This window comes from Micropterus salmoides, unplaced genomic scaffold (assembly GCF_014851395.1).
Source record: "Micropterus salmoides isolate LMB-PRFRI ecotype aquatic unplaced genomic scaffold, ASM1485139v1 Ms_hic_scaffold_3, whole genome shotgun sequence".
Taxonomy (NCBI): Eukaryota; Metazoa; Chordata; class Actinopteri; order Centrarchiformes; family Centrarchidae; genus Micropterus; species Micropterus salmoides.
In genome coordinates, this window is record NW_024042261.1 from 14,611,630 (window position 1) to 14,675,907 (window position 64,278).

Sequence of the window (64,278 nt, forward strand, 5' to 3'; positions counted from 1 at the left end):
GTCCACAAAAGGATGCAATGGGACAAACCTTTAACCACTGTAACCCTTTACAGTGACAGAAGGCCATGGGAATGGTTCTTTTCTTCAAGTGAGCTCAAACTTGGGCTTCGGGCCCACACACGACGGAAGTATAATTGAATGAGATTTATTCAAAAAAAAATCCAAAGGGGACAAAGTACATTTCATGAGAAACTAGAGAACACTGGTAGACAGCCACAAAACACGACATATGAACCACCTCTAGAGGCGTGTGCCCAGACGCTAATGAGAATGTAGCATGCATTCAATGCTTTGCAAAAGTGTTTACGAATTGGTGGAGAGTATAAGTATGCCTACTAGAGAGGAGCTGGTGCAGAGTAGAGTGGAGCGGGTCAGGATTTTGAGCATTAAACTCGCAATTTCCTGCATTCTGGAGACATTTTCTGCTCCAATTTACGGAAATGTATATTTTTATTGTGCAAATAAACATTTTTTCAAAGCATTTTCATTTGTTTGTTAACATTTCTTGGTGCAAGCTATTCTTCTGAACATTTTTAACAAATGCTTTTAAAAAAGTGATGGTAACAAAATCAGCCATTTCAAAATGTGGTGGGGGCATGTCCCCAGCGTAAATGACACCTTTGGGGTCAGTGGACCAATTAGCATCAGACAGCAGTGTAGATCTGTGTGCTGGGGAATTGTGGAGCTGTAGGCTCCATCGGAGGAGGGAGGGTGGTAACAGTGTTTCCCTAATTTATGCGTTCAGTGTTTTCAGTTAAATCTTGTTACATACTTGCTTTCTCTTTTAAGGAAGTTGTTTTCTGTTGCTGATTGAGTTTAATTTGTCAGTATTATTTAATTGTTAATAAAAATCTTTATTTTCATTGCACAGAATCTGTGGAGTATAAATTATCTCTTAGTATAATATTCTAACATTAAATTAAAACTAATTTCATAGCTAGACCTACTGTTAGCAGAGTTGGGCAGTAACTGTAATAATATTACTTTTCTCATTTTCCATTTAATAATTTTCCCAGTAACTAGTAAAGTAACGGATCGCTATTTCCAAAACAGTAATATTATCACATTTACTAATCCAAGTAATGCTGCGGTACTGAATTACTGAATGCACCATCCTTGCTGGGTGGCAGGTCAGCAACACTGGCCCTTGTTCAAGTCAGCTGTTAGCCAAAAAGTAAAGTAAAAGGAAAAATGGAGAACGAGTGAGATAGACGTTCTTTCGACACCTATATTTATTGCCATTAATGTGTCACAGTCTAAGATGCAAAGAACATTGTTGTCCGTTGTGAACTTTGTGCGACCAGCAAAAAGATTTGGACCGCAAACAATTCTACATTTATTTATTGAAGCATCTGCTAAAGTAGCACAGCATCGTGAAACTGGGAGTGGTGGTAGTGAAAGTAATATAGTAACTTAACTAGTTACTTTTATCACCCAGTAGTAAGTAAAGTAATATTATTACTTTTTCAGAATCAGAATCAGCTTTATTCCCAGGTATGTGTACACATAGGAGTAATTTGACTCAGGATTGTACATTGCTCACGATGTGCTTACAATAATACAATAATAAAATCATTCACAGGCTACAGTATAGAGAACACATACTGAGACAATAGCGCAATGAGCGGAGTGCATTGGATTCAGGAGTAAATTATTATTATCATTATTATTATTATTATGTACATGTCGGAGGTGGATGAGATATACAGGTGCACATATACATGCATACATGTATACATGTACACAGTGAGATGGAGCATACTACAAAGGATGCTGGAATAAATAAGTATAATGTGCAGGTGTTATGTACTTGAGGTAGGTGGATTTGGTATACAGCAGTGGTCGGCAATAGGCAGCCTGTGGGCCAGAACCGGCCCGCCAGCAATAATATCTACCAGATTGCTTTGATAACAGAAAATAATTCGGCTTGTACTGAAATATATCTCAGTCATGACAGCAACAGTTACTCACATAATCACTTGCTCTTAAGTGTTTGTGCCTCTATAATAAAAGCACTAGAACGTCTTTTGCAGCAATGCTTCATGTCGAGTTTATTAAGAGCTTTCACTTTGAAGAGTTCTGAAGGAGATTCAAAATAGTCGTGCTTGACACACCTCTGAAAAGCCGTCAGTAAACGTGTGAATGGATTCCCCTGAGGAAGGAAAGGAAAGGAAAATATCAGGTCCATATGAATGCAGATCAAACACCGGGACGCGCACACACTGCAGCACATGCTTCTCCTATACAGTCCTTTTATTCAATTTGTTTAACAAGGGACAAAATTTCTGCAATAACACAGAATCGATCTGACAACCTACCTTATGGGAGTCCTGCACAGTACCGACTGAGCTAAACATGAACATGAACTGAAATGGTTTGACGTTGTTCTGGCCTGCCATATAATGGCTTGAAAAAAATTCGGCCCGATGCCAGACTTATTTGCCGACCCCTGGTATTCAGTATACAATATGAACAGAATGAACAGCTTGGAAATAGAGAATGAGACAATGATGAATAAATAATGTGGTAAGTGGGTGTCAGTAAGCAGGTGGCTGAGTTACTGTGTTATTGCACAGGAATTGTTCCGTGAGTCAGAAGTCAGCTGTTCATCAGAGTGATGGCTTGTGGGAAGAAACTGTTCCTGAATCTGTTGGTTTTGGCATACAGTGCTCTGCCTACCAGAGGGGAGAAGCTGGAACAGGTTGTGTCCGGGATGAGATGGATCTGCAGAGATGTTTCCTGCCTGTTTCCTGACTCAGGAAATGTATAAGTCCTGAATGGAGAGCAGGTTGGCACCGATGATTTTTTCTGCAGTCCTGACTGTCAGTTGTAGCCTCCTCCTGTCCTTATTGGTGGCAGATCCAAACCAGACAGAGGACAGACTGGATGATGGCTGTGGGATGGCAGGTTGAACTTCCTGAGCTGACGCAGGACGTACATCCTCTGCTGGGCCTTCTTGATGATGATGTCCTGCGATGTAGTGGATCCCAGCAACCTGAAGGATTCCACAGTAGACACAGGGCTGTTTAGAATGGTGATGGGGGGCTCCTCCTGAAGTCCACAATCATCTCCACAGTTTTGAGCGTGTTAAGCTCTAGGTTGTTCTGACCGCACCAGAGAGCCAGCAGATCAACCTCCCGTCTGTAGGCAGACTCATCACTGTCCTGTTGAGGCCGATGACCGTTGTGTCATCAGCGAACTTCAGGAGTTTGACAGATTGGTCTCCTGAGGTGCAGTCTTCGGTGTACAGGAAGAAGAGCGGGGGGAGAGCACACACCCCTGTTGGGTGCCAGTGCTAATAGTCTGGGTTCTGGATGTGATGTTCCCCAGCCTCACCTGCTGACTCCTGTCAGTCAGGAAGTTTGTGATCCACTGACAGGTGGAGGCTGGCACAGTGAGCTGAGTTTGTGCAAGTTTGGTGCGGAGGATGTCTAGGATGATGGTGTTGAATGCCGAGCTGCAGTCCACGAACAGGATCCTTGCATATGTACCTGAAGCGTCAAGGTGTTGCAGGATGTAATATAGTCCCAAGTTGACTGCATCATCCACTGCCCTGTTAGCCCTGTAGGCAAACTGCAGGGGGCCCAGCAAGGGGCGTCTAATGTCATTCAGGTGGGCCAACACCAGTCTTTCAAAGAATTCATGACTACAGATGTCAGGGCGACAGGCCTGTAGTCATTTAATCCAGAGATGGAGGGTTTTTCGGGGACCGGGATGATTGTGGATCATTTGAAGCAGGAGGGAACTTTACACAGCTCCAGTGATCTGTTTGAAGAAGATCTGTGTGAAGATGGGGGCCAGTTGGTCTGCACAGATTTTCAGGCAGGTTGGTGACACACCGTCTGGGCCAGGAGCCTTCCTGAGCTTCTGCCTCTTGAAGAGCTGGCGCAACATCCTCTTCACAGATCATGACTGCAGGTGAGAGGTTGGAGAGGGGAGGTGAGCGTGGCAGTGGGGGAAGATGATTGTTTGCATTGTTGGAGCAGTGAACAGGTGTAATGAAGGTTACGGTATGGTAACCCTAGTTCTATTAGCACAGGCGGAGCCCTCTACTGGACTCTATGGGTACTACCTCTCCTCCTATCACACGCACGTACTTGCCCACTGGCCAGATGGTTTTCCCACATTCTATAGGATGGTTATGCAAATTAGGGGTACTTGCATGTTGCCTTCAACAATGAACTCTGCTAATCTCAGCCTGCTCCTTAAACCAGACAAAGACCCCACACTCCCGTCCAGTTATCACCCAATATCACTTATTAACGCAGATCTTAAAATCATCTGCAAAACCCTAGCAAGAAGGCTAGAGAAGGTCACTCCTGGTATAATACACTCTGACCAAACAGGATTTATTAAGGGCAGGCACTCCACCAACAATACACGCAGGCTACTTAAGGTAACAGACTATACCACTATTCATAACCTGGAAACTACAGTTGTTTCTTTAGATGCAGAGAAAGCATTTGACAGAGTAAATTGGAAATTTCTATTCGCTACTTTATATAAATTTGGATTTGGAAACTCTTTCATAGATTGGATTAAAATCTTATACAGTTCCCCAAGAGCTTCTGTCAAAACAAATGATCATACTTCTCCATGCTTTAGTCTCCAGAGGGGTACCAGGCAGGGTTGCCCACTCTCTCCCTCGCTATTTGCTATTTTTATAGAACCGCTAGCAGCTGCTATCAGACAAAATAATAATATTAAAGGAATTCAAACAGAAAATATACACCACAAGATAAGCCTTTATGCAGATGATGTATTACTTTTCCTCCTAAACTCACAAACTTCTCTTTCTGAGACAATCACACTTAACTGGAGTAAATCCACAGTTTTACCTGTAAAGTGTGATTTCCAGAGGATATCTACCACACCGCTAAAGTCTGGTAATATTAAATATCTGGGTGTCAATATTTCCTCCAGGCTGTCAGAACTGGCATGGCTAAACTACACGCCTTTACTTAAATCAATAGAGGATGACCTTGTACGGTGGACATCATTACCTATATCACCATAAAAATGATGGTCCTACCTAAAATCAATTACCTGTTTTCAATGTTACCCACCAAACCCTCTGCTGTCTGGTTTAACTGGACTCAAACATCTCAAAATATTTGTGGAAAAATAAACCCCCCCACGAATCAGTTTAAAAACTATGCAAAAAGCAAAAGACTGTGATGGTTATTACTTCCTGTCCAATAGACTACAATATATCTCAAAATGGATCAATCAGAGCCCCCTGGACCACTCATGGATGGACATAGAACAAACATTCTGTAAGGGAATTAAAATTTCCAATATGCCATTCATCAGTTCCAGCATCAAACGTCATACCTGCTTTAAAAGCATTAACATAAGCACTTCCTTGGCAGCTTGGTGGGAACTAATCCTGACATCCTGCAAAATAAGAAAACACTAAATTCCCCACTGTGGTATGACAAAGGGATAAGACATCTAGAGCATGTAATGCAAAGCAGTAACTTTATTCCATTCCAGGATCTAGTGGCACAATATGGAATTAGCCATAATAGATTTCTGGAATTTCAACAGTTTAAATCCATAATTCATGCTAGATTTAAGGATAAAATAATGGACTTAGATTTACCTCTTTATAGATGGTTCAATCTCTCTCCCATTCTTAAAGTGGGAGACAGATCTATCCATTAGTCCAGACCAAAACTTTTGGATGCAGATATGTTTAAATACCTTTAGAATGACTACAAATCCCAATCTACAACTTATACAGTATAAAACTCTCCATAGAACACACACTATACTGGACAAAGGATGTTCAGAATGGGTCTTATGCAGTCAAACATCTGCCGGAACTGCTCAGGTAACATATCTGATAGTTACATGCATGCTATGTGGCAATGTACACCTGTTCAAAAGTTCTGGCAGAAGATATTTGAAGACCTATCAATATGGCTAAGTTACCCCGTCCTAGTTTCCCCATCACTCTGCGAGCTGGGGGACCTAAATGACATTAGTATAGAGGTTGACACATCATACATGCTTCTCACTGCCTTATGCATCGCCAAGAGAAACTATCCCCATGAACTGGAAGGCCAAAAAGAATATAAGTATCACCCAATATCGGAATCACCTTATAGATCACATTAGCATGGAGAAAATGTCTGCTATAAAAAAAACAAATTGACACAATTCCAATCTCTCTGGTTCCCCTTGATCACTTAATGGGGGTGGGTGTGTACTGCCTTGCTGCTCAGAGTCCCGTGTGGCCGGTAGGTGTGTCTGGGGGTGGGTTGATTGTTGGATGCATCGCGGTGCAGGTGTGGGGGACTCGTTTTTTTTTTTTTTTTTAATGTTGGTTGATGGCGTGGTGTTGGCGGGGGGCGGTGGTGCGGTGCTTGGGCTTCCTGGGGCGCGGGCTTGACGGGGGACCGGTGTTTGCCCTGTATTCGGCATGCCGCTGCTGTGGGGTGGGTAGCCACTCTGCTTGGGTGTCTCCCTGTGGGTCCTGTGTGTGGGTCCTGTGTGTGGGTCCGGGTTGGGGGGAGGGGGCGGGCGGCGGGCATGGCGGTGGGGGTTGGCGGGGGGGGGATGCTTGTGGTGGGTTTCGGTCCGGTGGTGAACGTGCGGTGTGGGTCACAGTGTAGCAGTGGGTGGCGGTCTGTAGTCTCCCTGGCTGTGGGGGGGATGGGGGCGGTTTGCGCCGGCTGGCATCTCTCCTGTGCAGCGCATTACTTGGCTGTTGTGTGGCGCTAGTTAGATTGGTAGAGGGGTAGTGTTGGTTAGCTCACCTGTAGGTCGTGATTGGCTTGCGTGCTTGTCGGGGGTTGGGGGCATCAGGTGCGGGCCTGGACTGGGCTGGTGTGCGGCTCTGTCCTGTGTGCATGCTGTGCGACTGGTTGTTGGAGGGGTGGGGGACCGGGATGAAGGGGTTGACGGGGTGGGTTGGGGGTGCGGGCTGGTCCTTTTTGAGCTGGTTGGGGGGTGTCTCCTCTGAATTTTAGTGCCCGGACTGGATGCTTAGTGGTTGTACGGGGGATCCTGTGTGGGGAGGGGTTGTGCTTTGGGATGTGTCGATGGTTGTTTTGCGGTCGCGTTGCGGCCCTCTGGATTGTGGTCATGTTGAGTCCTAGGGGCTGGGTGCATCTGCTGACTTCCTAGGGCTAAGGGGCTGTTGCTGCTGTTGTGGGGTGAGTGCTGTCTCTTTTCTTTGGGGACGGTGGGGGTGTGTGTGTTAGATGCTTCGCTGCTAGGGAGGGAAGGGCGGGGGTATGGGCCTGACCTGGCCTGAGTGACATTGCCTCCTGGGTGTGGGCGGACTTTCGGGTCTGGGCTGTTGGACTCTGGGCTTTCTGCTGTTCTTCCTTGGGGCGGGGTACAGCTTGTCCCTGACGAGGCATTCAAAGCAGAAGCGATGAGGGACGGTCACCTGTAGTTAGTGAGTGTCTGCAGGCCTTTCCACACTGACGCAGGGTCACTGGCTGTGAGGCTGTTTTCTAGCTTTTCAGCGTAGCTCCTCTTTGCTGCTTGGATCTCTTCGGACAATGTGTTCCTGGCCTGGTTGTACAGAACTTTGTCCCCACTTCTGAAGGCCTCCTGTTTGGTCTGACAAAGCTGCCTGAGTCTGTGCACCAACCTTCGTTTATGTAGAGAAAGAGTCAGCCTCCCCTTGTTTTTCCCGTGAGCTCCGCACAATTGAGATTAAATCCCTGCAAGTAAAGTGCGCTGTCCGGGATGTGCTTGGTGAGCCATGATTTGGTAAAACAGAGGGCGGCAGATCTGCAGAAGTCCAAGTTAGTTCTGTTTAGGAGCAGCACACAGAGCGGACATTTGCCAGGTGGATAGAAGGGAGAGCAGTGCGAAAACCCCGCTGTCTCAGTTTAACTAGTGTGCTGGCACGCCTCCCCCTTTGGCGTCTCCGGTAGATCTCATACAGAGCTGCTGCTTCTCCAACTAATAACTCTGAGAAAGTTCCAGGTTCGATAAAGAGCGGTGGTAGTGTGAGCAGTTGAAAGTCCAATATTTAAGAGCTCTTCTCTGGTAAATGTTACCAGAGGGACTGCTGTTCTTGATTTATTGGCGGTTGCCATTGACTTCCCATCTCACAGCTGACAGCTGATGTTCTAATGTCACATACTGCAACTGGCTTTGCCAGTTAGGAACATAGCAAACATTTCAAATTTTTTTTTTGTTTAGAAAGGTTAAAAATACTGGAGAATCCCAGGCGAGGGTTGACAGGTATGGTCATGCTGTTAACAGGGATCTAGTGGTTCTGAAATTCAGCTCGGGCATTTGAGATGGAGAGGACTTTTACGTGACTTTGCAGTTATTTTAATACTAATAGTGTTTTTGCTGTATGTGTGAAGTGAATCAGATTATGCTGAAGACCTTCAAGTAACTTTAGGATGACACCTGCCTCTTACTTTTGTATAAGCAAGGCACCACTGCACTGAACAAGCCTAAGCTGCACACTTAAGTTACAGTATACTGCTACCAACATGTCATGTGAACAGCTAGTTAGAGTGCTCCAATAGTTAAATATAATCAAAAACTACAACACAGTCCCATAAAATAGAGCAGTGTGTGTGTTTGCATAAAAATCAAATACCTCAATTTTTTATTAACCATACTATTTTATAAAAATGGTTTCAAAACATAGATGCCAGTAAAACTACAACACTCTCTCTTGCTAGTGTGTTTTTAACATGTGAGCAAACAGCATGGCGCCACTGCAATCAAAACGGAAAGCGCAACGAGCTGGCATATTGGCCTAATAATCTCGGATAATAAAGCAGCATGAAAGCGGCTATATGACAACAATATCATGACAACAACCGCAATCCATAGCCTAGTATCAATCGATCCAGCACAACAATTTGGCCTATCCACGGAGCAGCAGAGAGTCAGGATGATAAAAGATGCTTTCACTCACCACAGCTGAGGGCTTAGTCAGTGGACAGTGTCCATTTGACGTTAGCTTGCTGTTAGTGACGGTGCTAACAGTATATAGCATTTTATGCATATGCCCCTCATCATATTGACTCTGGTTTATATTATAATAGTCCATTTGGACAACTACCAATTATAATATACACCATAGTCAAAATGGGTGGCGGTGACAGCCAAAGTGGCGCACTTGGTGAGCTGCGTGCTGGCCCCTTTGCTGAGTTCCTCTTTCTATTCCTCTGTCATTGTGGTGGAGTTATCTGCCAGCTTAGAGAAGGAGGATGTGATCAGTGCTGTGTTACTGGCGGAGGCAGAATTCTGGAAGGCACATTGGTGGGATTTATCAGCACTCCAGGAGAGGTCAGGATGGGGCTCCGTCCGGTTGCCGTCTGTCCTTCACGCCAGAGAAGGTGGTGAGGTTGGGCTCCAGAAGAGGGACTAGGGGAAAATCCAGATCCGTAAATCCCTCCACCTTTGTGATCATAACATAGGTGGAGACAGGAGCCCGGAGAGCTTTTGGATCCGTAGTGGCATCTTCTTAATGGGAGGAAAGCACAACCAGCTTAGCTGGCTGGCTGTGAGCGAGAACGCTGGCCATTTTATCCGGTGGAGCGAACTCCTGGGCCGGGGGAACAATCAGATGACAGTGAGTAGAATCCCTCTGAATGATGGCCGCCGATTTATGGCAGGGAAGTGGCAGGGGACAGCAGGATGGAAACATCACCGGAGAGCCCCCTCAAGGCTGCAGTCACCCCTGTGGAGGACAGCGTCCACCAAAGGTTGGAACGGGGGAAGCTGGAGATCCGTGAAGGGAGAAAGCAGAGTCGTCTGACTCCTGTTCACCCAGTAAAAGCATGCCCAGGGCTTCCCAGGGCACCGATGTATACATACAAGGTGCGGACGTAGGAGAGGCCCATGCTGCGGGTGGGAGTAGACAAGCTTTTCTCAGTGCTGTCCATGCGCACTTAGGGGTAAACCCAATAGTGATAGCCTTAGAGGGCAAAGCCTATACGAAGCAGAAAATAGCAAACCGGTGCTAAAGGTTTTGGATTAAACTTGCCCCAGATGGAAGGTAAAATTCTTTGATCTGCATCGTTGAGCCAATCAGAATTCAGCAAAAATGGGGATCAGTCCATGTTGGGAGGGGCCGCTTGTATCCCCCCTCTATAGCCCCTTTTCCACTACACGGTAACAGCTCGACATGGCTCGACTCGAATCGCCTTTGTTTGGTTTTCCTTTGCGGAAAAGTTGTACCTGTACTTGCTTCCAGGTACCTTTCTTCGTATCACCTCCGTCAAGGTTCCAAGCGAGCTCAGGCGATACTAAAATGTGACGTGAAGACGACAGACTACTGATTGGTCAGAGACAATTGTCACTATTCACTGCATCATCATTGCGCGCCTCAGACAGAGGACAGCAGCAGAAAGTTTTATATTTTACAGTTTTTGTATATAATATCATCACTAAATCCACTTCTGAGAAGTTCTGAGGTGAGAAATCAACTGTGCAGATTTCGAATATTGACAGTTTTAAGAAAAGTGATGGCGGAACAAAAATGTGCTTGAAAGTTTTCGGAGTTGAGGAGCTCCGAAACTGGCGGAAACCCACGTGAGGAACTTGCTAGGCCGGCCAGCCGCCCGCTCACAGAGCCCTCTGCTCCCACATCACACAGACCGCTGCAGCAACAACGGCAGAGGAAAACACAGCTGGAAGGTTTTCATACCGCTTATCTGTCCTTACATTCTCAGTAATGTTGAAACTTTTTAACTTACAGTTTTTCCCAGTCGCTTTGGTGCATTTCTCAGATCAGAATTGAAATTCTCAAAACTAATTGTTCAACCTCCACATCATCTCGTCACTTGTGCACATCATAAAAGCACTTTCTCATTGTTTTGAACAAATTGCAAATGACTTGACACACTGATGTAAATGATTATGTACAATTGTCTGTTGTTTTCTACATTATCAATTGCTTATGTCCTGCTGATCACAGTGAATTATACCAGTCTCTGTTGAACAGTCTTACCCCCAAAACATCTAGGCATAAGTTCATTGCATTTGTCACTACATGCAAAATGGTTGAACACGTTTTCAAAAATCAAAGTTAAAATACTTTATTCATATCCTTTGCCTACAAGTATCTACTGTAGCTAAACGAAATTTTGTTTCTTAAGGACCATAAACAAAGTAAGAATAGACCACAACAAGATCACAATAGCAACGCTCATTCCAATACTCAATACCAGGAAACAGTAACAATACACATTGAGCAGTAAACAACATTCGTTTTATATATATATATATAAAACGAATGTTGTTTTCCCCTGACAATGGGATAATTAATTTTCTCGTGATCACGAGATAACAAACCATAGCTGAATACAGGGGCTGGCAGGTGCGTTTCTTTAGGATAATTTCAAAGCAATTACCAGTGTCACTGGTTAGTTCAGTTGGTAGAGCACAGGGCTCAGTTTGATTCCTGTTCTTGTTGACTTTCTTTTTCTTCTTTTGTGTGTATTATCCTCTTCAGCAAATTTGTTATGAAGAGATTGAGGGGAATCCAATCACACATTTCCCGATTTTACAAAGATTCCGAAAGTCGTCAGGAAATGTGTAATGTTACATGGATTCCCCTGAAATAAAACCATTATGGTTATCTCGAAATCACGAGAAAATGATGAGTAAAAAAAGTGCAGGCTTGTGCATTTTTAATCATTGTCATCAAAATCTTAGCCAAAATGTACATCAGATAATACTTAAAGAGTACACTGTTATATTGACAAGATGGCTAAACATTTTGACTTGCTTGTTCATAAACAAGACACAAGGACGTTCTGATGGCACTGACAAGTTCAATGACATAAAGATTTGCTTTTGAGAGATAGACTGAGGATTTTGAGCAATTTATGGGCTTTTGCAGGTAATCCACTGTGTTGTGCCGTTTGTACTACCTGTTTCGAGAAATGTACTTACTGTTTTGCAAATGTTAAGGATGAATCGAGAAATGCACCAAAGCGACTGAGAAAAACTGTAAATCAGGAGAAAGCTGTGTGGACCGCTGGTGTGTGTGTCGCATTGAACATTAGGTCGCGGCAGTTGTGTGTGGTGTCACTATGACGACCAGCTACATTGATGGGGTACTACCTCTGGGTACTATCTGCAATGGAAAACGGAGCACGGGCAAACTGAGTCGAGTAGAGTTGAGTCAAGGCGAGTTGAGCTGGTACTGGTAATGGAAAAGCACCATTTATTGAAAGTATTAGTTTGGCCCAGACTGACAAACACCCAAATTTGCCTGCAGGTGAAAGAACAATCTCTCTGCTGCTCATACTCTACAGCCTGCAAACACCTCATCAACTGGAACATATCCTGAAGTATATGAGTCCATCAAGGCAGCACCAGTAGATCCAGTTGAATGGCCAGCCGCCCTGCCTGACACTATAGTACTGAATTAGTCAGCAGACAGCCATGTCATGCCATGTTCTCCGTAGAGAATAGGCAGCCAGTAAATTTTTGAAGGAAGCTGCGTCAAGATGCACAGAGCAGATCGGATCGGGCAGGAAGTCAGACACAGAATGGCATAGAGAATACAATCAATATTTAATCGTAAAACAACAATAAACACGGTTAAAACAGACAAAAAGAAACCATTTAACTACGTAACCTACTTAATCATAGTTGAAGCACAAAAAGCAAGCACTCACTACCAAACCAACAAAAGCTAAACATGTCAGCAGAATCAAGCAGGCAAAATGCTCTGATTCTGAAATGCTCCCTGTTAGATATGTAGCCATGCAGACAACAGAACAAAACCAAGAGCTGTGAAGAAGGTAGTAGAAACACAAAAAGGACAAATTAGCACCAATTCAATAACGTGGGACATGCTACACGCTCCGCTGCTGAAACGCTTCTGAGACGCTTCTAGCTGAAGTTGAAGCCAGGCAGAGGACGGAACAAAAACCATGGGACAGCTGTAACACGACGCAGCCGGTCAGGGGACTTGCGGAATAAGACTATTAGCCTTTTATTACTATTTTTTATTTATTACTTTTATTACTATTATTACTTGACCAAGACTGTTGAACACCTTTTCAATCTATGATGTACTCAAAAATATTTGTTAATAATTTTGGTAAACCTGCATCATAACTTTTTTATGGAAACATATTGCTTTGTTTAAGAAGTAATTTTGTTGGCTGTCTGTCGTGGAAATTTGTGTATTGCATATTTTTTACTGTAGAATGACAGGGGGCTCCAAATCCTAATCTTGCAACACAATACATGTGTCTTTTACATAACGTCAGAGCTGTTACTTTTTTTGAATGGTTTAAATTAAAAATCTTACATATTCCATAAATCTACACAGTTTGTAGAGAGTGTAAAAGGTAAATATATAATGTAAATAACAGATCTGCACACTGCTGAAACATTTCAGGTGGAATAGCAGTATCAGCAGGGGTCAGTGTAGACTCTCATGCAAAATTACTCCTAATCCAAATCTGCAACACCTTGCCACACTGGCCAACAATCCACCAGGCCACAACAATGAGTGTAAGGCACTGGACATCAGATGAAGAAATGATGATTTCTAAGGTCATACCTGAGGAAAGGAATTAGCTCTTCCTTGCATGCAGTGTAATTTTTCCTCAATCCTCTTTCTGCTCCCTTGTCTCTAGTATTTTTTTCCTCCAGCCACCACTACTCCATCCTTACTCTCCCATTCACTCCCCCTTTGGCTCCATCCCTCTTCGCTTTCTCTCACCTCCTCCCAGGCTTCATTAGCTCTGATTGATTCTCTTGTCAGAGCTTATGGCACCGCGATGAACTGCATTGTTACTAGCAGCCTGGAACAAGAAGGAGCAGGAATGGAAATCAGAGGACAGCCGCAGTAAACATATCACTATATGGGCATAATCGAGACAGTTATGTGTCTAAGCATGTGTGTGTGTGTGTGTGTGTGTGTGTGTTGAGAAACTCTTTACAAAACAAATATGTCACACTGTTGTCCTCAGTACTGAATAGTTCAGCAGAAATGCTTATGGTGCACTGCTGTATGGTAATATCTAAAATGTTTTATTTTTCAACCGACTGATGAAGTGTTTTGCATTTGGTGTCACACAAAGAACAGAGGCTGGAGGCCAGAATTTAATAGACAACTGGTGAATGCATGAAAAGGCAATGTGTGTTTGCAATGAAAAATGTGTAAATTATTAAACAATCAATAGGAGTGTGATTGTGCAGCTTTAACTTAAACAAATTCATCACTGTCAACATATTGGTTCAACACATAGAAATGTGGATTTAGGAGCATATAGCAGCAGCAATTATGTACTTCTTATGTTTTTTATATTCATGCAGTAGTGTTTAAAGGGAAGCTAAAGGGAATGAGTACATCTATTAGTGTTTGAATTATGAATTATGTGAATGTGAAGATCTACAGTGCAGACCTGTGCTTGCTATATGTGAATACATATAGTATTTAGAAATATAATGTAGCATGTTTTCATCTTGTTCACAGAACAATGTCCAGCAAGTATTTCAGAGTGGAAGCTATACAGGCATTGTATGGGATTATATCCAGTGATAAACACTTTCTCAAACACAACATTCAAACTGATACACTTAGCTTTATACTGAACATAATTATGTAAAGCAGGTCTGGCATGAATCAGCTACAAATCCTGGATTGTTTCTCATTGGCTCATCGGAAAAGAGTTTTGAATTTATAACCTAGAAGTCAAGAGCGAGTTACCTGAATTATTGTGGAGTATTCATCAATAGATGAGAGATTCTCCATAAATACATCTTCATATCTTATATCATCTTTATATTTGATAATATTATACCTGGAACTGTGGAGGGTATATTTCATTAGCTTCTTTTCATAAAGTAGAAAGAACAGTAGTAGAAGTAAAGAAAAACACTCATTGTTAAATTACTATTTTGATATGTTGATGCCATTGTGCCAATTGTATGCTAAATTCACCCTATATGCTGGGTTTGGAATTTGTATTTTGAATCGGGTGAACAGAACGTGATTGATCCTTGCCTGGACACAACACCACAGTCCAGAAACAGTGACACTATGTGGAGGAAAGAGGTAAAGCAAAGAGTGATTTGACATAACCACTGACTGATGCTATGTGCCTGGAAAAAAGTTTAGCTGTTGCATTCTTAAACCTTTGCTACTCTGGAATTAGGTGTGATGTCTTCTACAGTAACATATGCCAGATCTGAGATAATTTGGAAATCTTTGTAATTGTCTACAAGCTATAATAAGGAAACAGCAGATTGCTGCTTTTTATTGTTCACAATCCATCAGTTAGTGGCTGGTCAGTCTGAAGCAGGTTGAAGCAGCATCTCTCTGTTGGTCTCTTTCTTTAAGAGCTTCTTGTAGTAAATGACTAATATAATTGGTGAATGCTGACAACACCAAGTAGATTTTTAGCTTGCTCCCTTTACCTGAAATCAATATCTAAAAGCTCAAATTTGAATTTATCTTGCTTTGTTGTTTATCTTAGTCATTACTTGCAAAATGTACAGCTTATTTCAAGTCCTGGGAAATCATGTGCATCGCAGTGGGTTGATGTGCCCTACTGAGTGATATTACTTTGATTAACCACACTTTTTTACTGTAACCTGAATAAAATTAATGTTTATTTCATTAAGAGATGTTGATAGTAAGACAATATTTATTTGACTCCAAAGTAGGGTCAATTTCTGCACGTGTGATTCTCTAAATAGCTCCAGGGAGTCATAAATATGTTAGCTTATCCAAGTTGAGTTCTTACTGAGACACCAAGTCTTGTAGATTTTGAGCACCCCTGCAAGCAGAACGATTTTTGTGATCTCTGGTACCTTCAAAGACACTCATATGAAAGGTTTAATATGCAAATTTAGAGACACTTCTCTTCTAGCAGTGCTGTAATATATATGCAGGGAAGCGCTGTCAGTCTGTCATTATAACCACTGCAAAGAAGAGATTAGTCTTTGTCATACAACAATCCTTTTTTTCATGTGGAGAATTTTACTCTGAGATACAAGAAAACTGAATAATAATGAAGTAGCCATAAATGAAGGATAAAGAATTGTGAAAATACATGAAATGTGATATAGTGACTGTATATACAACTGAGAAAAGGCATATTCCCTCAAGTGGAACAGTAGGTCAGTCTTTGCTTGTGGATTTTGTCAAAGGGTGTCATTTTACAACACACAAAAATATGCAGTAAAGCAGAGGGTGAGAACAAAAAAGGTTAGTGAGGGAAGTGATTTTGAGATTTTAAGAGGGGTTTCATATTTTCTTTCTCTTTCACTGACTTGCTTACTCAGGCTATGCAGCTGCTTAATCAGGCTGAAGTCCTTTGAGTGGTGGGCGTATTACAGGGAGACAAGATCATGATGTGTGAGAATATTGAGTGGTGGACAAAAATACATGCGTGATCCCCCTGTGACCTTGGAAACCTCCTAATTGCTGATTGATTCAGAAGGGGAAGGGGGATCCCCAAAGACCCTCTATATTGAGTTTACACTCCTTACAGTCCAGTATGATTATATAAAGACATGCCATATATTAAAATGTATTCCATTCAACAAAATATACATAAACAGGTGTATTATTTGTTCCAGAAAATACAATTTTAAGATGGCCTTTTTACTTGTCACATACAGACCTCAGTCCTCATCTATAGACTCCTATTGATATGCACATTGCACCTAAAGGCATTAGTACTGAATTCACAGATCCTAAGATCATTCGCTTCAGCATGTTTTTTTCTGCATGCCTAGTACATCTGTGATTTTCCATGAGATGGTCTTGCACAAATGTATGCTGACAATAAGACAGCAGAGTGCATAGACATTTTCAGAGAAATGCTTCACAGCGTATGTTTAAATTATCCCAAGAAAACACTTTACAAGCATATTGCACAGCTTGGGATAGCAATGCTGGCATTTACCACTTTGCCATTTTAACTCTGAGAATGATGGATATGGAATATGAATGCTCAGTGACATGATGACCCAGCAAAATGGCTTCCATCAGTGTGCACCCTCCCCCCTTTCTGCTCACACCCACACACACACTTACACAAACAACCATCATCTCCAAAGTATAGACTTATTCAATTGAACCCATGCAAAGTAATGTTAAAACCACAGCCGTTGCTAGACACTTTTTAATGGGGCATGTGCCCCAGTATTCATGCTCTGTGCGCCAGTAAGAAGGTCAAGACACCATGGCGTCATTTTTGGACATGTAGGGCTACGTAGTCAAGTTAGTAACAAAACATCTGCAACATCTGGTCAAGTCAGCAATAATAAAAATGCAATGTCCGATTACGCTTTCAAAATAAAACTACGGTGGTTAACATAAAACGGCCCATTGCTACCGTTGAGGAACGTTGCATAAAAAACGAGTCAAAGGTGAAAGCGAGTGTCTATAACGTTGATGAGAGGATGACGAGGGACTGTCCTTCTGTGCACAAGAATTTTCGGGAACAGCAGTCAGGCAAACTTGTGTTCTCTCCTCTCAAAGTCTGAAGTCAGCAGATAACAGTAAGTTAACGTGTTAGCTACAGTAAATCGTCTGTCTGTTTGTCTGTCCTGCTAACCCAGCTGCGAAGTGCATCCTACTCTCTGTGTTTTGGTTGCTTGCCAGACTTTGTGTCTGAACAATGTTGGAATGAAATACAACTTTTTTTGGTTTGTGTTTATAAACTGCGTTAAAATGTGTTGCACGTGACGTGCGTGAATTAAATTAAACTTCCACCAGCATCATAAGTCGGACCACTCCAGACTAGACACATTTCAACTTACCATTTTAAAACAAGACAATAATTATCTGTCTCTCAAGTTTAGATACAACTCTTTACTAATACAAGATAAGCATTGGATTCACATTGGACATTGATTTTTACTGAATCTTTCTAGAAGAGGTTTCCATTCAGACTTATTCCAGAGACAGACTGTATGAAAGGAGGGAGGATTGTAGTGAGAGTACTGCTGTGTCAGGTGTGACTGTGCAGCAATGACAAATTGTTTTCATGGCTCACAAGTCAGGTATGAGAGCCCCATAGCAGAATTTTAATTCTTAGGTTCCAGGAAGGTCAGGACCAGCTCTAGTGGTGACGTAGGTATGTGTGCTTATGATCTGGTCAAAGCCCTTTCTGACATGGCAGTGCCAATAATAATGGGCAAAGCAAGGGAAGCTGGTAAAGCAAATACTAACACATTTCATTCACTTTCAAAAATGTATGGGTGCCTGTGCCCTAGTAGAGCTTTATGTCTTGCAACGCTGCTTTTTAAAACTATGTGTTGCCAAGCATGCCTAAATAACAAATCAAAAAGGGAAAAATAATAAAAACAAAGGCTTCATTTCTCTTCAAACCAGATTTAATTAGATTTAAAATGGTTTAATCCCAATGCTCAAGGCGACATTTTATTATTATTTCTGACTGCAAAGGATTTTTTTTGTTGTGAAACAGTCAGATGTGGTTTGCAACTGAACAGTCTTTTTAAAAATGTTTAAAAAGAATGAATGGGCATGAAAATAGGAGCGAGAGCAATGGGTTACGTGAAACCTAAAAAAAGAATAGTCTAATCAAATCCTTAAAAGTGATGTCTCTCACCATGAACTGCTCACAGACTAAGTAGTGTGCAAGTGTTCAAGTTGGCACAGGGAGCTGCCAACGGTCTAAAGTGAGACAGAATTTGAGTCTTAAAGCGTCATGACACGTGTTGAATGTTTGACAGCTTCAAAGGACGACCTAAGTCAAGTGTTAACAGACTTAAAACAATATCTCTGATCTTGATTTCACTGTCTAAGAAGTGTTGTCAATTTGATTAATTAATTGACCACATGAAAGTGTGAGCGTTGGTTGCATATGTGTGGCCCTGCGATGGACTGGCAACCTGTCCAGGGTGTGCCACGCTTTTCACCCGATGTCAGCTGGGTTTGGCTCCAGCGACCCAGTACTGGATAAGTGGTGAGTGAATTTACCACATGAAGTGGCTTTTTCTAACTTCTGTTACTGTTGATTTGGGGGGCTTGAACCTACAGCACCCACTAATCTGCTTTAGTGCATCACACATGTAGATTTAATTAAATTAAAAATGTTTTATTATCTTTTTTTTTTTTTTAAATGTAACAGAGATACAAGAAAATGGGTTTCAATATTATCAACGGCACACGTGACTACTTGTATGTGAAAGGGGTTGCTGAAGAATCGAGAATTGAAAATTATGATCTGAAAATGAAGTCCCTCAAGGCTCTAAAAAGCTTTATAGTGTCCTTAAGCTCACTGTTTTGTAGTTTTGGTTCAGTCTCACTGCTCTCATCAGCGCAGTTTTTTGTCGCAGCAGGCAGCTGCTTTCAGTGAAAGAGCTCTGATAAACCCACTGCAAGCTACCTGCGGCACAAAACAGCACCCAGACAAATTAGCAACTAGCTGACAAATATAGTGCTTTATTTAGCAGCTAAAGAGCGAGATATTTCCCTCAGGAGTTAGTAGAGATCGAACTTACATATGGTGACTAAAAACATGACTCCAAATGAATGGTCATGTTGCTCTGCATCTGCTCGACGTGTAAATGAGCAACTGCTAGCTAACGAGTTTGCTATGTAAACTTAAAAGGTGATAATATGTCAGTGTTGTTCACAACTGGTTTCTGCTGCCTCTAGGTGGCCAAAAGTATATTAGTTCATCTTTGTATATATATACATATATAATATAATACATATGTAATATAGTAATAAAAAAATGGTGCACATTGTGTGAGTCTGGTGCAAGAGGTGGTGATTGTTATCACTGGTTGCTTTTGTTTTTAGTTCTGGTAAACCTCATCACAGTTGCAGGGTTGTCTGTAGATTAGACATTTAAACATCATATTGAATCTTACCAAAGTATGAGCAGTAGCATGTGGGGACAAAACATCTTTTCTATGTTTTTGTTACTGTACTTATTAACTTACAGGTAGTGAGGTGCAGGTAATTTTGTAATACTTACTGACCGCTGGCATCGTCTTGGCCCTGACTGACAGAAACTGATACAGAAACCAGCATTATTCATTGGAGTGCTCTAGTTGATGCGGAGAGAAACTGCCATTGTTTACCTTCTCTGTAGCTACCAATGGCACTTAAGTACGGATCCCTCAAACATGTATTTCTCAACAGTGAAGGCTTGCTGTGGCAGTATTGTGTTTACAAATCAGTGATTTGTTTGTTTAAAGGTAAACATGGACATTAGTTTACATGCCACAATGTCTGCTGTGAGAAAAAACAGGTCTCACCAATTTACATGTATATATATATATAAATTATATAATATATATGTTTTTCATACACTTGTCATATCCACAAACCTTATTTAAATGTCATGTTACTATGACTGCTGTTTTATGGTACTGCTTTTATTTGTTTTGTTTTATTTTTTATTTTAACTACATAGGGAGAAGTCATACAGAATTCCATTGTACCTGAGTATATTGACAATACAGATCATTCAGCCATTCATATTAATTGCGCATTATTATAGTCAGCAAGGTCACTAAAGTCATTGTCTGTTAATAGATGGAAAGAACACTTTATCAGTTATGTCGATAATTCTGTTGATTTCTTCTGAAGTATGAAAACAGCATCACCCTGTCTGTAGTTATGTAGTCATTATTCAGAGGCAGTAATTGTCTCAGATGCATTACTATCAATCGAATGTAGCCTCCGCAGTTCTTAAGTTGCTAAACCAGCTCAACAATCAGTGCAGCTATGTGGTCTCGTGGCTATACACTAACCTTTTTTTGGATTTACAAGGGATTAAAAACAAGGGAGCTGATTAAGCAAACAGACATATCACCCCCTGAATGAAGCTTAAATACAAAAAGCTTGTCATCCTTTTACAATAGCAGGGATTTAGAAAATAAACACGCAACACTAATCTCTATGTGTGCCAAAAGTAATGTATTGTGCTGTCAATAGTTTACACATTCCGCAGTATGTAAGGTAATACTAAGGTTTTTTCTGTCACTTTTACTGGAAACAGCACTATTCACAACTTTTCTCGTTCTCGTGTTTCATTCATAGTGACAACATATTTTTATGGTAGAGTGGTGTAATGCATAAATATATATGAGTTATATGGTCTTTTTTTATCATGGACACATAAAGTATCCCAGGGGCAACATGATTATTATAACATGTAAATGTCAGATAATGAAAAGCTGTTTTTCCCCCCAAAACATTCTTGCAGCTCACATCTCCAGACATTGCATCATTGCTGCACTTGCCATGCACGGACAACAACTGGAGAAAAATTTATTATCCCAAAACATGCCAATAAAAGTGTGTGTGTGTGTGCGTGCGTGTGTATCTACAGTAAATAATGCCACACAGTCTGTTTGTTATTGAGAGGTATAACCGGAACCATATACAGATACAGTACATGCAGGTTTTGGTTTTACATTGTCAAGATTTACTTGGCTATTTTTTTCTAAAGTGAGTGCAACTGTGAAAAAGCTTAAATTCCAATATCACAAAATAGAAACAACCAACCATAAATCCAAGGCATCTCCTAGACTTTAGTGGACTGGGAGTGTGGTAGATAGAGGTCAGCTTGGCCCTTGGTGCCAGGTGTCTGTGGGGTAAACAACTTATTAGAGCCAGGGCAAGGGTATGCATGTGCTTGTGTGTGTGTGCGTGCATGTATGTTTGGGGGCGGAGGGGTATTTGATGTCTCTGTGTAAACATCCCCTGGCTGATTCACGCACACCATGTCAGGACAGGTATAAATGCACACAGGTGTTGGTGAACAGGCATAACCGTAGGACACACGTCAACTGTCTCAATCACCAGCAAGTCACGAAAGGAAAGGAGAGAAGGTTGAGCTGGAGTTTGACATCCGTTAACCTCTGGATCAGCATCAGACTACTTTCACTTCAAATCACTGAGGTGAGTTTGGACTGAACTTTCATGTTAACATATTTCTTTTTCAGCTGTGCCTCATTCTTGCTAGAATATAGTGAGTATGATGTCTTAGTGTGAGTAGTTCAGATACAATTCATTTATATAAAATAAGATTGTCCCTATGAGTGTCACCTAAAATATAAATCAGTAAACAAAGGAACTACAAATAAATTGATTGGTTCCAATTAGTTTTTTTACTTTATGTATATTCTAATAAAGCTGGTTTGTACTTCATTAACAAAATAAATAATTTACCACAAATTAGGCATTAAAACTCATAATGACATATTCCAGTAATCTCTATTTTAAATCTTATTTCAGCTATTGCTAAATACCTGCAAGTCTACAAGCCACTTTAATAATGAAAATAATGAAAGTAGCTATTGATTACCTGTTATTAGAATGAGCCTAAAGAGTTGATGCATTATAATAAATCAGTCACTTGACAGAATAATGGAAATATGTGAATACAGTTAAATATTAATTACCTGTAAATCTTAATGGCAATTAATGCAACATAAGCAGTACTATTATGTCACTACTTACAACTACTACTACTACTACAACTACTACTACTTGATTTTTAGTTGTTTCTACTTAAATGGATTATTCATAAGTTGAACTACACATCTTCAAATTTTTATCAGTCAGCAGTAAGAAGACTTAAAGGGGTCTGAGGACAGACGTCTCATAAGTTTTAAACATAAAATACGTTTACTGTGATGACTCAGAGTCAGAGCATTTTGAACGTAACATCTTTATCCCAAAGAAATGGCATTCAATTACAATAATAATAATTAGTCATTTAGCTGATACTTTTATCCAAAGCATCTTACAATTATATGTCAGAGGTCACACACCTCTGGAGCTACTACGGGTTAAATGTCTTTCTCAGGGATACATAGGTGGATGTTGCGGTTGGAGTCATACCCAGGTCTCTCACACCAAAGGCATGTGTCTAATCCACTGCTCCATCACAACCCATGGCGTTATATACACATTCAAAAAGCCTGTGTGAAGGAAAAATAGAAGAAAAATGTCAAATACAATTACATTTATTGACTGATTTATTTCATTGGAATTTTTAATTCTGATTAAGGTTGGTGCTTTAATTCTGTGAGTCATGGCAGTAAAGCCCTTTTTGATTTAATGCTTTGATTTAATCTACTATATTGTGAATGCTTCTTGACTTCTTCAGATTCCTTCCATTTCCATTCTGAAAGGTAGTTGTTGCAAAGAAATAATTCATAGTAACTTGTCCTACATATACTTAAATTACTAAATTCCAGAAATAATTCCAGCATATTTTAGGTAGTTAGACTATTGTTCCCATTCCAAGGCATACATACATCACCACAGACCAGTAACATACAGTATACATGGAAGACAACACAACAGCACATAACAAGATAGGTAAAAACAACTTGAAACTGAGAGTAATCGATTCCTCTTGAGAGTCACCTTGTTTAGGGGTGCTATAGCTGCAGACACCAGCTTTTGCCGAAGTGATCCTTTCTGTATGAAGAGGTGTATATATATATATACACACACACACATATATATATATACACACACACACACACACACACATATATATATATATATTTTTTTTATTATACTATACTTCAAAAGGATTAAAGCTTGCAAACAAGCTACACAGTGCGATTAATAGATTTATTTTGGCAAAATGACTGGATGCGAGCTTTGAGGTTTGAAAACAAAAACAAACTCACTGCACTGCTCGTTTTGTACTACTTCACACTCACTAACAAGCACGCCATGGACCAAATGGATGGTTTGCATGACTTGGCAAGAACAGAGGGCATACTTATTTGGAAACCTCTGGATAGCCAATACTGCCAGTAACCATCCATCAAGCACCAGACTTATGAGAACTAGAGCTTGAATAAAGTCAAAGATTGTTATGTCTTTGAGCAGCTGGCCTTCTGGCTGGGTTTGCACAAATCATTTTAATGCCACATTTATTTTTGCAGCACTGTAACTTAGCAAACAAAGCTGATCCTTGTGTTGAGACACTTGCAAGAGACCAAGATTCCAAAATTATTTGGTTTATTTGGAGCACTTATGTGTTCGCTTCAGTAGAAACTTTTGTTTCTTATTAACGTCAGGTCTTTCCTGCTGTGCTGCATCAACCCCAGGATTAAAACTGCAGTGGGACAGAGCAGCTTGGAACATGTCTTGAGACTTAACGTAAGCAGTCCACAGTAAGAGTCAGCTATGTAACCTTTAGAAGAAGAGCAAAACATTAAGAGCTAGAAACATATTTACAGCTTTGTATCGTTAAAGCATGGTATATGCAAATAAACAATGGTTAACATCCCTCCATGTTGCCTGCACCCAGAGCACCCTGCTTATTTTGCGTCATCTGGCAGACTCAAGAGAGTCGGGTGGCTCTTCACCACTCCACAATAAAAACATCCTGTCCAAAATCAACTAGCTAGAACAACCATTTGCAGAAGGCAGTGTTTTCTGTAGCTATGGAATAAAAATATTTTTAATAGTATAATGCTGGAATCAGATATTTGTAACTGCTTATATGAGTGTTTTGTTACTAACATGGCAACGTTACAGTGTAAAAAAAATGACACAGAGAGGCACATGATGCCCCAGTTTGTTACCTGGTGGTGCTACCAGAGTTAAGCCTAATGTTAGTAGCTCTGATCAGGTCTTTCCAAGACTTGGGGAAGTTTGGAAGTGGCGTCCATTTAGGTTGTTGTAGGTTCTCTACCTTTTGAGCAAAAGGGAAAACCACAGACTGGTTATGAAGCACAAATTTAAAAATATTTTGCACAATATGAGCTTGCATATCTTCCTTTTTACACCCCACTTTCAGCCCCTGACAGACAGTGTCATTGTGACATTTCGCTGTTTTAGATGATTAAATGACCCAGACTAGGATGAAGTGGCCTATCAAGTACAATTGTTATCTGCATTTTTAACTTAGATTTTTTCTGTCATTGTTGGGGCTGCAAAAGTTTAGTGGGGTCCCAGGTGCAGTGTTTGATCTGCTGGAACAAGTCAGCTATGAGCAGCTTGTTATTGCTATGTGATGCAAACTTTGTATTAATTTTGTTGTTTTATGATTGGAGGAAATCTACATTGCTATTTCATTTAAGAAATGAATAAGTAAATGTTTGTTCACACAACTGTTTGATCACTGGCATTCAACTATATAATTACGTGCTGTATGTCTATCTTCATGTTTTTTTCTCTCCTGTTTTATTGTCTTATAGGTTGCGGGGTTGTAGAAAATGTTTGGATTCATGAAAAAACCTATACAAGACTGTCTTGTGCAGCAAAGAAGCCACAAGACCAGACTAGTGAACAAAGATGGTCGCTGCAATATGGAATACGGAAACTTCAAGTACAATAATCACTTTGCTTTCCTGGCTGACTTCTGGACCACCTTTGTGGAGATCCGGTGGCGTTATGTCATCTTTCACTTCATCAACTCTTTCACCCTCAGCTGGTTCATTTTTGGCCTGCTGTGGTACTGGATTGCCCGCATGAATGGAGACCTGACGTGGCAAAATCCCCCATCAAACCATACTCCATGTGTTGAAAATGTTGTAGGGCTCACCACAGCATTCCTCTACTCCATTGAAACCCAGTCAACTATTGGGTATGGTAGTAGAGCAGTCACCCCTATCTGCCCAAGTGCTGTGGCCCTTCTCATGATCCAGTGCATCCTCGGAGCTATTATCAACTGCTTCATGTGTGGAGTTGTCCTGACCAAAATTTCTTCACCCAAAAAGAGGGCTAAGACCATCACATTTAGTGACATGGCTGTCATCAGCCCCAAAAACGGTTCTCTTTGCCTGTCAATCAGAGTGGCCAACCTGCGCAAGACCCTGATGATTGGAAGCCAGATCTACGGCAAGCTGTTGAGGACAACAACCACACCAGATGGAGAGACAATCATCATGGACCAGGTGAACATTGACTTCATGGTGGACGCCGGCAAGGACAACCTCTTCTTTGTATGTCCTCTCACGCTCTACCACACCATCGACAAGAGCAGCCCCTTCTTTGATATGGCAGTGGACACGCTCCACAAACAAGACTTTGAGCTGGTTGTCTTCCTAGACGGCACAGCAGAGTCCACCAGCTCTTCCTGTCAAGTCCGGACTTCTTTTGTTCCTCAGGAGATCATGTGGGGCTACAACTTCTTGCCCATCATCTCCAGAAGCAAAGAGGGCAAGTACAGGGTAGATTTCTCCAACTTCTCCAAAGTCATGCCAGTGGCCACTGCACACTGTGCCTACTGTTACCACAACATCAAGGGTCATCATCACCACTCCAGAGATGGACATGATAACCAGGGATTTCAGGTGATTGACATCAGTGATCCTCCCAGTGTCACCAAGATGTGAGATGACGTTACATTGCAATGAACATTAGGAGGGGAGAATGGTATAAGCCTACTACCTCTCACTGACAAACTCCTCAAGACTCTGAAGGACAAATAAGTGCTGGAGGCAGATTTTGAATTGTGTAACAATTAAATATGAAGAAAAGAAAACCTACTTATTTATTATTATATTGTGTTTGACACAGATGAGAAAGCAATATGTGGGTCAGGACAGTTTTTCGTGAACAATTTGTATGTAACCCATACCCATAAACATATTTCAGAAGGGAGCCCTGGTCCTGCAAGGTGGTAAAGGTACAATTCAAGAACCGGAAAACAAAGTTTTCTTATACACACACAAGGAAAATACATAGGAACTCTTACTTTCAATAAAGATGAGTGGTTCTAATTTACCTTTGGCCTGGGCTTACTGAGTATGGAGATGCAGAATAACAAAGCAAATGGATTATACTGTGTGTAAATCTTCAAAATTACTTGAAGGACTAGTTTTGGAGGGCCATGCTATTGTCACGAGTGAGAAAAAGATAAAGTGGCTGTTCAATAATTCATGCTACTGTAGGCTGGTGTACTCAAGAGTCACTTGGATTTGAACCATTAGAGTATGCTTAACTATTCAGACACTGGTGCACAAGCAAAGCTCAGGGGCCACTCTTTCCAAACAGTGGGTGATGTAATTGTAGTTTTCTTCTTGAGTGGAGATAATGTGAGAGAACAAAGTTATGGCTGCATACAGCATTGATTAGATTATGAAAGTCTTTTTTTTGTATTTGATCTCAGTGGAAAAAATCACTGTAATAAATATTTTTGCATTCAAAAAATGTCTGTCGTATTATTATTTTTTGTCTAACCGAGCCGGAACGTCATATAAGGACTGTGATCAAAAAGGTGAAAGCAACGTAATGACAAGTGCCAACCCCTATCTTCTCTTTTCATCTGTAAACAAAGTGAAGTTATGACAGCAAACAGGGATCCAAAAACAATAGAGCGGAGGTGTTTGGGAGATAATAGGTGTTGCTTACTGCCCATAATTTTGCCTGCAGGTTCTGAACATGAAACCAGAACTCTCATTTTAGAGAAATAACTGCACATACTGTATGCTAGCATGAAGCTTTAACAGGTTTTGTTAAGGCAGACCTCCCACTATGACCTCTAATAAACTGCCTACGCCAAGTCATGCACCAGGGATGTTGCTGTAGCAAGTGACAGAGTAATAAGCAGGGCTGGGATAAAAGATGAATGTGTGAAATTGCTAAGCAGCATAAACACATGCTTCACAAGCATATTTCAATAAAAACTTCCAAACTGTCCTTGATGACTGTCACTGTGTTTGTGATACATATTTTTGTCTATATGGTTTATACAAATTAAAAGAGCACTTACATAGGCTGTAGCTGTCATTTAACACAGACACCATGCATATACACAGATTGTTAAATTACCAACACTTATATCTAGCTGTAGGTAGAGAATTAAGTGACGCTAAGAGTCAAATACTAAGGAGACTTTCAAATTCATGTGAACCAGTATAAAGTGATTTCACACATACAATTCCCTTGCTCACAGCTTGTGGCCTTGTATGATCTGCTGATAGAACTACAAAGGGTGTAACAGTTTATCACTGTTTTTGCAATGGCAACATTCAACTTGTGATTGTCATTGCAAAAAGCTGGCATCACAAAAAGAAAGCCTATAAAAATGGTGCATTTTCACCCATGTGTTTCCACTGGAGATGATTACGGCTTACATTATACACTCAGTTGCTGGTTTATCAGGTACTGCCAACAAGAACTAACATATTTATTCTCCCATTATTAATATACAGTAATTGGGGTAGACAAAATATTTGAAACAAGTATAACAATTCAACAACACCACAAACTACAGTCTCTCAAAAGACACACACAGTTAAATCAAGATCAACAGTTATAAAAAAAATGGGGACTTAAATGGTGAGGAGCAGAAAGCTGTTTTGCACTGTAGTGCAATAAACAGACGTTACAGATTACTGCTGCCTTAAAGGCTAAAATAGACTTAAGTATAATAAACTAATGTGTTGCTATGTGAGGCAAAATTATTTTTAGTCACTATCAACATTCTAGCCTACTATTTTGCAAATCTGGTTTCTTAAAATGTCCCGTTGAAAAATACAGCAACTGTGTATTTATCTGTCCTGGCACGCTGGTATTAGCCACAGGCAGGCAATGGAGGATGACTTGAGAGGTAAAAACATTTATTTTGTCACATTTTCCTATACAAAAGCCCTTTTTCAAAAGGTATTACTTCATACATTGCAGGAATGACAATGATAATACATTGGTTAATTGTAAAATTATACACATATATATATATATTTGATATCCAAAATACATTGCATATACGAAGTAGCACAGATCCCTTTTCATTGATAATGCTTATGAAACACTGAAGTTAAGGGTACATAATTTCTTTATGATACAAATTAAATGTTCCCTTTTTATTTATTCTTTTAAAGCTATAAATTTTCAGGAGAAGCTGGTTGTGAATATTAATACTGTTTGTATTACTTTGCATAAAATACCTGAAATTCTTTAAAGCACAGGAAATGCCACCAATTCCAGGGCTATTTGGCACAAAAAGTGATTCACAATGGAAAAGATCCATCATAATCACGTGTTGCATATAGATTAAAATAATCCCTGGCTGTTGGATTATGATTCAAGCAGACATTTGTGGTTTTGGGAATACAAGAAAATATCTTTAGTGCATAAAGGCACTTAGGATGTTACAACCAAATTTCCAAAATAATAATTACAAGCAAAAATGTTAAAATGTATTGCCCAAATGTACAGATATAAAAACGCTTAAAATGCTGAACAAACTACTTAGCAGAAATGGACTTCAAAGGTTTGCATTTTTGACCGAGGTCAACTCGTATTAATTCTCTTGACTTTTTATACGGTGTCACATATGAAAATAACTCTGCATAATTTATACAGTAAGTTGCTTTAATGCCTAGTTGTTTGATGCTTATAAAATAATAAAAAATAGGTCTGACAAACGCACAGCGTTTGCGAATCTGAGGATTTCTTTGTTTCATCTCGTCATACTTTATTGGTTTTTTTTCTCTGATAAACTACTTAGTCCCAAGTAATTTATTTTCAAAATGAATACTTTTGCTATTAACAGCTTTGAACACCAGAAGATGGATATGTTTTGACATGTTACTATTACATAATGAACTCCTGACTTGATATTCATGTGCATTTTGCTGGGCATTAGATCAGTGAGAAACTAACATTCAAACACACATGCTGCTCTCAAACTAGGATCCAGCCCTGGTAAAATGCAACTTAACTGTCTATTAACATGGCTTACTGCTAAGCCACTTCTCTGTGCTGACCTATACGGTCGTGACTGGCCTACAAAGAGGAAGAGACAGCGTGGCAGCCGTTATTGTCAGAGTGCACTTCAAAATCAAAAATTGTCAGATTTATGGTGAAACATGGAGATGATGATTATCTTACTATGCATTGCATTGATGTAATGCTTTTTCATTTGAATAGAAAATATATGGTATTAAACAGCAGTTAAGGCACTGTGAGGGTTAGGTTTCTGATTATATACTATATACAAAAACTGGATGTAGTCATGGCACTGTAAGGGATGATGGAAAAACACATCCAAACTACAAACAGTCTTATTATGTAGATAATATCTACACAATCACATCTACAATATAAAGCACATTCATGTTTTATATTAAGACGTGTGCAGCAAACATAGTGTTAAAAACGAATGAATGTATTTTTTAATTAAACAAAATGAAAACATCTGACAAATTTTGATTTTGCTGCAGGGTATCCCTTTTAAGCGTGTTTCACAAACCAGAAGACATTCACATTAATACTGACATGGTCGAGCAACAAAACATCTGGAAATGGCATGGCTGAAAGGCAACAACATGGCAAACATTTAATAGCCTAGTGTGTGGCCCCCTGAAAACATCTGACCTGGGTTGAATTATTATTGCAAATTACTTCAGTTACATCTTGACTCAGCTTACCCGAGTTAATTGTACACATTGGCCATCTTGAACTCCACACACAACACGCAGAAGGCATTTTAAGTAACTGAGTTGACCCAGGTCAGCAGAACATACAGCGCTTCCTTCCCTTGCATTCAACTCTTCTCTAGCCTTCCAGTTTGGAGGATAAATTAAATGGTGAATGGCATATTCCAGTTGCCAAATTTTATTCAGTGCTGAGAAAAGTCCATCTCTTTGAGAGCTCTTCCTTGTCCAGCGTATTCCAGAAGACTCTCCACACACACATAAAAAGACGCAGATGGATAGACTAGCAGACAGAAACAGAAGAAACAGAAGGCTAGATGTGGTGGGAATAAGAAACCCCTTAACAAGGCTGTAGACGAGCGGAAAAAGGCAGAAGCATAATGTACATAATGTACTGAGGAGGATGTTGATTAAGACCCAAAGATAATAGGCCCATGTCTGGTACTGTAGCATGGTGAGGAGGCTGACAGACATGAGTTGTTCTCCTGTCCTCAGGCTTTGGTTTGGGAAGGTTTTGGAAAGGACACCAGTAGGTGCAGCTTTCTGGAGGATGGGAAAGAGAAAGGCACAGGAAACTCAGACGCACGTCCAAAAAACATTAACAAACAGTTGCTAGTCTTGTAAAGGTAAGTAGTATTCCATTTTGGACCATAGCATCCAGTTGTTTATAGATTCTTACAAATAAAAAAAAATAAAAAATCTCGTCCAATTTTATCATCCTTCATTGAGGAGCAAAACTTCTTCAGAGGACAAATGCCCCCATCAACTCAGTCTTCATTGGTTCAGCCTCATTGGGAGTGCAGGTCACCAATCGTGGACTTCATTTTGGTAAAAGGGAGATTTTAGAGGGTGCTGGATGGTCAGAGTGGGGTGTTTAATAGTAACTACCCAGGTGGGATGGCACATGGGTGTTAGGATGGCGGGGAACGTTTGGGTTGGGGTAGATGCCTGCAGTGGGCGAACTCCAGTACGGAGCGGTGGGTCCAAAGAAATTGGAGGAGGTGACAGGCATGGATGGGGGGTGTGGGGACACAAAGTTGACCTTCTGCTGGTGGGCGTGGTAGGAAGGCACATAGGCTAGGTCCGAGGGGTATTTATACATGGAGGACTCGTTGGGGTGTGGCTGCAGTGCCTGAGCAATGCCGTGGAAGTCGAACTTGTAGGCATAGCGCTTGCCATGCACCTTGGTCATGATATTTTTGTCATAGTAGTAGCGCAGCGCGCGGCTCAGCTTGTCGTAGTTCATGTTGGGCTTGCTCTTACGCTCGCCCCAGCGCCGCGCCACCTCGTCTGGGTCCGTCATCTTGAACTCGCCGTTGGTGCCCTCCCAGGTGATGCAGCCAGCATTGGCGCTGTCAGAGAGGAGCTCCAGAAGGAACTGCCACAGTTGGATCTGACCAGAACCTGACAAATACACACATACACAAACAATGATCAAAGATGCAGCCTCATCCAACTAAAAGCTAATTATTCACTGTTGACAGCTCGGCAATTCGTTATAATGCCAAGCAGATGCATTATAAAGACTAGAGTAGCTCAAAATCTTACCTGGATTGGCTAGGCGACTACTGGTGGGACCCAGAATCTGGTAAGGATCTGTGGACAAAAAGAGCACTTTGTTGGTCTAGACGCTGATTACCATGGTGATATAATATGGAAGACTGAAGACTAAATAAACATGTCACTGAGCAACAGCTGACTGAACTAAAAAAAGGTCTTTACTGCTTTCGCTTATAATATAATATCTCAGGTTGTAGTAGCAGTTGCAAAAAATATACAAAACTCTCATCACATACAAAATGAGAGAGCATTATATTGTAATGTCTTGTATTTTTTTGTTTTGATTATTTTACTCTGCACACCCTCTGAATAATGAGCTGACCGGGAAAACCAATTACACATGCTAATAGATGTGTGGCTGAGAGGTAAGAAAAAACTAAACACAACACAAGTAAACATATTACGCTTGTTAGTAGACTTCCAAACAGTTCATTATTAAATTGCTGGTCAACCAATTGTTTTACACTTACGCTGTGGCCAATTTAGGCATCTTTACTTACATTAGCTTTTAAACATTAGACCTTTAGCAACTACTAGTTTCAAACAATGCAACAGACAGAGGAGAAAACAACTTTAACAAGCAATCTTGCACAAAGGGATATCCATGCTAATGAGTTAGCTTTAAGATAGCTTTGTTAGCTTTGTGCTTACTACATAGATCAAGAAAGACTCCTGGTAAGGCATTACCTGGCTGAGCTCTGGGCTGCTCAGTGGATTTGGTCACATTTTGAGTAACCACTGGTGAGCCTGCGGAGAGAGAGGCAATCAGTGGAGAGAGAGGGAGAGAGAAACAGACATAAAAAGGTTCAGAGACAACATCAGAAGGGTGGCTACAGATAACTAGGCCTCACAAATTGAAGGCACATCAGCAGAGGTCCAAAGTAAATAAGGTTATTGTCAGTGGTTGGGCTGACTTCTTTTGACTGTCTGTTCATGTTATATATTTGTTGTTTTTTAAATTGTGCTATATAAATAAAGTGGATTAAATTGGATATTCTGACAACAGAGGCTGTAATCTTTAGGAGTCTGTCCTACACGTCTAGACTGTGTGGATGTTGGGAATGCTTTGTGATTTTTGTAATGTGATTTTTGCGTCCTCACCTTTGCCACTGTGCATGTTGTTTGACCATCCTGTCCGCCGTACAGCATCATATGAAGGGTCTGACAAAGGGGGAGGAAAAAGGGGAGGGCAACGTTTGAGTATATTTGCCTTTTTTCTAAGAGGTTGAGATATGCATGTATATACAACTCACAAAAGATTAGTGGACGCAATCCAGTGCTATAGAAATCTGCATTTGTCTGACCAAAATTCTATGCATTTAGTCAAATCACAGTAAACTTGCCTTTGTGTATGTGAATAAAGTAAGTGGATTCTCATTGTGTGCTAGCCGATCACATGACTGCAACTGCCACAGCGAAAAACAGGGAGACCAGTGCCAAATGGCATCTATAAATCTATCAAAACATGGTTAAAGATGCTCTTCACAGGATATCTGGACATGGTAATGTGGTTTTGTTTGTCATGCTGTGGTGGTTTAAATGTAGATGGCACAATCTTTGACAGAGTACAGTTGGCCGCTTGCAACACAACCACAAATAAAGGGACTGGTGCAAATTAACGTACAACAGAGACACACACAGAGACAATACATGCGCATGATATTCATCCTGATCCCTCTTCCCACACAAACAGCCCTTGACAAACAGCCAAACTGGCACAGTTTGCATGGGTTCTTTCTATCTGCTATGTGTCTGCAGTTCAAACCTGAGTGTGAAATTGGACTGCTCTTAGTAACAATCAGTCACTCTGACACAAGCAGATAAAACAGAGGATGTATTGTTCCCCTGGCAATGTCTCAAAAACACCCGGTATACTCACAGTGCACCTGGCCAGCACCCTTGATGTTTTGTATTATTGTGGCCTGAAACCGTTCATACTTTTACTGAGGAAATGCAGGGAAAATGTGATGCATATTGTGGCCACATATGCTTTATGCTTGTTCACAGTGTTATCATGATCTGCAAATCTTTTTGTCAACAGTGTGTCTCCTAGAGGGCAGCGGATAGAGACGTGTAGTGGGGATGGTGATGACACAAGGTTGTTGCTGGGATAAGCACCCAGAGGCAATCCCATTTCCCATCAGTGTAGGCAGAATTTGGAAGTTGGCAGTTTGAATCCCTAGAGTTGGAACTCTTAACTGATAAGGAGAAAGAGCAAGACTTAATCCTGCTGCAACAAAGTGGACACCAAATTTTCCTATGAATCAGGTCAATAACTGCTGTCAGGTCCTCATCTCAAACATAGAAAAGGTGTGCCTTACTGCATTGTGTTTATACTCAGTATACATGATTAATTATCAGTCTGAATAGATCATAACAATTATTTGTTTTGACATTTCAGAAGTTAGTGAGGGTGCTGATCCCAAGCTATGAATGCATTATGTGTGTGTATTGTGTGCGTAGGGATTTGTTTGTCATGAATATTTATGTTTTTGCAAATTATTCTCCACTGTGTTCAAACCAGTGTATTTCAGCTATCAATCATTGAAAGAAACTAGTGACTTCACTTTGTCTAAATTTTCTAGATCTTAGTCATGTTAATTCATGCAAGTCTATCAATTTGGTATGCAAAACACACTTTAAAGATGGCTTATGGTAACAGTGGTGGAAACAAATGGAGATGGTCGTCTTCACTGCAACAACACATTTGGTTTGTGTGCCATCTTGACCCATGTAACCTCGCACAGCCACACCAGAGAAACATCCAGTGACATCAAATTCATCATTAACTTCCACCTCATGCACGTCCACCTCTAAACACTGTTCAATACTGCCCTCCTGTGGACTAATACATATTGACAGCTTGGTTTTTCTAAAATAAGCAACAAATAATAAAACACACAAAATCAACCTCTCAATCAAACTTTCTCCTTTCAGCACATCTGAAGTCTAGATTATAATCTCTTTGCAGCCACAAAAACAAAGTTTGCCTAGTAGCCTAAAAAAAAAAGTATTTAACTAATCCACCAATACATCAATGAAAATGTAAAAATACTTAAAATCCAATTATGTGCCTTGTGATACCTTCAAATGATGCTTTGTTGCGTTGTTTTCCCTTTCCTTACTAGCAGAATATCCACCAATGGGAAAACTTCCTGCTGCTCAAGGACCTCTTGATCTCTTCACTAATTTCCAACTTTTCAACTTCTAACCCCCGACATTTCATCAAGGAGCCCATTCCTGTCTTCAGACCACAGGAGGGGTTCTTGTCTTTGTGAGGGAAAGAAAGGATATTCGAAATGGAGTAAAAGTGCAAGATGGTACAAGTGACACAGCAAAAATGTGTGGATAAAGTGAAATGAAGGATATGCGCTTGTAACAAAGCAAAAGAAAAGTGAATAAATTAGAATATGATCAAAAGAATGGAGAGTGTAATAGAGAGAAAGACAAAAAGAGGGAGAAGAGGGACAAATAAAAAGCGAGCTGCTGTAGCTCAGCGGGGCTGTCAGGTTCAATCTGGTGTGGGCCAGCAGGATAGCCAAAGAGCAGTGACTGGGGGAGAGTCCTGGGAGACTTGCGTTTCCTGCCTGCCTAGCCTGCAGACAACCTCTCTTTGTTTTACTGGCCCTTTTTTCCCCTCCACTCACCGCCAGCTCCCCCTCCATCCACTCTCCACCACCCCGAAGAAAGCACAACGGGGCTACCTCCATACATGCAGAGAGGGGTTACAAACAGGAGAAGAGGTTGAGGGGGAGAAGCAGAGACGTATGAAGGAGAGATGAGAGAGGAGGTGAAGGAGTCACTGAAAGAAACAAAATTGAGAAGCAGACAGATGGAGATAGAGACAGAGTGATTAAGTGCATAAAAAGGCTTGAAAGAGAAAGAGGAGAAGGAGAAATTTAAGAGAGGGAGGAGAAAAAAAATAGGGTCAGACGAAACACAACTTTGGAATTTGAAAAGAAAATAATGGCAGCAAACCGGGCTACTGTCTGGTATGGGCTGGAGGACATGTCCAGTATTAAGGACTCAGCAGCATCTTTTATATATCCTTGGTGTAGTTGTTGGCCACACATTTAATTTATCTAAACAATTTTCCCTCTACCAGCAACGAGCGAGAATAGACACAATTGAGGTTTTTCACCAACATAATCACTCCGTGCTGAAGTTAACTGAACTTAGTGAAAGGCAGGGAAGTGGAAGTGAAAGTGCAGAAGAAGGAAGAAGCAGCAGGTAAAATGTACAAAGCCCGAGTGGTTGGGTACTCAGGGCAAGCCACGCAAACACAGACATAGACCCGAATATGCACACACAGAGCCGTCTCTTCCCCAACCCCCTTCCTCCTTCATTTTTCCAGGCCTCGCTCTGACTGCGACTTGAGCCAGTTTCCACTCTGGTCTGGGGTGTGGTGCACGCTCCTGGGAGACTAAGACTGCAGGACCAGTTAGTCAAAACAAGGCCCCAGTGCTAGACAGACAGCGGGAGAGAGAGGCAGAGAAACATAGAGAGTAACGGAGAAAGACAGAAGGAGACAGAGTGGGAGAGAAAGAACAACTGAGCATAGAGGGTGAGATAGAGAAAGAGAGGAAAAGGAGAGAGTCGAGCCGTAGACTGTTTTTAACCTGGAGTCTGAGCCAAGGAGAGAGACTCAGACACGGTAAACTGTTTTAATTCCAGTGATACAGGTGCTTTAAAAGCCATCTGTGTGAGGAAGGAGCCATAGGAGGAGGAGAATGATGGCAAAGTACAGGAGTGAGACGAGGTGAGGAGACAGTGGGTGCACCAGAACAGAGAAGGATCAAGTGACAAAAATGTTTAGGGGACCGCAAAACTACAGCATGCACACATAAACGTATTCATGCATATGTAAAGGCAAAAGTTATCAGTTGACCTTTTCTATTGGTTTTATTTTAAAGAAAGAATTGTGTATTTCGTTTATTTTTTTCCCTTTAATTTCAAGATGCAAATGGGAAAAACTTAAAGTCATATATTGAAGCTTCTACACATAATGGCGGACTATTGCCACTTTAACGTTGCAGTAAAACAAACACATTCACAGTGGTGAATCATCATCTTTTCCCCATTCACTGAAAAGCAGCGGAGAATATGAGCGTCCCTGCTGCGAATTATAAAATTCCAAGATCTCATAGCAGCGATGCAAACAGAAGTGAAAAATTTAAAAAGGTACGAAGACAGTGCTGTATCAAGATGATGCAAAACACAATATACATATACTGTCCAAAATACATAATCAAAAGCAGCGTAAATGCATACTGTAAAACATGCTGCACTGAGACATGAAGGAACCCCCCCCCCCCCCACACACACACACACATGCCTATCCACAGGCAAACAGTAGACACAGACTTTAGATACACACAGACAAATACACACACCCCCTTTCATAGTTGCTGCATTCCATGTTTTATATGCTCTCTTTTATTCATAACATTGCATTTTACACCACAGAGTCTGGAGCAGATTAAGGGTTGTCTCCTGCTGTATCCTCGTGCTTACTCTACCCCAAAGAGCCTGAATGGTATTTGACTGTTCTCTAAAGGCAATATGAACGTGAACATCTGGCAGTGCTGATCTGAGAAAATGTTGATAAAGGCTTCTCCTGAAGCAAGACTTGTTTTATTGTTGAGTCACAAACTCCCAATTCCAATTGTGATGTTTTTCTTCTCCATCTTGTTTCACCTTTTCACTTCATGTTGCATGAAAGTGACTTTTGTAGTATTTAATATGGTATAATAAGTTGCATTATTTTAAGATGAATGCAAATATTTCAAAATGAAGTGATTAATTTTAAATTGGACAAGTCGGTTTCAGTCGGATTACTTGGTTTAAAATCCTTATTCTTGAAAAGTCCCCCTTTTGGAGATGCAGGCTTTTCTCAGCTAGAAGCAATACATTGGCTGGGATCACGGGACACAACTAGAGGCACAGTCAGTGTTACAGGAGCTCATAATAGATCACCTCTTGTGAAAGGGAAATGCTGCTGAAGGGAGTGACCCTCTATTCCTGCCAGTCTAAATACCTGGCGCTGAGAACCAGGAAGACCGGGGTCGGGGGTGACTGAGCAGAATCTTATCTGGCCTGCCCATTGGTTTATTGGTATTGACGAGAACAAGCACATGACCAGCTAATGCTCACTTTTGGGGCCGATAGAGAGAGGCAGAAGGCATTGTCAGACACTTATCAGACCTAGTGTTTCCTCTCCTCCTGCCTTGATAGGGCCCCTCATCCTGTGAGCAAGGCTATCACTGTTATTGCAGTCCTTTCTCCCGTCTCTGGTGGTGACACCATATAGTCAATGTAAAGGATTTGTAGCTTTTTTTTTACCGATACGCAGTGCAGCCTTCACCTAGCTCATGTTGTGTCAGCACATAATAATGTTTATAGAGTTAAAAGGTATCCAGAGGAAACAGTCAATCATCCTGGGCTGCTGTGGGCGTTGGTCTTAGAAACCCAGCTTGGCTTTTGCAAAACTTTTACAAGTGCAACATTACACCACAACAGGTCTCATTTGACTGCTGCATTTCTACTTTATTATAGATTTGTCAATGTAAACTTTGATTCAATGAGTAAATTTGAGACATAGACAAATCTGCAGGGATACAGATTCCTTTTATATGCCCAATCTACCTCACTCCATCACATTTTGTCATTCTTTTTTTTTTTTTCCTTTAATTTTATGCTCTTTTTTATTTGGTCACAAGAAATGCAACGCTGGTGTTTTACAGAAAAGTAATGCCTTCACCAGGGTGTGAGAGAAACAGCATTTCAATCCTCTATATGTTTGACAGAACTGACAATAAAGTTGACTAACTAAAAAAACATGACACCAAGCAGCTCATACAAATCCTTTATGCTAACATTCACCCTTAATATTAATCATATATTTAAAAAACCCCACAAAAGACAAATGACAAATCTCAAAACAAGGTGAGCTAATTCTTCCTATTTTTTTTTTCAAGTAATGTGCATTTTAAGAAAGAAGTGTCAATATCTTGAAAAAAGACAAAAAATTAATCAACTAATATCAAGGAAATGCATTAAATTTATTTTGTGAGTAAAGTTGATTTGTGTCATGTGAAGTAACCTCAATTAATACACAGATTTGTCAGTTAAGATGGATATTTTGCAGGCTAATAACCAGTATTCACTGTGCCACTTGTTTGAATCAGGCTACTGACCTATGTGGTCCTTAAAAAGAGGTGACTGTAATCTCATCAAAACTACTAATGAAAAATTTTGTAGTACGAAATGTCTAAAAGTGCAAAATGACAAGAAGACAAGAAGGGGCACGTTTATCACAATGAGTTCCTTCCTGCACAGCTACTCCTCTCTGTCATTAATCCTTATACACGCAGTAGAAACCCGCACACAAGCACTCTTTTCCGAACACATTGTGGCTTCAGCACCTGTCTCTGATGCCTGTCTTGCCAACAATCAACCTCATTCACATCTCTTACATCCCACTTCTTTCCCATAATCGCTACATTCACCGTCTGCTCTCGCCCCTGCTGCTGTGCATAGACCTCATCAGCACACTGCTTTTGTCTTCTTGTTAATGTGCCTCTATTCTGAGACTGCCCCTCTGACATACTATGTGTTGTCACAGAGTTCAGGTAGTGGTTCTGAATAGCACGGCCTGCTCATATTATAATTAGCAGCACAAAAGGTGCACCTGCGCAGTGCTTTGTCAGTGGCAGTCAGGGACTGAATGTGCGAGCTTTGTGTGAGTGGTCTGTATTCTCAAGTTTGTGTGCTCTGTGTGTATCTGTATCTGTTTCTATCTGTTTGTCTAAAGCTTATCTTCAGGCATCTGAACTTGCTCCCTTGATATATACATGGAGAGAAAGAATAGAGAATGATTTTTCCCCTACCCTCTTTGGCAGCCAGGCGTGGTGATGGGTCTGTGTGAGATGGTGTATTGTAGGATAATGATGAGCTACCTGTTGTAAAAATGAGAAAAAAGACAGTACAGTAAGACAAAACAATGTCTTATCAACCAGTCCCGTAATGCATAAAGCCAAGTGAACAACACCCAAAATCGATAGAATTTGTGCTAATTTTTTAGAAAATCCATAGATATGAGCATCCAGTGATTGTTTCCTGTTTACAGTTCAGCATTTTCTTAAGTATTTTTATTATTGTTTGGTTTAAAATATGAGATCTGGCAGAACATTTACAGATTTTAATATGTACATTAGCCATGATAAATTTGTTAGAAGGGGAATTTTACTACCTACTGCGCTCCTACCCTGAAGTCTGAAGCTCCATGGCTATAAATATAGCCAGCAGGTGGCAGTAGATGGTTCAGCTCAATTACTGTCAAGCAGCACTAAAAGGTCCTTTACATTTCTTTCAATTGTGTACCTGTTTTGTCTTAGAAAGTAAAAAAATAATTCACAATACTTGAATCTAGTCCCCAATGAAAGCAAATCCAGCACACAGTCAGTCATTTACATGTAGGAAAAACGCTGTAGCCTGTCAGCATTTTAACTGCAAACCCTACATCTGAATAATAAAGTCAGAGAGGCAAGAGCCTGCATATGTCTGCCTATTCATTTTACCTTATGGAGCAGAACTCTGCGCTGCATTCCTCCACTTACACAGGCACCCTGGGCGGCACCAAAATGCTCTCTTAATTTTAGCTGCCCCCAGGCATAAATCAGAAAGTGGAAAAACAGAGCCAAAAATGCACAGAGAAAACACAAAGCAGCTACTACATGGGGAGGGTTACAATTTAACACTAAGATGGCTGCGGAGAGCTGCTGAGTAAGGAAGATACCTTTTCTGAATGGGGCAATCTGAAAAAGGACGGAAAACTCAAAAGCATAATTACATTTGCTTTTCTTGAGATTTGATGCAGGATCCTTACCTAACTTGCAGAGGTGGGGTTTTGGGGTGAAGGGGCCCAGGGTGGCAGACTAGGGGTCTGTTTTTTTAGGGGATGGCTGGGGGGGGAGTGGAGTGCTCTACAAATGTATTCTAGCCTCCCAACACCCCACCCCTCCCAGTTCTACCTACTCCACGGCACCCCCAAGGCTCTGGGTCTAGTTTAGAAACCTGGGGGCCTCAGAACAGGGGAGCCATTGTATGAGTCAGGGTCCCTGCACAGCAATCAAACGCAGCTCCCCGTACAAAAATAATTCCTCACACAGAGTGTAAATGCACAGGGGCAAGCGAGCCTCCAAAGCACCATCTTTGGAATGACGGAGAAAGTGTAAGAGACAGGCAGAAAAAGAGGGAGAGGGAGAGAAGGGGGAAGGAAGGAGCTGTTAACCCCTTTCCTACTGTGTGCCACATATGTGGGCTGACCCAGACAGGCAAACAGGCAGCATTGCTGAGAAAACCTCAAACCATCCCACAGAGAAATTCAGGACTGCTGTACGCGCGCGAGAGAGAGAGCGTTAGTGAGAGAGCAGGGGAGAGTGTGCAAGAGAGGGCGAGAGAGACACCACAGCTGACAGTTTGGTGGAGGGAGTCTTGGCTGTGCTGCCTATTTATTTGGACGGCTTCTTCCTCTCTCAGAAAACAAACATGTCCCGGTAATCTGACAGCACAGTGGGAGGACTGGCCAGTGTTCAGCCTTTAAGACCCTCACTCTCTCTTTTCCTCTCCAGTCACATCTGCTCACAGTCTGCTAGATTACATAACATCCACAAACAATTTTCTTTTCTCTCCTTCCTATGACTGATGGCTCTTTCAAAAGGCCCTGTCTTCCAGTTTGACATGCCCATGATATTGACCGAGATCTCTAAGGGCTTGTTCAGCATTGTGACTGACCTCCATTGGGCCCCTGCTGTTTATTATGTATGAGTCACATGATACCATTGCCTCAAACACTTGGTCTGCGTTTTGTGAACAAACTGAGGGTCCCAGTCAAGCAGTTTTGGGCATCTCTCTCAAGGTTGGTCAAATGGGCTCCAGCCAACAGTAAGTTGTCATTTTAGCAGTATGGATAAAACTGCACTGTGCATGTGAGAATAGTCCAAGTCCTCCAAACCAAACAAGATTATTTGTCATTGCTTTCCAAAACGACCAATGTGAGCATTTTCTCAGCTGCTGGCCATACTATCAGAATGACATTGTGTGCAGTGCTAAAAACTGTACATACAAAATGCAATTCATTACACTTAGTAGTATTGACATTACTTTACTAATTACCAGAGCGAAACCAACAATTAAGTCCCATATTCCCACAGGCTGAGTACCAAGGGCGTCAATTTGTGTTGAAAAGTGGTGGGGACAGATTAGGGGTGGGACGATACTATTAAGTCAAATAGATATTTTAAAACTATTTTGAAGAAATATTCAGTTCTGGAAACATATGAGTGGGGGGCTGGGGGTCCTCCCCAGAAGATTTTGAGCATTAACCACTTAATTTCCTGCATTCTAGACACATTTTCTGCACCAATTTATGCTGAAAATGTCTTTATTTATAGAAAGGGAAACACAATATTCAGGTGGCAGGTAACAATTCAAAATCTGAAAATGTAATGGACTATAATTCAGTAGGCCTAATCAGTAGCTTGTTTTTTTTAGCTTAAGTTACTTTTTTTGGACAATGCACAATTGTTAATTCTATATTTACATTGTACTGTACATTTTTTTATTGAGAAAATAAACCTTTTTCAAAGCAATTTAATTTGTTATAATTTCTGGTTGCTTTCAAAATGTGAAGGGGACAAAATCAGCCTTTTCAAAATGTGGTGATGTCCCCAGCGTCTCCAGTGTAAATGCTGAGTACAGTTTTTCAGCAACAGCACAAAAAACTCCACTGGCTCCACTGTTCTCTCCTTCGCTGTATGAGCTGTGGGCTTCATCCACATGCCCAGTCTGTGGAAATACTGCATTTAAACATCGGTTTTGCTACAGGAAAAGGCAGCAGACAGGAAGACAATAAACACTTCTGAGATCACAAAAATACTTTTGAGGACGCAAACAGCTGCTAACAGGTAAAACCAAACAAAAAGCAAAAGCAAAAGGTTTGGATTTTCCCATTAAGGTTTACGCTCAGAAGTCTATGTGACTGAATCACGGGGTAATGGACGCAGAACCAAGGTTACAAATAGGGTTACCGCCAGCCCTGAATTAAGCTAGGTGATTCCTGAATATAGACTCACCAGTGCCAAATATTTGCGGGTCACCACTGGCTAACGTCTAGACACGGTCGGCTACAAAGATGCAGGCTAATTGCCTCCCCCCACCTTTAGCCCTTATCTGCTACCACTTAAGTTAGATTTAGGCACAATAACGTAATACATTTTAGAGAACGATTGTGGTTTAGTTTTAAAAAACATAATATAAATACATAAATTTCTGGTTTGTGACCGTGAAAAAAACAACTCAAAATTAAATTGAAATGCACTACACACCATGACCTCCACTTCCTCCTTGCTACATATAGGGCCCACTCCTTCCTGCATTGGTAATGAATGTTACCTTTGGACATAAATGTGAACGTAATTCGTAGCAATACTGGGCTGGTGTATTCCAGATTCATCTTCCCCAGAGAACAACAGAATAGGTTGCGTGTTTCAATTACTAAAATGACTGAACAAATGTGGATTTGGAGTGATGTTGCTCAACAAAACATTTTAGTGAGGAGGCTGTGATGGACGGATAGATGAAAAAAGTGCTGATGTCCTACCAACACTGAACGTCGGTTTTTGACACTCTTTTGTGGACCACAATTGAAACCTCCCTGGCCTTGACCACGTGTTTAGTTGTCTAAACTTTTCGAGATGCTTGGAAAGTGCCAGAAAATTTGTGTGAGGAACTGTCCTGCCATCTGCCAAGCGCTTCTGTTGGAGTATTCTGGCATCATAACAGTACCCTGACCACCGTTCGTTTGCCATAACCACTGTCTTACCCTAACTTTAACCATAGTTGCCATGCGCAGGTATTGCAGAAAGAAAATGTTAGGGTTGCCAGCATCACTGAATGAAATCCAAGTTTTTGCAGAATTGCCCCCTATCAACATTCTTAACTTGCAATTGGGATGCAAGTACAATTATTATGGACTTCTATGCAGCCATCTTAAATTACAGCTGAGCTCATCTTAGTGTTTACATAAATAGCAACTGCTTATTATCCACCTCATCTTATGTTAATGTGATACGTACATAAATTTCTGTAGTGCTAAGTGTCTGAACCCCAGCAGTCAAGTGAGCAGCCGCAAACTGCTCTGTAATGGTGGCTAACAGTAGACAGCTAACAGCAAAGGGCACAGAGCCAGGCCGTTGAGCCCCTCTGCACCAGTGATAATCTGCCAATAGAAAGAACTAATGCAAGGGGAGCTCAATAAAAATGTTGTGAGGGGAGAGAGAGAGAGAGCTCTCCAGACCTCCTTTTTCCCTACTCAGCCTTCGAGCCCAGATGTTTATGGTCTGTATAAACTATTGAGGGCTCGAGAATGTCCCCCACTCTGGAGCGAGCAGCAGCAGTGCAGAAGCCCAGACTTATCACTCTCTCACTCTCTCTCTCTCTCCCGCTCTCTCTTTCTCTCTCTCTCTTTGTCTTGACTCCCTCACTGTAAATCCATCCAGACACACAAGCAACGACAACAGCTGGGAAACAGAACTATTGCTATTCTCCAATGGCACTCAATCATGACCACCTCGGACCGTTTCCACACACTTCTAAAAAATAGTCGTCCCCCCCACCCCCTACTTCTTTTTTCTATCTCTCACTCTCTTTCTATAACTGCTTCTCTTGCTCACACCCTCCTGCCCTTGTCCTCAAATAACTACTGCAAAATCTATCTGACAACGTTATGTTCATCAAATTTCTACTATTATCTGTCTTTACATCTACAGTAGGTTCAGCTCTCAGATCTCTGTCTCGTTACTTTCCCTCTTCACTCCCTCTTTCATTTCTCCCCTCTCTTTTTTCCCTCTCTCTTCTTGCATCCTTGTGTGTCAGAGGATACAGTCCTTCATTGTCTGAGGTTCTTTTGCACCGCTCTGTTTCCAGCACATGTGGTATCAAACCGACCTACATGGGTGCGATAAAGCAAACAGTCCGCGGTCCCTCCCTGACAGACTAATTTGAACAAATTCTCAAATTGCACCCCAAATTGAAAGCACATTGGGGTGCGGGCGGCCATCACTTATAAAAATCTGGATAAGTGACCAACAAGGAGGCCAAAATAATGCATGGGCAACTACCCTTGTTACTGTAAGCAGCTGGGTAGCCAGTCAGATGATCAGATTGTGCCCGCAATTGCACCAGTGTGGGTGTCTGAGCCATATTTCTGCGCGTGACGTGGCAGGAATGTTTTGTTATGGTATGGCTGTAGGGCGGGGAAGTGTTTCCCTGCCCTGTGCTGAGTGTACATACAGGGCTTAATGACTCCGAGGAATGTTAATCAGAGGTTCAATAAACAGAACCAAAGGCACACATGATGCACACAGATGTGTATGAAATGATTGCGGTACCCCGTTGGACCATCCATTTTTTGGAGGAGGATGGGGGGTAATAAAGGAAAGAGCGGGGAATGGGGTTGAGGGAAGACATCACATGACCTGTAATCACTAATACTTCCAGGACTTGGCTAAGTCTTTCCCTCCCTCTCTCTTTTTCAGTATTCTGGAAGCTCAGCCCTGCTCCAACTCTCGTGAGGGAAGCCAGAGGTCTATTTTCTGGACAGGGTTGCTCCACGTCTATGATTGTGTTTGTTTGTGCTGCGAGGGGAAAAGAGAGAACGGCTTTAGTTTCCAAATCATCAGCCCTGCAGGGTCTGCATAAAGCTTCAGCCTCCTTCTCCTTCTCCATCTCCTCCTCCTTCTCAGTCTTCCTTAGACGTTCATTTACTAACATGGTTCGTTTTGCCCTTAGGCTCCCAGTGTCAATAACACACACTGCTCACTTTTTAGAGAGCTGCTTTTTAGAGACCGTGTCGGTCCAGGCACGGGACGGGAGCATTCATCTTTTTGATTGTTGGGAAAGGGTCCAAAGCAATTTCAACTGGCAAGTGGAGAGGATTCCCGAGACATCTCTTCTGTCTCCAAAACACACAAGGTCTAAATCAAAAAAAGGGCAGCAATGGGCAGAGTCGCGGTACAGCCCGCCTAAGCCGTGGCTAAGTCCCGCAGCCAGTGGCCATAATGAAAACTGCTCTGCGGAGTGTGCCCAGTGGCGGTCAGACAGATCCACCCGCTGCTGCACTGCACAATGAGGCTGTTATACTCATGACAAGCATCTCTCTCTGCCCAGACGCTGTGCATAGAGAAAACTGTTGACACCCACAAAATACAGTTCCCATTACATCACACCGAGGCCCATCGCAATTTCTTGGGAGTAATGTTAAATTTAGTTGAGCCATCAGTCACTCCACCCAACATGGTGTCATGGTATTCTGCAGCCGCAGCAGTAGCAGCTCTCTCTATTTTAAAGTACAGAATGAGAGGAATTCAGAGATGGGACATACTGTTCTGTGTATGTCCAACAATCATTACAATCTGTTTATTTTCATAGTAAACAGCAGACATATCTATTGCTCGAACTACTGTAGACTATACTGTGCATTCAAACCAGTAGCCATGCCAGATGTTAATCTTAATATTAAAATGTCATTTGCATACTGCCCCAGAAAATTGGCTTTGTTTCCCAGCCGAAACATATGAAGCAGGATTGCACCGAGGAACTCTTCAAAGGTATGAGGCTCAAATTTAGTTGCCTCTATTGCAAATTGCAGATCAACTTTCCTTGCTGTTCTGAACACGCAGGCCTAGCATGATTCCTGAGGCAATGCACCTGGGCTCCATCTTTCTGGACCACGTGGAATAAAGCGCTGCAAAGTCAAGTGGGGGATGTAGTCGATGGTTATCTCGACAAGGGGGGAAAAAACTCTTGGTTTCCACAGCTCTGCTAAATACTGCGTAGGCATTATGGAGAAATAAGTTTCCAGTAAAAGCTATTTCATTGTTTATTGATGGTAATATAAATATAGTGCGGTGACAAAAAAAAAGTGTCATGTTGATTGCTCGGGTTTGGCATATTTTCCCCCTCACTGTCCATCCAAAAGTAGAGAAAAGTATATGAAAAGAGGCTTGTGTCTTGATTTTGACTTCTATTTTTTGGAAAAGATGGATGCTTTTATCTTAAGCACAAACAGCAGGATGTACAGCAGGAATACCAATTCTATTCTGCAGTTCAATATTTGTTCCAATAAACCATTAATTTATTGTCATCTCTTGATTGGCCTCTTTGTTAATCTCTGCACTTAAGTTGCACAAAGTGTACTTACTTTCCCTGAGATAATTGAGATGAGAGAGAAGCACTTCTGCATTGTACATGGTGGTGAGCCGGAGGAAATCGTCCTTGCCCATCTTGCAGAGCTCTTTGCCGTCTGTGTTCTGAAACATAGCCGTGTCGATCTCTAACAGGCCGTACTCCTTGATGGCCCACTCAAGCCACTGGCGCACATGGTCCTGGGACCACAATGATGGATCTGCAGGAAGACAGAAGAAGAGAGAGGAAGTTTAGACTGTTGGGAGAGCCTCATATCTGACTAAGGTGAAGGGAGGGGGAGAAAAGAACAAATTGGAAACAGAATTTTGTATCAATAGCAGACCTTGTTCAGATAGTTGTAAATATTTTTCTCCTATTCAAACCACATGAACAGGATTTACCTGAATGGCATGACTCATATTAGGCTTCAGGTAAATAATCTTTCACTTTGAAATCCCTTCCTGTGATTGTTCAAACTCTGTGGCACGTTTTTCACTATCCCATATGACAACAAAGCAGGATAAAACAAACAGAAACATAGCATTTGCAAGGACTACTTGACCCACATCTGATATACTTCAAACCAAACCCAAACTCAACACTTGTGGTTAAGGAGTGGCCTCCATGTGGAGCCCCAGTTAGGTTAATAGATGAGTGGCCATTTGAAATTTAAAATTAAAATTTTCCAAGGCTCCCTTGGATTTTAATGAAATCAATTAAATGTGCTCATTTTTGGGGAAATACAGTCATTCGTTCTCTAGCTTAAGTCAACTTGCACATTAAAATTACTTTTCTGAAGGCTATAACCCTGAAACTGCACTTGTTACTCACTGAACTGTGTTATTTCACATACTGAAAGATCAACTTCATGAAACCAGTGAAGAAATATATTAGGTCTGGCAGACAAGCAGACATCTCTACCTGCACACAGTCAGCCGTGCTCCCGCGAGTGACGTAAACCATTTGAACAATGCTTTACCCCAAGAACCAGCTAAATAAAAATGGGACTCATAAAACATTTACAGCATGGCAAATTATACCAAAACAGAAGAGTGATTCTGTCTGTAATTACAGCAGCAGCACAGAAAAACACCTGTATAAAAACAAAATGATTACACAGATACACAATTTTATGAATACGTTTTCAGATATTTTTATTACACACAGCTTTACACTGATGCTCAAAAAACTATTCTTACCTGCAGGTACAATGACTCTCCGCTCATTGGTGGTCATGTTGGGGGGAGGGGCACTCTTTTCATCCATGTAGTTTCCATAGTTCATCTGAGATGTGTCATTACCCCCCACCATCTTATTACATTTACCCACACTGCAGTCCACTGGAGACTCCCTGCTACACAAACACACATGTACAAGAAAGTTGTAAAAATATTATCAGCAGATAAATTGGGTGTTGTTGGTTTTTCTTTTCCAGTCATTGACTTTGGCAGGGAATATTTAAGCCCTACCCTAGCCAGGGCCAAGTATATTGAAGATTAGAAGCAAAAAGTGAAGGCTAGTCACGGTAAATAAATGGCCTGTTGAATAACAAATGTATAAGAAATACTAAAATAAAAAACTCATTTCTCACTGAACACTTAAGAATGTGAGGCATTGGAAGTAGTTGTCATGCCATACCTGGATCCATTCATATGCTCATATTCTCGCTTGACGTTGACCCGCACTGGCTGGTTGATCCACTCCTGCTGTGGGGGTAAGGGGTTTATTTTGTGGGTCTGGCCGTAGTCCTGTGTGCCAGATGCAGTCATGTCTGTCTTGGGGAGAGGGGCAGCAGCAGCGTACGGAGGCTCAAACAAGGACTGGTCTTCACTCACCACTGATAGCGCCTCCTGTAGGTAGAAGGAACAAATAATTGCTGTGTCTTTCTCAAGTCACTTTACAAGTGCTAGTATGTCAGCAAATCCCATATAGTGCATATATAGCCATCCTAACCAATACACAAAGAAATGTGTTATTTTGGAACTTATTGGATTTGTTGAGAGTTAGATGAGATTATAGATAAACATTTAGAATAAAAAATACAGGGAGGCACCAGCCAGCTGCTGGTCACCTTAAATTCATCCACCAACTCATCTAAAGCTCACTAACTAACACAACATAGCTCTTTTTTTGAATGAGATATATTGTGTTCATTTAAGAGTTTTAGAGGTGCTGACAGGAAGTTTATTTTACTTCTGGACAAGGTCAGGCTAGCTGATTAAGCCTGATTCTTTATGCTAAGTTAAGCTAACCATGTCTTTGCTGTAGTTTCATGTTTAACCAACAGATATGAAAGTAGTTTCAAACATTTCATCTAACTCACGGCACGAAGGCGAAGAGCTGTATTTCCCAAAGTGTCAAGCTGTTTCAAGTGGAAAGACATAGTCATGTGATAAGAATGATAAGAATACGCTCACAAACATGAGCAGATACAACTCTAGCCTCACATTTGACACTACCCAGAAACTTTCTATGTGAAATTTTCAATCTCTTGTGCATATTTGTTTACAGCAATTATGTGCAGTTATTGCTCATATCGCAGTCTGGCATCCTAAGTGGTTTGTGTATACAGTCCACGAAGCAAATGTTGCTTCCTGTTGATGTTAGGATGTGCACTTCAATCATGCCCACAGTGGAGTTGTAAGCTTGGGCGCTACCACCATAGTAGTTTACTGACATCATCAGTCAATACAGCTGTTTTCCAGTAATGACCCATTGGTTCACCAATCCATCTTTTGAAATGACTTCTCAAATTCTCAAGTTTACTGTAGGAGCTGACAATTCTAAATATTCTAAATAAGATTTCCCAGATTCCTGGATGTATAATCATTTTGACTTCCCATTAACAGTATCTTCTTGACTTCAATGGAACCCAAAATCCCCTGTCATGCCCTAATGTGTCTGTCTTGTCTGAGTGTTGGGCTTCCCTCCAAAGCTGAAGACTCAACAGAAGCAATGGGGGGGTCACGGCTACACTGACCCCTTTGCTGTAGCTCAGCTGGAGAAATGTAAGTTTATTAAAGAAAACAAACGCAGAAACTCAGCGCTGGCCAAGATATTACGTGGTTTCCAGCATGCTCCTCATGTAATGTCTTGGAAGTAAAGCATGGATTATGTACATGATTTTAACATACAGATGTCACTGGTTAGTGTTTGACAGTGAACAGAGTTGGGCAATGTCACCTACTCAGACCCGTGCCAGGCAACCTTTAGCTGGCACAGAATGTTGATTCTCCATAACAATGACTTGATGAGTGAGCCTTTGTTATAATTTCCTCATCTATCATTGTTAAAAACAATCGAACAGACAAATACAAAAAACAATAAGTCACAAAATCAAGTGAAATCATCACAGTCATATGTTTCTGCTGAGGATTGAGCTCGGGTCTGATGCACATCTGGATCTGATGGCACAGCTTATACGGAGACGTGTCTAATTCCCGAGGACTGAATTATTTCATTCCAAAATGCCACATATCTGCTTCAGGGGGAAAATGCTACTTGATATTCATTGATCGGTATTTCCAACATGAAGCTGTTTCCATTCCCTAAAATGTTACTTTTATGAAATAAAAATCCTCATGATCTCACAAAACATCAGTTTCATTCCATTCTAAGACATTTAATGCAAGTAGAACGTTTTCACTTATGCCTCTTTTGATGACAAATGTCTCTTTTTGTGGTAAAAGTATTCACTGGTACAACTAGAGACTGATTATAATATGTAAGTGGTATACATATGCATACACAAAAATACTATAGTGATTCTTAAATGGCAGGTATGCTCTCTCACCAGCTCCACTTGGACACTGAGTTGAAATACAACATGCTAAACATTTCCTTTAACTACAATAATCACACCTTGTATACAGTATCAACACAAACAAATTTTTACTTTTATAGATAAAATAAATGATGTGTCAACTTTTGAGTAAATCTCAGCTCTCTGATAAGCAACATAACCAAGACTAAATTGTTTAGCAATGTAATGTATTTGAGGGGATCATTGCTATGCCAATAGTTGGACCATATATTTTGATACTGATTGGAAGCCATCTGTGCATTTTTAATTATTAACGTCTAAATAATTTTAATAAATGCAGTTACTTGATCTAATAAAAGAAAGTGACAGGTGAAGCCTTTGCTCTGTACTATTTATTATTTGAAGTTGTGGTAAACTTTGCAGTGGGAAAATGTTTTAATTTGTATATGCACTATAGTGCCCTCTGTTGTATTGCCACAGGCCCACTACTGGCTGTGTTTACACAAATATGGATACAAAGATTTACAAAATCATCATTTGTAAATACCCTAGAATAAAAGGGACCTGCATTTCAATAATGTCGAGAAGTGGTTTGACAAGTCAAACTTATTCTCAGACATGAGATGAATGTATTATTCTCTTTACACACGGTTAGAAACAGCTAGGCCTATACCACACATCAAATACAAAACAAATGTTTCTATAAACTCCTAGTTCAAAAAAATATTACTCTTTGGGTTAATGGGTGGATAAAAATGCTGAACCTCTCCAGAGCATTTAACCATCTCGCCAGAATTAGATTTTCCACTGATCATCAGTGGATCCATCATAGCCTGAACCCTGGCAGCAAGACTCGCTATCTGAGCAGAGCACACCAGCTAGTCTGTGGATGATAAAGTGTAGGAGAGTGAGGGAATGTCTCATTACAGCCCGATAAGGGCTTAGTCAACTACTAGGACTGTTGGATGTCATATTTACAGTGACATTATCAGCCTGCACAATTGAAACCATGATTGGCAAGTGGTGTGTGCTTATCAAGATTGCAGAGGGTTTTTAAAAATAGGGGCACACCACTCTCATGAGAAGCTGAGAGGATGACAGACCAGTGTCTATGTTTTCTTTCCAGTATCTGTGAGGAACACACACATACTGCCAGTGGGAGCTACAGGCGGTTACACTGTCTGTCTCACAGTATCCACAGATAATTGCCCAATGGTTGTGAGCCACTCAAACAATTTAGATGATTTTCTCCCTAGGACCATATCCGAACATAATCACTCTATACAGGTTGTGAGTTTATAAAAGCTTTGTCCTTAAAAACATTTTGCTGAAAACATAAATATGATTTAGTTTCTATTTTTGCAATAGTGTATTTCTGCTGTGCCACAGACAAAGGGGAAAAACATCATCAAGGCTCAGCTGTTAAACTGGTCAGCATTGTAAGCATTGTGTGAGTGTGACACCTGCTGGGAGCCACCTCTGTTCTGTTTACATCAGCCAAGTCTATCTCTCCAAATGCGTCACGACGCGTCTGGAGCAGAGGATATATGCAATAGCTCCACATCCAGACTACACGTGTGATTGTTTGACGTTCACACACAGCCATCTAGCAGGAGCCACCCACGGGGGGGCATTCCTGTCTTTTGTTTAAGGAGGAAGAGGAAACCTGTCAGGAAAAGATTGTGTAGAACAGGAAGCTCTCATGGCTAGAGAGCCCTTCCTTTCTTTTAGCGAGCATGAATGCAGCTAGCAGCCAGTCATTTATACCCAAGGATTTAATTATGATTACATTAATTGTCACAACTTGTTGCTTTGTTACAGACATCCAGGCTGAGACGTTGGTGTCCTCCTGCAGCATGGCATTCATACCCGATACATAATAAAACAATCACAGCGCTGTGAGATTTAAGTGACTATTTGCAACCTGACATTTTTGTCTGGCTAACGTTAACACTCTTCCAAAACTCACACCACACCCAGCCGCCACAAACCCGCTACTTTAAATAAAAAAAACAAGTAGCATTACTTTTCAGCAACAATAAGGGTAAACGCAAACGCTGCATTCGTGTGAGATTACACTTACAACCGGAGGACCCAGACTGAACGCATCCCATTGTGAACTAATCGGGACTTGCCATTCAACATCTGGTGGCTGCAGTCATAATGCATCTGGAATTTGACTGTCGGGGGCAGTAGCCAATGTTAATGTAGACTAGCGCTCTTGACTACCAACATACCATTTCAAAATACTTGTGTAACTATATAAGGAGCGAGCCAAGGTTGCCATTGTGAAGCCTTGTGGTTTTAAGTGTTGCAAACTGAGCAGTTACAGCTTTCCTTACACTTTGACAAAACTCTCTATGCGACGGAGGGAGAGAAGTTACAATAATCAACAACAATAAAGAGAGAAAGATTATTTCTTGTGTAAATACCAAACCATCATAGTTTTTCACCCACGACAGGATCCTCGGACCGAGCCGGGCGATGTGCCACACCGCTGTTGCGCAGCTCGACACATCGTATCCAGCGGTACATCCAGTCATGGCTATTGCTCAATCCCCGCTGCCCAGACTAAACCAAACCGTTGAACTCGAGGATTACTTATACATATAATGAAATTACAGTCTACCGCGTGTTGTCTGAAACAAATAGCCACTCCTTTTTGCCTTTCCAGACGTGCGTAATTGTGCGCTTGGTCCCCAAAATCCAAAGCGTGATTCTGATTTAGCCTTGAATCCACACCGTAGCAAATCCTCACACCCGGGCAGCTTATTGAAAAAACGAAAGTGGATATTCTCAAAGAAAGAGGAAAAAGAGGGAAATCTTGTTACCGCTTTCAGACCGAGAGAAAAAAGCCGCTCATCGTCGTCAGATTGGAGGTCCCAGCTCACAGAGCGACACAGAGAGGCATTTCAACCCATTGCTTAAAAAAGGAGGCGCAACTCAGAAAAAGCAGTCTCCCACAAACTCATACACCCCGTTCTCCACCCTTACCTTAATAGTTCCGTCCATTTTGCGCAATTTTCAGCGGACCCCGACAATATCCCAAACATGACACGCTCCTGAATTAATTCCAGCCCCCGGTATGTGGCGGAGAGAAGAGACACTTTTACCGGATTGAGTTTTTTCTTTCCTCTAAATTTGGGAAGTGAAGTCACCGCTGTTGAGAAGGTTGAGAAGGAAGCTGTGTGTCACCGAAAGCCCTGCCTTCAAAAAAGCAGGATACTGTCCCAGAGAGATAAGCAGGGAAAACAATTGAGTGTTCGCTCCACTGTTATGTTTTTCTGCTCGGAAATATTTACAGGATGACTGCCTGCGTTGTGCGCAGCCATTGCCGTGTAGCCTGTTGGTCGAATAGTGTTGTGTGTTTTGCTTTCCCAGTAATGTCACTTATGGTGTGGAAGGGTTTACTATTTGTCCGACTTATTATTTCTACGCACATTTAAATGTGAAGCTTTTGGGATTGAGGTGTAGCAGGACACTCTTAAGTTATGTGACTCCATGTTTTAGAGCGCTTTTTAGTTCACGCCTACACTTCAGACACCCATCTGGTCATACCTCCATCCCTCTGTAAATCAGCCTATTCCCTGTTTTATTCTATATTTCATAGTGTAATTGATACATAAAATAAAGTTCATCTTTGAATGTGGACAGATGTTTCTATCAGACTTATAGCCGATGGACCTCTAAATCAAAACAGGAGAGAAACCTATGGTAGGAGTTGTTGCAACCTGGTCATTTTTTGTTACAGCTCTCCGTGAAGCTTCTGTGAAGTTTTCCTGAGACACCATTAATAAAATCCAAGCATTCAGCAGCTAACCGCACTATAGTCTGAGGGTCTGCTCTACACGTGTGCGTCTGCTGTTCACCACAGGACTCAGTGGATTAAATGCAGCCTGCATCAACAAGAGCACACTTTAAATGGGACCCAAATATAGATTATTACTATGATAACTATTAGTGAGTTTGCTATTGCTATTCAGTGGTTTCTCACTACTCGCCTGAGCCCGACAAAAAAGAAATCCCCTAATCACAATAACCCACCCCACATAGGTATTTTCCCCTATTCGTCTGCCCTATGAAATTGCCCTCATCAATTCAGCCATAATTTTAGTGCAGATGCTAGACACGAAGCCAGCTCTGAACGTGACCAGACCAGTAACACTGCAAGAAACATCCATTTTCACAGATTGATTGCCACATTCAGCATTTCAGTAATCTTTTATTTCTGAAGACAAAAGAGATACATAAAAGTCAAGTGGGTAACTTAGATTTAGATACTTAAAGGAAACCCGCTTTAGAGAGCGTGGCTTACTATAATTGTTTCAGGGGTTTTTGTGTGAAAAATACCCTCCACCACTATCAAGAGAATCAATTTAATACAATTTAGTTGAAACGATGATAAGGGATATTTTTTGTAGTGTTGGGGTTCTGCCTCGGGGAGCGGCCTCAGAGAGGCCAAACAGACTGCGCCGCCGCAACTACAGACAGCAGGGCCGGCCTGTCTGCTCTCGACTTGGGGGTCTGGTGGGGCTGAGGGCCCCCACCCTTGGGACTACCACATCTGGATCCTGCTAAGGGTCAAGGCTTCTCCTGCCTGAGGCCAGTTCAGACTCGTGTAATTAAGGGAGACACCTTGTTTAACTCTTCAGTGACTGGTTTGGTTTCTTTTTTTTTGTTTGTTTTGTGTTTCAATACATTCCAGTGTCTGAGGTCTTTATATAGGCTATGCATTTTATGTTAGGGAGACTGTTAGTGATAAAGTGGCAATTAAAGAGGTGATTAATATGTGACATTGAGCAGGTTATTTACCATACAGAGCTTTATGCCCAGTAATAGAAACAAATCTCTTAAAAAAAACCCGTTTTTACAGTTTTATATTGAGATGTGCTTCTTTGGATTTACATCAGCAGTTTCCATTAATAAAAAGGCAAACTTACACTCCACTGTCCAAAATCTGTCCAATTGAAATGCAGTGTTATAAAGTGTTGTGAAAAAAGCTGCAAACTTACAGGAGGCTAATTTTCTAATCTAACAACATCTCACCAACAATCTGCCTCAGACCAGATAACTCCCTCTCTATTAAAATGCCATCCCAGGCAAGGAGCTTAATAGGAAGACTTAGGGTCCAGGACCTACCAAGACCATAATGAATACAGTGGTAACAAACATTTTGGAAGGCCAATAAACAGATGCAAGTTGGTTTACACAGTGAACCACAGAACATCTGGCTTGACGCTGGAACTAGACAGCCAGACATTTCTTCCTTACACCACGAGCCAGTAGCTCCTCTGTCTCTTTGCTGGGGCAACGAGCCAGGGGCGGGCAGACACTATACATAGTTTATGCTCAGCAGTCTTTCAATTGTTCTTTTTAGCTTATATGAAGATGTACTAAGACTTGGTGAATGGAGAATTTGGTTAGTCAGTCTTAAATGAGTCTTAAATTATGAGATATAAAGGGGGGGGGGACCACTAAAAAGGTTTTGTTAATCTAGCACATTTTTGTAAACAATGTGTTGTGTAGATTCTGCATTCTTCATGCCAAGGCACTGGCATTTGTTTCAAAAGATTTTTAAAACTAGTCAACATGCATGAATTGTCCCCATATTTTTTTTTCTTTGTGCTTTGTATGATACAATAATTCTTTTGGTGTAGTCTATGAATTTAAGGTACCTCATTTGATCATTCCTGAGGTGGGATATTAGTATCCACTACTGAATGTTGTGAGAAACTTGTCAGCTGTGTTATTCCAAAGAAGAAATAGTCCCAGTCAATATGAGCCTGCTAAATTAGCTGTTTAGCAGACTGCAGACTTGTACTCAGATAATTCCTTTTCTCAGGCTACAAGACAGTCCGAGTCACAATACTGAGGGCAAAAAGTGGAGTCTGCAGCACATATAAGCACGAACTGTCTGGCCCCTCGCTCTAGGCCATAATTAATTTGAGATTTATTTTTATTGGAGAGTTCCAGTCTCGCCTGGCCTTAACCAAACAAAACCAAATGCTGGGCCGTGGATTCGCTTGAATGAGGAATATTTCTTTAAGTTTTGTATTGAGGCGTGCCACATTCTGACCAATATCTCCTTCAATGTGAGTGAGCCAGTGAGCGCAGCACTTGCACGCAAAAAACACACACGCGAACCCTGAATGCCGGCAGGATAACAAAATGACATTATTGGAATCAGAACAAACAGAAATAATCTAGGCTGCATTTCCACCTAAACTCAAACAAGCTATGAGATGCAAGCACTGTAAAATTGAAAGTTAACTCCAAAAATCGTCTTCCATGCTCAAGTCCCACTAACCTCTGCCCCTCCCTCATTGGCATCTTGTCTGTTTTAGGGAGCAGTTTTAGGGAGCAGAAAGACCCATTTAAAAGTATATTTTACCTAAAACATTCCCGCACTATTCAACTCTCTCGCAACAAATCAGGAATTGTTCTGAGCCCAGAAACGCAGAGTCTCTCTGCAGTGGCACAAACGCCGTGGCTGGATGAAAAGGACCCTTATTTAAAGGGGGAAATAAGTCTTCAAAACATTAACAAGTCGCCCTTGGAAAAATACCTTGATTAAGAAGATATTGCCATAGCTCGCCTGTGTACAATGACCCATTCTAATGAGTCACAATCCGCTCAGTCACCCTCTGTAGATTATTATGATGGATGTGAGCAAACGTGATGCAGCCTACAATATTAACTGACACAAGTGTGAGCAAAGTGCTCGTTTAACATTGTCTGGACAGTATACGGTCACGTGCGGTTTTATATAAATATATATATAAAATACATATTTAATGGTTTCAGTGCCTCAGCTATGTAGCAGTTGCAGGTATTCATGCAGCGCCATATGGTAGGCGATGCAGTTTTTTTTATCTGAACACCAGATGTGCGCTGTTTTCTTTATTTACATTCTCAGGAGAGAGAGAGAGAGAGAGAGAGAGAGAGAGAGAGAGAGAGAGAGAGAGAGAGATTCATGACGTCAAAAAACAAGATAATGAGCCGTAACTGCAGCCTCTTTGGATAATTTTGCCATAATATAACAAGACTTTTGTATTCCACAGAAAATGCACTGTAATTAGTTAATTCTACTTGTATTAATGCAAATAATTAAAGCTACTCATTGTTGGTTTGCTTCTTGTTTTAACACTCAATATAAGGCTGGGCAGACTGGATTTTTTTGGGCAATTTAGACTTGTTGGAAAATATGGGAAACTTCACAGTAAAACCTAAGTAAAAAATGAAAGGGCCCCAGTTAGTCCCTCCAGCATTACCTGATCGAATTGACGGTGGTGTCTTACCTTGACGTAAGACGACGTGTCAGGGACAGTTTGAAACATGTCTACTTGACAGACAGGCCCAAGGGTGCTCAGTGTCCAATGGGCCCTGAGGAAAGGAAAAGACAGATAATTAATAATAACTTACTATCGTTATTAATAGGCTATTGTTGTAATTTCGATTTTAACCTGATTATGTATCATTTTCATGATTAGCTCAGATTTTTCTAGAAAAATAAACTATTCTTGCTGTCATCAAGACATCACTTACACTTGACATGACAGCTACGTGCTGTACAGCAAATATTCACAAAGTAGCCTGCTGCGGGTTTTGTGGACTTCCACATTATGCACATGGGTTACCACTTCCACCAAAATAAAGGGAAAGTCAAATTTGCTTAATGGCCCCCTGTGTGTCTGTCTGACTGCACACATAACCCCTTGATTCATTCATAGAGACCTCATTTTTCTGAAGGGTCAGAGGTATCAGATACGGGTAGGTTTTAATTGCCGCTGTCCATACATTAACAACACCAACAGATGGAAATGACACCACTAACCTACTGGTAACATGGATGGATTACTCCAAGTCGCCCAATAGTAGCTGGGCAGCAAGAAGAATAGGGCCCCATCCCCAACCCCCATCACGTTTTCCCCTAAAGCTTACCACATATTGAAACACTTTTCGCTTTAATAAGTGCAGCTTACAAAGTCTAGGGTGAAAGGGCACTTAGAGGACGGTGTCTTTAGGCCTTCCCTCCCCGTGCAATTATAAGGAAGGCAGTGGCACATCACAAATGGCTGTTATATAGACTGTGTGATAAAGCAAATGAACGTATATGGACCTATATATTGGTATTCAGGACGCTCCATTAAAGTTCAGTATATCTTAATAAGGCCACTGGGGCATCATTCTCCTGTTCAGTAGCGTGTGTGCTCTGACCTGACCAGCATTATAGATTTACAATCAAAGGAGCCGTTTACCGACTCTGCATTTTAGCATAATTAGTAGTCCTATTGGATGCAGATCTTGGGCCCGTGTGATCTTAATATCACACCTCACAAGAAAATTCAACAACAACAAAAAAGAAAGAAGAAAAGAAACAAAAAATGAAGCTCTAAAAACACAGGAGACTTGTACCTTTCCTGCACGCGACAAGGGATTTAATAGTACCAGAATTTCTCTTTTTTTACAGCGCAATTTCACGTTTCTGCTGAAGTTTTTTTTCTGCGCTTTGAATTGCTGCCCCGTGATAAATTAGCAAAGGAAGGAGGGCTTAATACATGAACGTGGCATGGTTTAAATGCTCGTAAGGGGACCAGTGTTTTTTTTTTTTTTTTGTCTTCTCGGCTCCTGCAGGCAAACGCAGGGCTCGCCTCATAAAGTTCCCCAAATGCATCCAATTTCTACGCGGTAAAAAGAGCATAGGATACCGCATCTGCAGCCAATTAGGCAGAGGAGGACTGGTGAATAACGGCGTGAACCTCCCTCCCAGACAGCCCCGTGGGCCGGGACCCCTCTAGTGTTACATTTTAAGCATCTTACCTTGCTGTTATCCATCATAAACGAGAGCCAACTGATTCTCAGCTAATACGCATTCCATTTTCCCCTCTTCCATACAGACTCCCCTAAAGTGAGACTGCGAAGAAGTGAGCTGACAAAAGTTTATTTTCCAATTGCAAAACTCACATTTCGCCCATCTAAAATTATGAATATGGTAAAACTTTGAATAACACGTCTGATGCCGTAAGACACAAACATTAACACAGAGATTGATTTACTTTCACTGTCGGAGCCATTTCGGAACTGCAAAACTTTTTTTCATCAATTGATGTGCAATCTACTGCTTTTTACAATGCGACTGAGCAATAATCATAGCAATAAAACAAGTGGAAATGATTTATTGTGCTCCTGCATGCACCCCTACGCAGCAGAGTTTGCCTGTGCAGCACTTTAGCGAACGCGAATCAGTTTTTGTTAGGCTATTTTTCTCTACTCACCTGTCGCTGTGTTTGATCTTTTTCGATCTGATCACTCCTCCGCCAATTTTAAACAATTAGTCCCGTCCAGGCAAAGGAGCTTTCCAATGATGATGACAGTGAGTTATTTTGAAAGGGGGCTGAAAAGGAGCGCAGGGTGTATGAATGGAAATGTTGCTGAGATGGGAAAGCAGCGACCAATGAGCAGCGAGAGAAAAACCTCCCCTTGCCTGCCGTGTGAGGCCACTGAACCATGAAATAAGGGGAAAAGCAGAGAGAGAAACAGCGTCATAAATCCGCTTTACGAAGTGTTTTGATACATAAAGTGTCGAAAATATTGTAAAATATATTTTGCGTTGTATTTTAGATGTTTCATTAGTTATTATTATTATTTGTGATTAACTTAATGCATTGCAAACATGAGAACAGCAATGGTAGATGTGGGTAAACTGCTGTGTGAACAGTCAGACAACTTCAAAACCACAACAAACATCATTGCAAAAACTTCTTTTTCCTTCCTAGAAACTGTCATTGTATGTTCTCTCACCTGTAAACTTTGCTTTTGCAAATTAAGAGGTGGATGAAGTGTGTTCATAGATGCACCTAGGCTCCACTGCAACCACTGACTAGGCTATACAACTATAAATAGCGAAAGCACTAAAACGAACCAACACAAAAAAAGGATCAAGCTTGATGTGGAATATTTCTGGTTTAATAAGACAATCTTCTTGACTTTTACACCTCTTCTGCAAAATAAACCACAATTCCATTCAGCTGGGCAAATGATGAATACGTTCACAATATACATTTATATTGACTTTAAATCAATTCAGTGCCATTTTTATCAGTAATCAACAGCGTCTACTCGAAGTTTTGATATTCATTAGTGTTCCTGTCTGTCCTCATGGTGACAGTTCCCGTAGGAATAACATCAACGGCACGAGTTCCTCTGCAGCAGGGTTTGTCTTTTCCTGCTCAGTTGACCCCACTCAGTTCACTAACTTCATTTCCTTCACAGTGCTGCCCTCATCTTCGACCAAGAGTCCCCCCTAAAGGATGTGGGGCAATTCACGGTTAGGAGAGTCGCCCAAGCATGGCATTTTATAGCCTCATCAAGGTCGCTATTTCACGCAGTGCAGAGCAACCAAAGTGCACGGAGAAGTCGCCTGTAACTGTTTGCATTGGAGAGCCTATAAAACCAAAGATGAGTGTGAGATGTAGGCTCTGTTGCTGCAATTTAGGCCTCTTTAATGTGCTCGTTGCAACTGGCATCCATTAAACATACTTACATAGAGAAGACGCACATTTGTCTCATCATTACTTTGTAACGTGGAGGTAATGACAAGACATTCTCATAGATAGTTTCCTTTGTTTCTGTTCTAGAGATGAAAAAAACAGACAACATTTGGAAGAAATAACATAATGACACTCCATTATGTAAAACAATCACTTGTTAAAACAGTAGGCTACAATCATAAGACCCAATATCACACTGACTCTTTATTTTTTTATTTTTTACAGTGTTGGGGTCATCTGGTAAAAAGGTCGTCTTTCATCACCGGCTAGACCTTCTGTTTGTTGCACCGTTTCCTAATGCAATGATTAAAAACAACAACATTGATAATAGTGTTCCCAGCACGAAACAATGGACGGAAATCCCAACATCCGTTTAACTGAAAAATGGCATTCATGCGCCTGCTGTGTTGCCTTCCTCAGGATACAGTATAGAAGTTTTCTAACACATTTGAACAGCAACTATTACATTCTTTAAAAAAAGGAAAAGAAAAGAAATATATTAGGTGGTAATTTTGGTAGCATGCTATACTAATAAAGGTCAAGGCAGCAGCTATTTCAGTGAGACACGCACCCAGCAAAGCAAAATATCCCCAAAACAGTGAGACAATGAGAACCTTAATGTTCTAATACAAAAATAAATAAATAAAATCAGAACTCACTTGTAAATGGGCCATCAGCACTGAAAAAGTGTCATTCATTGTTCTATACCTATAGCTCAGTTAAATTGTATTTGCAATTGATTATTAGCACTTCCTAAACACTAACCTCAGACAGCAGCAGGTATAATGCCATTTCAAATAGCACCATGCCAGTTCAGATTTTATTGAATTGATGCTGTTTCTAAATCTTCTGACACTGATTGCTGTGTCTTATGTGGCAACACTCTTGTGTTTTTTAAGAGGAAAAAATACTTCAGGTCCTCTTTCTGGTTGTTTCATCAAGTCTTGCGCCATACAGGACTTTTTGTTTTTGCCATGGCATTGACATTAAATGTGGAATGTGGCTGTGAGGTGATTATGCCTCTTGTTGCTCACACAAGACTCCTGCTAGTCTTTCATGATTAGTTAGCATATATGTGCTCTAATTTTGCTGCAAACTGAAGCGAAGCCAAACAATCTGCCATCAACAGTTTCCCATATGCAGTCCACTGCCAGTCTGTCCTTACTGTTAACATTTCAGAGGTCCTTCTCTTGGGATTCCACCAAAATCACTTGTATTTGAGATGACGTGGGCAACCTACAGACATCTGCGATTACATCGAGTAAATGAAGCTCCTTACTCTGAACTGTAATGAGTTATTTATTTAGTTGAAGGGGCTACCGAGAGATGATCTGGAGATCGGTCCCATTCCAGCCCTTTTTTTTTCACTCCTCGGGGAGAGAGAAAATGGCAGTGTGGCACCAGGCAAGGCAGGGCAGAATATCAAATCTTTTCACGCAAGCTTCCAGGCAATCATGGGCCAGACACGGAACAGCATGTAATCACAGGTCTCACATTCAAAAGAGTGGAGGTTCTCTTACTTCGTTATTTTAATAATTTTTCTGTATTACAGTTTGAAAGATTTAAGCAAGGCTTAATCAACAAACAGGAGATGTATTACATGATGCACATGGCAGAACAACTGTGACACCTTTAGCAAGGATGCCTTAACCACTTTACCCTCTACCTTGCAAATAACAAACGCTAATGATTACAAAGCCACAGCTGCTTTTGCTGCAAGAAAACCATTAGAAAAGAGATTAAAAATTGTAATGGTTTGCCCAAACAACAGGTACAGAGCAAAACAATTCAAAGAAACTTATCAGAACTCTTCCTCTGCCTGTCCATTGAAAATAGCTCACGCGGAGCACAGACAGCGGCCAGCTTGTGTGTGGGGTGATAATTAGCAAGGGGAAGTATTAAATTAAAGCAAGGCAGTCATTTTATGAGGCAAGCATTTATGAAGGTAATAGCATCCCTATAAATTAACGACCTCCCAATGCCTCCTGATGTGTTGCCACTCATCAGGTCCAGAGCAAACCACTGATACGTTCACTATGGGACCTCATCTGTTCAGTCTTGGTATTCTTGCCCCTAGGGGGGATACGCTGAGATGAGAGCTTGGGAGAGTGGATGTTTGTGAAAGGACATATGGTGTTGAGACAAAATGCACGTTGTCATTACATACAGTATGTTCTGGTATGCACTTAATCAAAAGAAAAGAGAGTATATTTTGGTCAGTGTCCAGTGTGTGCCTGTGCTTATTGCACCTACACTATGTGTCCATATAATTACTTTTCATAACACCACAAAATGATGTGAATTTCTCTTTTCTGAGGGTAAATACATGGATTTCCCAGACCACTTATCTTATGTCAATTCAGCTGTAAGTGTGGACACACCCTGCCTCTAGTCCAGACTGGGCATGGGAAACAAGGTGCTCACATTACATTTTAAATCAATCTCGGTTGCCAGGGGGAGTCATCCCTGCATGAACAACATGAGGCTGAAATAAAGCTCCTGAAAATGACTGCTCCTGTGGAAAAAAAGCAGTGTGAGCAAGAGCAGGAGGAAAGCAGTGCCATTTAGAAAGCCTAAATCATCCCCTGAACTATAAATCCACTGACCGCTCATCATTCAGCAGCATTTTAAAAAGCCCTTAAAGAAAAACACTGAGTGAAATGAATATGCTGTCACCTCTCATTTGGGTCTGGCCCGCTGGCTCAATAAGAAAAGTGTTGTTCCCTGGAAGGCTGCTAGCCCGAGCTGAGCTCTCAGGTTTAGGGTTTACCCCTGTCCCACATTCTCAAGGCTTTTACTTTGAGGCCCGCGTCTCTCTTTCCTCCCCCACGTCCCCCCAGACAT

The 64,278-nt window shown here is 41.2% G+C and overlaps 2 protein-coding genes across 11 annotated transcripts; one reads left to right on the top strand and one right to left on the bottom strand.

The window, feature by feature from the left end:
* Positions 1-21,723: 21,723 nt before the first annotated feature.
* kcnj1a.1 (potassium inwardly rectifying channel subfamily J member 1a, tandem duplicate 1) lies at positions 21,724-27,085 on the top strand. The gene is made up of 2 exons (XM_038692844.1): positions 21,724-21,859; positions 25,129-27,085. The coding sequence occupies exon 2, from the start codon at positions 25,147-25,149 to the stop codon at positions 26,266-26,268; it is 1,122 nt and encodes a 373-aa protein (XP_038548772.1). The 5' UTR covers positions 21,724-21,859; positions 25,129-25,146; the 3' UTR covers positions 26,269-27,085.
* A 1,391-nt stretch (positions 27,086-28,476) lies between these two features.
* On the bottom strand, positions 28,477-60,323 carry fli1 (Fli-1 proto-oncogene, ETS transcription factor). Of its 10 annotated transcripts, none has more exons than XM_038692839.1 (10): positions 60,160-60,323; positions 58,183-58,267; positions 48,760-48,971; positions 48,321-48,472; positions 47,138-47,341; positions 39,765-39,833; positions 32,977-33,036; positions 32,563-32,622; positions 31,864-31,911; positions 28,477-31,719 (listed from the first exon to the last, which is right to left on the bottom strand). In XM_038692839.1, the coding sequence occupies exons 2-10, from the start codon at positions 58,219-58,221 to the stop codon at positions 31,190-31,192; spliced, it is 1,374 nt and encodes a 457-aa protein (XP_038548767.1). In that variant the 5' UTR covers positions 58,222-58,267; positions 60,160-60,323; the 3' UTR covers positions 28,477-31,189. The 10 variants fall into 10 exon arrangements, with proteins under 10 accessions (XP_038548767.1, XP_038548764.1, XP_038548766.1 ...); XM_038692836.1 differs by having other exon boundaries at positions 48,321-48,475; positions 58,156-58,267; positions 60,160-60,322; XM_038692838.1 differs by having other exon boundaries at positions 48,321-48,475; positions 60,160-60,321.
* Between the last annotated feature and the right edge of the window lie 3,955 nt (positions 60,324-64,278).

What these genes read in the sequence shown, in the direction of transcription:
- kcnj1a.1 (XM_038692844.1), top strand. Translation starts at nt 25,147, where the DNA reads ATGTTTGGATTCATGAAAAAACCTATACAAGACTGTCTTGTGCAGCAA.
- fli1 (XM_038692834.1), bottom strand. Translation starts at nt 53,427, where the DNA reads ATGACTGGATGTACCGCTGGATACGATGTGTCGAGCTGCGCAACAGCG. An exon ending in GAGCATATGAATGGATCCAG is followed by an intron (nt 48,476 to 48,759) that starts GTATGGCATGAC and finishes GTGTTTGTGTAG; the next exon opens with CAGGGAGTCTCCAGTGGACT. An exon ending in TCTCAATTATCTCAGGGAAA is followed by an intron (nt 39,834 to 47,137) that starts GTAAGTACACTT and finishes TTTTTACAACAG; the next exon opens with GTAGCTCATCATTATCCTAC.